General features: G+C 42.1%; 1 long non-coding RNA gene across 1 annotated transcript; it reads left to right on the forward strand.

Moving 5' to 3' along the window:
* Positions 1-18,025: 18,025 nt before the first annotated feature.
* Positions 18,026-44,142, forward strand: LOC139071624 (uncharacterized). Its single transcript, XR_011521474.1, has 4 exons — positions 18,026-18,354; positions 27,666-28,900; positions 29,733-29,801; positions 44,057-44,142. It is a non-coding gene; the product is annotated as an uncharacterized lncRNA (long non-coding RNA).
* The last annotated feature ends 27,947 nt before the right edge of the window (positions 44,143-72,089 follow it).

Consider the following 72,089-nt stretch of genomic DNA (forward strand, 5'->3'; position numbering starts at 1 on the left):
GCAAAACGAAAAATTCATTATAAGGTTAACAGTAAAAAGACAACTTATCAACTACATAAAACACCTGGTTAAAACTTTATTAAAAGTTCTACCTAAACTGAAGGTGTTTTAAAAACAAAACAAAGTTGATAGAAGTCTAAAAACTAAAGCAGAGTTAACCTTAAAACAGAGTCAACTAAGGTGACATCAACCAAAGATCCCTATGGATCACTCAGAGTTTTTCCCTTTAAACTCCTTAACTCAGAGTTAAAACTTTAAAAGTTAAAACTCGTCACAAACAAAGGGATTGAAAACAAAATGAGACCTGGAGGACAGCAGACCCCCTGCACTGCTGCCTCCCAGACTGCTGAAGGCACAGCCTTTTTATCCCAGGTGTGGGTCATCGGGAGGCTTCCGCTCAGCTGTGCTCGTCAGCAGCCTGGAAGAGAGGAGGAGGAGGGGCGAAGTCGGGCTGATCACCAGGGCTGGGTAACCCTGGCTCCTGCATCCCAATGGCCAGGCTGGTAGCCGTAACATTACATTTATGGTCCTTATGTAGCACAGCTGTTTGCGCTTGTTTTATATGTTGGATGTCAAAAAGAGATCTTCAGTGTCATTATTGCAGGTTACTTCTTGGGTACGAAAGTAATCAGAAATGAGTGTTACTAAGTTACTTTCAGAAGTGAGAAACATGTTACCCCAACATTGCTGCTTCAAAAAGAATCCATTATATTCTGTAGGGGTGCTTCACACCAGCCGCGATGTGGAAAATTTCAGGCACGTCCCAGAATCGGCTCGCCACGCCTCTAAAGATAGGGTCAGGCTCTATTTTTGTCACGAGGCGCTTCTGGGAGATGTCAATTTCTGCAGTTAATGTAGGGCTGGACAGGAAATGACACACGACTTCTGTGCAAAACATCTGGTAATTTTCAAAATAAAAGTGCTGCAGTGATGTGATTTCAACTCAACGGCTTATTACTTATCCTTTTGAGAAGTGCAGCGGTGTGTTTTTCAGGGCTTTAATCCTGGCAGTGGAGAGAAGCAACATCATAAATGATATCAAAGAGCGATGTCAAGCGCGATCTCTTTGTTTTTGGTTTAATGGCGATTTTTATAAACAAACCGTGACCCTTCAAGTCTTGAAGGATTTTGTGATCTTGCGAGTCCAATGTGGAACTCGATCCGCGGCCAAGACTCTCCCGTTATATAAACTTAAAACGTTCTGCTGCCGTTCCGCGCCACTAATGCTTCCAGTGTAAACTGCTCAGCTGCACATTTTCTCTTGTTCTCCCCTCCTGCGATGCGTGAGGATGCAGGCTGGCCTCAGGTATCAGCAGTATTTGTACAGAGCTTAATTGTCCAAGTGTCTGGAAAGTGGCGGTCTTGAGTGTGGCTGTGGCTAATGAGCTATTTTGGACAGGGTCAGTAGTTAGAAGATGCAATGCTGGACTGTGCTGTATGATAAAGGTCACACGCCTCCTGCGAAAAATGCCACAGCATGATGAGATAACCGAGGGACTCAGAACTGGCCAAAGTTTTATTTGATATTAAACAAAATGAGGTAATTACAGAGAAGATTAAATTATTCAGGGTGAACTGGCAGGTAATCATTTCATAAAGACAAAATTAGACTAGAGAGGCTGTGAATAGAGAAATAATAATAGTAATAATAATTATTATTATGATTATTATTATTATGATAATAGGAGTAATAATATAATCTGCAGCTGTACATTTTGAACAAAGAAAAATTATAATTCTTTAGAAATATCAACAGAAGAGGATTGGAGCCAGCATAAAGAAATTATCTTTAAATTCAAGATTGTGACTTTTTTAGATTAAAGGCAGAAATTGATTTATTTTTCTTCTCTGTAAGTATCTACATAGATGTGGTGAGATTTTTTAAACAAATGAAAAAAAAACAATTTTGTTTCTGACAGGAGATTTTAAAGTCAAGTATAAAAACAAACTTTTGTAAAAAGGGAATTGATTTTAATTCTATAGAATCTTGTTTATATTATATTTGTATAAAATATGTTCGTGGGAAAATGAAAATAATAGAAAAAACATAAATGTCACGTTTAGGAGCAGGAGGGTTTGGACCCAAAATGCAGTCACCTAGGATGACACGAGGCAGGAGTAGATGTATAAAGACAAATCCTTTTATTTTAGGAAGAACCCCAAAACTAACATAAAATCCAAAAGGGCAGGAAGGCAAAGTCAAAAATCATGGAATCCAAAAACACAAGAGGAACGAGCAGACTGAGAATAAATCACGCTGACAACAACAATGGACCGACAAGAACAATGAAACAAGGAGGGCTTATATAGACAGGGAGGAGCAATTAGGGAAACAGGAAGCAGGTGTGTGGAGTGAGGCTGGAGGGAAGGCAGGTGACAGCAATTATCTGGATGGGGAAGAGAACCAGTGGAGGCCAGATAAACCCAACACTCTATAAAACACAAAACCAAACCTAAAGACTAAGGGAAGGACTCACACAAACACATACACATACTGACACACACAAACTCATACACACATACAATGAACTGGGGAACAAGAGGCTGGGGCTACAACTAAGACACACAACAGAGATGCAGACAAAAGACACATGAGGGCACTAAGAGAACACAAAAGGGAATCCAGAGAGGGATGGAGAAACATTCGGAGACACATGGGGAAAAATGCAGACAAAGGACACATGAGGGCGCTATGAGACACAAAAGGGGAATCTAAAGAGGGATGGAGGACATAAGGAGACACATGGGGAAGACACAGACGCAGACCATGACTATAAATGGATCTAAAAATATTAGAGTTATATTTGGTGTAGTTATGTCATGGAAATTCAATGCAACTATCCCATGAAAATCTGTAAAATGTGAAAAGCTGCTTAAACACGCATTAAAAAAAGTATATATATAGACATATACATATATACGTACATATATACAGACCTATACATATATATATATATATATATATACACATTTATACATATATTGTTACGTCCTCTATTGGTGGATAAGGAGAAGGACAGGGAGTAACACAGAGGCATGTGTTTCAGGTGTGGAAATTGTAAACGCTGATTTTATTAAAAGGATTTTAAAACGACAAGAAGCTCCAAATCTAAAAGTACTTAAAACACAGTGTTAAAATGGCCAAGGGTTTACGTTTAAAACAGATATTCGAATGCTCCCAAAAAGTCACAGTCAAAGTCCACTGACTTGCACACAAGTTGGGGAGCAAAGCTTATAGAACGAACGAGCGCACACGCGCACACGCGCGCGCACACACACACACACACACACACACACACACACACACACACACACACACACACACACACACACACACACACACACACACACACACACACACACACACACACACACACACACACACACACACACACACACACACACACACACACACACACACACACACACACACACAAAAAAGGAGCACATGAGCAAACTGGCACAGATCCAGTCTCTTTCTTCCTCCTGGCAGCTCTCCCTTTTATGCTCAGGAGGTGATCAGCCCAAGTGAGTGCAGCTGTGCAGGTAGGAGGAGGAGGAGGCAATGCACTGATTGTCCTCTGCAGAGTAAGCTTTCTGGGACAAATAGCAACAGCTGTAACATATACATACACATGCACATATACATACACACATACACACACACACACACACACACACACACACACACATATATATATATATATATATATATATATATATATATATATGTGTGTGTGTGTGTATATACACACACACACACACAGTGGGGCAAAAAAGTATTTAGTCAGCCACGGATTGTACAAGTTCTCCCACTTAAAATGATGACAGAGGTCAGCAATTTACATCATAGGTACACTTCAACTGTGAGAGACAGAATGTGAAAAAAAAAATCCATGAATTCACATGGTAGGATTTTTAAAGAATTTATTTGTAAATCAGGGTGGACAATAAGTATTTGGTCAATAACAAAAATTCAACTCAATACTTTGTAACATAACGTTTGTTGGCAATAACAGAGGTCAAACGATTACTATAGGTCTTTACCAGGTTTGCACACACAGTAGCTGGTATTTTAGCCCATTCCTCCATGCAGATCTTCTCGAGAGCAGTGATGTTTTGGGGCTGTCACCGAGCAACACGGACTTTCAACTCCCTCCACAGATTTTCTATGGGGTTGAGGTCTGGAGACTGGCTAGGCCACTCCAGGACTTTCAAATGCTTCTTACGGAGCCACTCCTTTGTTGCCCGGGCGGTGTGTTTGGGATCATTGTCGTGTTGGAAGACCCAGCCACGTTTCATCTTCAAAGCTCTCACTGATGGAAGGAGGTTTTGGCTCAGAATCTCACGATACATGGTCCCATTCATTCTGTCCTTAACACGGATCAGTCACCCTGTCCCCTTAGCAGAAAAACATCCCCAAAGCATGATGTTCCCACCCCCATGCTTCACCGTAGGTATGGTGATCTTGGGATGCAACTCAGTATTCTTCTTCCTCCAAACACGACGAGTTGAGTTTATACCAAACAGTTCTACCTTGGTTTCATCTGAAAACATGACATTCTCCCAATCCTCTGCTGTATCATCCATGTGCTCTCTGGCAAACTTCAGACGGGCCTGGACATGCACTGGCTTCAGCAGCGGAACACGTCTGCCACTGCAGGATTTGATTCCCTGCCGTTGTAGTGTTTTGCTGATGGTGACCTTTGTTACTGTGGTCCCAGCTCTCTGAAGGTCATTCACCAGGTACCCCGTGTGGTTCTGGGATTCTTGCTCACCGTTCTCATGATCATTTTGATCCCACAGGATGAGATCTTGCGTGGAGCCCCAGATCGAGGGAGATTATCAGTGGTCTTGTCTGTCTTCCATTTTCTGATAATTGCTCCCACAGTTGATTTTTTCACACCAAGCTGCTTGCCTATTGTAGATTCACTCTTCCCAGTCTGGTGCAGGTCTACAATTCTTTTCCTGGTGTCCTTCGAAAGCTCTTTGGTCTTGGCCATAGTGGAGTTTGGAGTCTGACTGTTTGAGGCTGTGGACAGGTGTCTTTTATTCAGATAATGAGTTCAAACAGGTGCCATTAATACAGGTAACGAGTGGAGGACAGAAAAGCTTCTAAAAGAAGATGTTACAGGTCTGTGAGAGCCAGAGATTTTCCTTGTTTGAAGTGACCAAATACTTATTTTCCACCCTGATTTACAAATAAATTCTTTAAAAATCCTGCCTTGTGAATTCATGGATTTTTTGTCACATTCTGTCTCTCACAGTTGAAGTGTACCTATGATGTAAATTACTGACCTCTGTCATCATTTTAAGTGGGAGAACTTGCACAATCGGTGGCTGACTAAATACTTTTTTTTTGCCCCACTGTATATATATATATAGCGGTGGCGTCAGCAGTGCGTTACCAACACTATCTATAGTGGGGACGGTGTGCTGCTGACCTCTACTCAGGACGTTGTGGATCGGTGGGCAGAATACTTCGAAGACCTCCTCAACTCCACCGACATGTCTTCCAGTGAGGAAGCAGAGTCTGGGGACTTTGGGTTGGCCTCTCAAGTCTCTGGTGCTGAGGTCACTGAGGTGGTTAAAAAGCTCCTCTGTGGCAAGGCTCCAGGGGTGGATGAGATCCTCCCAGAGTTCCTCAAGGCTCTGGATGTTGTGGGGCTGTGTTGGCTGTTGGCTTCATCAGAACATGATCTTCAGCTTTCACTGGAGCGGTTCGCAGCCGAGTGTGAAGCAGCTGGGATGAGAATCAGCACCTCTAAATCTGAAACCATGGTCTTGATTCGGAAAAGGGTAGAATGCCTTCTCCCAGTCAGGGATGAGGTCCTGCCCCAAGTGGAGGAGTTTAAATATCTCGGGGTCTTGTTCACAAGTGAGGGAAAACTGGAGCATGTGTCACGATGTGGGGATGTTTAGAACCCAAAATGCAGATACTTTTTTCTTATCCGCCTCTCAGAGAGTACAGACGCTTTTTGCTTCAGCTTCCTTATCTGCTTTTTCCCAAGGCTCTCTGTCCTGTCTGCCTACAGAGCTCTTCTCTGCATTTCTCCTGAAAATCACTACTTCTTTTTGGAAAATGGACTTAATTAACTGGTCATTCAACGCGATTGATAAGATTTTTTCTACGATGAGAACGGAGAAGGGGGCTCCCACCTGTCCTCAAGGGACATTCGCAGCGGGATATGCACTCGATTCTTGGGAGGTCTGGCGAATCGTGTGCCTCTCAGTTGACCATCAAGGACGTGGAAGATTTGTGGATATTTGGCCTGATGATCACTGGATTTCTTCTGATTGGAGTGGGAGGATATCTGGTTTTCTGGAAATTTGGGAAGACGGGAGCGATTGGAGTGTAACCCGTACCCACGGAATGTGCCACCCGAGCGGTGATCTCATAGACTGGGACGTTACTCGAGGTGAACCGTAAGCTGGACAATGTCCTCGCGGCGTTGCCTGTGTTAGTGTGCAAGATGGATGTAATCTTGGAGAGGGTCGCCGGACGGTGTGGGGATGTTTAGAACGTATAATTGGCTTCACTGGGGGACATGAATGATCACTTAATAGACTCCAAGGCAGAGAGGAAAACTTATCTCTGTCTGCCCTAAACAAAGTCTTGTTCATCCTTATCTGACACCAAGGCAGCCTCCAAAAGCTGCCATCAATATCACCCCCCACAAAAGGAGGAATGCTGACAGATGCTGTGACCCGACCTTCCCCCCTGCCTTCAGATTGTGGTTTCTGCTTCGAGGTCATCAACCTGCAGGAAACTCAATGTGCTCCCTGGCCCTCATCTCTCCCTCCCACCTGTTTGACTGCAGCTGTGAGCGCCGTACACTGGCAGCTCCCGTTGGAGGATTCAGGATCCCCCCCACTGATTCTGATTACCCAGGATGACACAAGGCAGAAAATGGTGTAAAGTAAAAATCCTTTTATTTTAAGGATGAAACAAAAATAAATCCAGGCAGCATGCCTAAAGTCCAGAAGTCCAGAGCACAATTTACCCAAAGCTCACTTAGAGCACAAAAAACCAGGAGATCAAAAAACTCACAAGGAGCACGAAGAATAAGAGACAAAGCTCAGACAGAGCACTAACAACCGCTGACAGAAATACAACAAACACACTGGCGGATACCAGACGCCCAAACAGGAACAAACAACAACAAGCACAAGACAAGACAACACAGGACACGAAAAAACCAGAGGGAGGGAGAGGAGGGAACCAACAAAACACAACCCAAAAAGGGCGGGCGAGGGGGGAACAGGAGACCCTGGGAGGCCGGCGACAGGGAACCAGGAGACGGGACCAGAGAAGTCTAGGGGGCCGGTGACGGGGAACCAGGAGGTGGGACCAGGGAAGTCTTGGGGGAGGAGGTCGAGGAAGGGTCTCTGGAGACGGGGACTGTGACTGGAACACTTGAGACTTGGGAGACCGGAACACTTGCGACTGGGAGACTGGAAGACTTGTGGGGAGACTTGAGACTTGGGAGACTGGAAGACTTGTGGGGAGACTTGATACTTGGGAGACGGGAAGACTTGTGGGGAGACTTGAGACTTGGGAGACTGGAAGACTTGTAGGGAGACTTGATACTTGGGAGATGGGAAGACTTGTGGGGAGACTTGAGACTTGGGAGACTGGAAGACTTGTGGGGAGACTTGAGACTTGCGAGACTGGAAGACGTGTGGGGAGACTTGAGGCTTGGGGAACTGGAACACTTGAGACTTGGGGGACTGGAACACTTGAGACTTGGGGAACTGGAACACTTGAGACATGGGGGACTGGAACACTTGAGACATGGGGGACTGGAACACTTGAGACATGGGGGACTGGAACACTTGAGACTTGGGGGACTGGAACACTTGAGACATGGGGGACTGGAACACTTGAGACTTGGGGGACTGGAACACTTGAGACTTGGGGGACTGGAACACTTGAGACTTGGGGGACTGGAACACTTGAGACTTGGGGGCTTGAGACAGGAACACTTGAGACAGGAACACTTGAGACTTGGGGGCTTGAGACAGGAACACTTGAGACTTGGGGGCTTGAGACAGGAACACTTGAGACTTGGGGGCTTGAGACAGGACCACTTGTGACTTGGGGGCTTGAGACAGGACCACTTGTGACTGGGAGACTTGAGACAGGACCACTTGTGACTGGGAGGCTTGAGACAGGAACACTTATGACTGGGAGACTTGACACAGGAACACTTGTGACTCTTGAGACTGGAGCACTTGAGGGGACTGGAACACTTGAGGGGACTGGAAACGAGGTGACGTCTACTTCAGAGCCCGAGACGGGTACGTCTTCTTCAGAGCCCGAGACAGGAACGTCTTCTTCAGAGCCCGAGACGGGAACGTCTTCTTCAGAGCCCGAGACGGGTACGTCTTCTTCAGAGCCCGAGACGGGAACGTCTTCTTCAGAGCTCGAGACGGGAACGTCTTCTTCAGAGCCCGAGACGGGAACGTCTTTTTCAGAGCTCGAGACGGGAAAATCTTCTTCAGAGCTCGAGACGGGAACGTCTTCTTCAGAGCTCGAGACGGGAATGTCTTCTTCAGAGCTCGAGACAGGAGGCGTCGACTTCTGGCCTGGGGGTGTCGACCCTTGGCCTGGGGGTGTTGGACTGGGCGGAGCCTCTTGGAAGGGCTGGACTGGAGCCTCGTGGAAGAGCTGGACTGGATGCGATGCGTCCTCCGGGACCACTGCCGAGACAGGATGCGATGAGTCCTCCGGGACCACTGCCGAGACAGGATGCGATGCGTCCTCCAGGACCACCGCCGAGACGGGATGCGATGCGTCCTCCAGGACCACCGCCGAGACAGGATGCGATGCATCCACCGGGACCACCGCCGAGACAGGATGCGATGCATCCTCCGGGACCACCGCTGGGACTGGACATGGTGCGACCTTGGGGACCACCGTTGGGAATGGACACGGTGCGACCTCGGGGACCACCGCCAGAACAGGAGACACCTGAACTAATGGTGCTGCTTTGACCCCAGAAGACCTCTGACGGCGGCTGCGGCGACGTCGACGTGGGGGGTCTTGGGTCAACGGAGGTGTGGAGATGACGCTGGCAGAAACAGGGGAGAAGGAGATGAAACCAGTTTGGATAGTCTGAAACGACTCAGGACAAGACAGGAGTGTAGGAGCTGAAGGGGGAGCTTGTGGGCTGCAGCAAGCGTCTCGCAGATCGCCTGCAAAATCCCAAAAGTCCAGCTCCTCTATAGGATGTCACTCGAGGTAACTGCGAGCACTTTGCAGGGCTCTTCCCCTTAGGCGGAGCACCATATTAATAATCATGTCCTTGTCCAAAGCGTCCGGGCCATAAAATTTTGCAAAGTCCAAGAGGAAAGTCCAACAGGTGTCCGGGTCACCATAAAAATGGTATATCCCATGGCTCGGATCACGTTTACCTGGGGTTGCTGCTGGGTCCTGGGTTGGTCGGTTCATTCTGTCACGATGTGGGGATGTTTAGAACCCAGCATGCAGATTACCCAGGATGACACAAGGCAGAAGATGGTGTAAAGTAAAAATCCTTTTATTTGATGGATGAAACAAAAATAAATCCAGGCAGCAAGCCTAAAGTCCAGAAGTCCAGAGCACAGTTTACCCAAAGCTCATTTAGAGCACAAAAAACCAGGAGATCAAAAAGACTCACAAGGAGCACGAAGAATAAGAGACAAAGCTCAGACAGAGCACTAACAACCGCTGACAGAAATACAACAAACACACTGACAGCAACAATGGACCAACACAACACAGAGACAAGACAGGGCTTATATAGACATGGAGGAGCAATTAGGGAAACAAGAAGCAGGTGTGTGGAGTGAGGCTGGAGGGAAGGCAGGTGACCACAATTATCTGGATGGGGAAGAGAACCAGTGGAGGGCAGATAAACCTAAAACTATATTAAACACAAAACTAAACCTAAAGACTATGGGAAGGACTCACACAAACACATACACAAACTGACACACACAAACTCACACACACATACAATGAACTGGGGAACAAGAGGCTGGAACTACAACTTAAGACACACAACAGAGATGCAGACAAAGGACACATGAGGGCGCTAAGAGAACACAAAAGGAGAACCTGGAGTGGGAACTGAAGGAACTGGGGAACAAAGGGACACAGAACATGACAGCATGAGATTGATAGGTGGATTGGTGCTGCATCTGCAGTGATGCGGGCACTTTACCGGTCTGTCGTGGTTAAGAGAGAGCTGAGTCAGTAGGCGAAGCTCTTGATTTACCGGTCGATCTATGTTCCTACCCTCACCTATGGTTATGAGCTTTGGGTAGTGACCGAAAGAATGAGATTGCGGATACAAGCGGCCGAAATGAGTTTTCTCCGAAGAGTTAGGAGAGAGAGGAGCCAGTTGAGGTGGCTTGGGCATCTGGTTAGGATGCCTCCTGGACGCCTCCCTGGTGAGGTTTTCCAGGCACGTCCAACCGGGAGGTGGTAGACCCAGGACACGGTGGAGGGACTATGTCTCTCACCTGGCCAGGGAACGCCTTGGGATTCCCCTGGAGGAGCTGGCCCAAGTGGCTGGGGAGAGGGAAGTCTGGGCCTCTCGCCTTAGGCTACTGCCCCCGCGACCCGACTCCGGATAAGCGGATGAAAATGGATGGATGTGTAGAGTTATCTGCATACTGAAATCACTTCTGTTGTTATTCAGTGGAGATTCCGAAAACGTTTGGCAGATGGACGTTCTCGGCTTAACTTAACTTCAGAAATCAATGACTCTGGGTAGAGTTTTCGTTAGCTGGTTACAGTTCGTTTAGTCTTTAGCTATTCTGGTCGGCAACTGGAACAGCAGGTGGAGGTTTTCAGGGACAGCCGTTCCCCTTTTCCTCCGTGGTGTTGGTTCAAGAACTCTCTCTGAAGCTGGTGATGGTTAGTTTTACCAAGCTCCAGGACACTGCCACTCTCTCAGGAAGAAAGCTTTATCATGCGTCAAAACCTGTGTGAAGTTATGTTTATCTGGACTCTGTGTTAGCTGGATAAGGTGAACTTGACCTTCTGATATGCTGAACACATCTTTTGCTGTCATCATAATCATTACAATAATAATAATTATTATTATACCCAAAGCATTAATTCATTTCATGTAATTAAAATACCTTTATCCTGAACCAAGTGATAATTTATGAGATTATGTTAAACAGTAATAAAATCAATGAGTTTTATTAATTATTACCTAATTATTATCATCGTGACTTGAAGTGTCCTCTTCCTGGGATGGAACAGCAGCAGATAGGTGATACGATCTTGAGCAGATATGGATATGATCTTGCAGACATCGTGGCTCCTTGGAGTAATCTGTGGATTTTAAAGTACTGTTTGACCCAGCTTGACCCAGCTGGGTAAATGTGACCTTTGCCACAAATTAGAGAACTTTCATCACGTTACAGATGGATGGATAGAACTTGTGTATATATATATATATATATATATATATATATATATATATATATATATATATATATATATATATATATATATATATATATATAAACACAAGTAGTTTTTTGTAACAATTTTCAGCCGTTGTGCGAGTCCAAAGAGTCACTTGTGAGTCCAGAAAACTCATAAAAATGTGAAAATTAAATGAAATATGTGCAACCTTCTGATGATTTTTACTTTTTTGCAGTTTATTGATTTAGTAATACATTTTTATTTAAAAAAAATTACAGTTCCCTCTTATAAAGCTTTATTTTACCCAGAAGACCAATTCCTGTGGTGAGCTCACAACAATAAATATATAAAACAACACCACAAGAATATAAGTTGTTTAAAAGACCAAGAGGAATTTTTTGTCTCTGTTTGTCCTGCAAACAGAATCTATGGTCCAGAAGGGATTGTTTCCAAGTTGAACTTTTTACATCATAATAAATAAATAAGGATATTTTGAGAAGCTCATCTGAAAATCTAATAACATGGTGACCTGGAGGTAACCTGGCTTTGCCTGGCCATGACCCATAGACAACGCTCGGTCACGGGGTGGAATCTACTTGTAACCCTTTACTAACTATGTAATAACCGAGTAACATATATTTAATAATAAAAGACGATTCTGGACCAGTCTCAGAAGATATTAATTCGTAAGGAGAGCCAAGGTGAACTTAAATATGAATGAATACCACAAGGTAAGTTCTTTTCTTTATGTGTAGTCAACAATTGTAACAAAACACAGTTGACAATCTGAACACAGTAGTGCAACCCGATCATCCGAACAATGAATAAAAATAAATTACAATTGGCTGGCAAAACGTACATTAACTAGGAAAAATAAAGTATTAAACCCACTTTAATACCCTTCAATCGTTGGGGCCCCTTTTTTTCTCTCTTTTCCCTTGTCACTGGTTTGTGTCCAATGCAACAGTTCGATTGTCCTACCACACAGGCAGAGGAAAAGGAAGGATGCCACACCCTCTTCCGTCCTGAGGTTCCACTGGCACACCACCCAGCGTCTGCTGGGAATCTTCTAAGGATTCAGGTTCCAGGATCTGATGCGACTTCGCAGGGATGCTTCAACCGAGCAAGCTAAAGGTTCTCTATCCGGATCTGTCCAATACTAAAAAAAAACCTGACCGTCAAGTCATGTCAAGATGGGGACTCTCGGCGCTGACCGAGTGCCAATATCGGAGCTCATGCGGATGGCGGAAGATTTTAGTTTACAGTTCCTAGCGATGACACGAGGCTGTTTCACTCACAGAAAGTAAGGAACCAGAAGTGTCATGACTTTGGTCTGTTTTAGCCTTCCAATTGGTCGGGTTCTCCCGAGGGATCATGGGAAATGTATAGAAACACCAAATTTCAACAGAAATTCCATTAAATAGCAGTTTTTAATCAATGGTCTTATTTATTTGACAGTTTATCAATAAATAACTTATTTGATGGTTTTTCCTCAATGAATTTATGTCAGATATAATTATTTAAGCACATTTTAATGGAATGATATTTTATATAAAAATAGATTTCTCCTAAACCTTGGTTACATACTGTTGCATTTTAAACCAGCCGCATGCATTTGGACTGCACTAGGATCAGTCAGAGCAACAGTGACTTTTTTATTCAGCATGACCTGGGTTTTCTCTGCATCTGTGAGTCCTGGATCCCGTTTGGCGACACAAGTTCCCTACTCGAGCTCATACCACCTGGCTGCTCGTGTTTTAATATCCCCAGGTCACGGGGCAGAGGTGGAGGGCTGGTTGTTGTTTTTAAATCCAGCTTTCCTTGTAAACAGCTTACACCCACCATGTCATTTTCTTCCTTTGAACTGTGCTTATTTGAACTGTGCATCTCCCCCCGCCTGCTCGTTGTGCTGATTTATCGGCCTCCAAAGACTGACTCTAACTTCCTTAATGATTTCTGTGATCTTGTGGCAGACTGCATCCTAAAATATGATTATGTCCTATTTTTTGGTGATTTTAACATCCATATCTGCTGTCCTGATAATGTGCTTGCTAAAGGTTTTTTTAATTTGCTAGAGTCATTCAATCTAACTCAATGGGTATCATCCCCAACTCATGCCAGGGGTCACACCCTGGACCTGGTTATCTCTTATGGTCTACCCATCATGAACCTTGTGACTTTGCCGCCTGTGTTCTCTGACCACTCTCCAATACTCTGTGATGTTACGTTGCCATGTCCTGTCCCTGTGTGTGAAGCTCCACTTACTAGGTTCAGAGCCCTGGATGCAGAAACTATTTCAAAGTTTGTGGACTGTATGTGTGTAAGGTTAGAGACCTTTAACCCAGATCCATCTAACGTTGATCACTATTCACAACACTTTGATGTACTTTGTAATCAGGTCCTGGACGTGGTTGCCCCTCTCAAGCTTTGCAGGTCTCGGCCTAGGAGGGAGCCTTGGCTCTCTGATGTCACACGGGCTTGTAGGCGGGCGTGTAGATCCTCTGAGAGAAAGTGGAAAAAGGATGGCCTACAGGTCTCGCGTGAGTTGTTCAGAGCATCTCTGGTTGCTTATCAGGATGCAGTGAGGACCGCCAGAATGGCCTATTTTGCAGACATCATTGAGACAAACTCCAATAATCCTAAGATTCTCTTCAAAACGCTAAACTCAGTTCTGGTGTATCAGGAGCCTAGCACCATGTCTCCTACAGCTGCTGGAAACTCTGAAGCTTTTCACAAATTCTTTGTTGATAAAGTGTCAGGCATTAGAGCAGTCATTTCAGGTAACTCTGTTGACCCTGTTCCAGTTCATCCATCACCACCCACCCTGAGCTCCCTCAATACAGTTTCATACTCTGAGCTGAATAAGTTTGTTGCGAGGCAGAAGCCATCTGGCTCTCCACTTGACGTTCTGCCGACTCGTCTCTGGAAGGCTGCCTTTCCGTGTCTTGGCCCATCACTTGGTCAGATTATCAATGGGAGCCTCAGCACAGGTGTGGTCCCAGCTGCTTTGAAAGCAGCAGTTATTCGGCCGACCCTGAAGAAACCTGGTGCTGATGTCTCTGTGATCGAAAATTACAGGCCTATCTCTACCCTGCCCTTTACATCTAAACTGCTTGAGAAAGTCGTTTATCAGCAGCTGGTCTCACATTTAGCTGACTCTGATCTGTTTGAGGTTTTCCAATCAGGGTTCAGGTCTGGCCATAGCACAGAGTCTGCTCTACTGAGGGTCCTAAATGACATCTATCTATCACTAGATCAGGGAACATCTGTGCTGCTTCTGTTATTAGACCTGACAGCAGCCTTCGACACAGTTGACCACGCGATTCTACTCGATCGCTTGGAACGATGGGTTGGGATCAAAGGGTCAGCTCTGGACTGGTTTAGATCGTATCTCCAAAACAGGACATTCTGTGTTAAACTGGGTGATGTTTTTTCTTCTTGGGAGGGGCTCCGGTGGGGGGTCCCGCAGGGGTCGATCCTTGGTCCACTTTTGTTTGCCATTTATCTGCTACCTCTGGGGTCAATCTTTCGTAAACATGGCCTATCATTCCATCTGTATGCCGACAATTGCCAGATTTACTCTCCATTGTGTCAGGAGAAAGGACACTCCATCCAGTTCTTTGTGTCCTGTGTTAATGAGGTGAAGTCTTGGCTAATGGCCAACTATCTACATCTGAATGAGGGAAAGACAGAGCTCATTGTGTTTCACCCCAACAGCAGGAATGTGGATCGTTATGCTGATCTTGGCCCTCTTTCTCCATACTCAAAACCAGTTGTTACCAGTCTGGGGGTGAAACTTGATGTAGGACTTAAATTTGATGCTCACATCAATTCTGTGATCCGGTCCAGTTTCTTTCACCTGAGACGCCTTGCTAAAATCAAGCATATGCTGTCGAGAGCCCACCTGGAGCGGGTACTGCATGCCTTTGTAATTTCTCGGCTTGACTACTGCAACTCTCTATATGCAGGGTTGTGTCAGTCAACACTGTGCCACCTACAGGTTGTGCAGAACAGCGCTGCCAGGTTCCTGACTGGGACCAGGAAACGGGACCACATCAGTCCAGTTCTGGCCTCCCTGCACTGGCTTCCGATTTCCTATCGCTCACAATTCAAAATACTCGTCTTTGTTTATCATTTCTTCCAGGGTGGTGCTCCCCCCTATCTGGCCACTCTCCTGAACAGACATTCCCCATCACGCGCTCTGCGCTCCTCTGACCAAGGCCTGCTCGCTGTCCCTCGGTCTAGGTGTCGTACCCGTGGGGACCGGGCTTTCTCAGTCCTAGCACCGTTACTCTGGAACCAGTTGCCACTCTCAGTTAGGCTGTCCCCTTCTCTGCCAGTCTTTAAGAATCACCTAAAAACACACCTCCTCCGCTTGGCGTTTCCAGAACATGTTTGATTATGGCCCTCTATTATGTTGAATCCATTCCAGTTTTCATTGGTACACTCAATCCATCCACTCAATCCAATTGTGTTTTCACACATTTGTATTTTACCGGAATGTTTCATCTATCTTGTAATTTCCATTTTGTATTTTGTAATTTGTATTTTGTAATTTGAATTTCTTTTATTGTTGATTTATTCAGTATAATTACTTACAACTGTACCATGTTCAGCGCTTTGGGCTTCCTGACAGGGTTGCGGAAGGCGCTTTATAAATAAAGCTTTGATTGATTGATTGATTGATTGAATTAGTCAACAGGGCAGCCCATTATACACTGTCAAAGAAAAAGAAGAAGCAAAAGTAGATACATCTTATTTCAAAGTAACGGACTGTAGCTGTTTGTAGTTTTTCTTTTAACTGATGGCATCATCTAGTGGCTGACAAGTGTACGTCATCTTGACTTACTTTCATTTCCGTACTAAAAGGTATAGCAGAGGATCTTTGTCTTCCGGGTGGATGATCTGAACCATTGGTTTGTATAACATTCTGGTGAACCATGCACGCAAGGCCGTCATTGTACGCGCTTGTTGCTGGGTAGATTTCACGGGAAGGTTGGGCTCCCCATAGATGCCTCTGTTGCCGGTTTTCTGCTTGACAGGTAAGCTAAAGTTCAGCAATGCTATTTGGAGAAATTCATTTCAGATTACAGTTAGAAGAAGTTAGTTGTACCCTGATCAACTGAGGTACATCCTTAAATGCTTGAACACACTGTGATTGACATCTGTATGTAAGCGGCCGTCTAACGCTATTGGTTAAAGCACTCAGTTCATATTGCATTGAGCTCTATGAGACTGGGGGCGGGCTTAGCAAAAATGATAGCATGATAAGACAATTACTTTTATGTATTTCTGAAAGATCATACATAATTCCTGAATGGGGGAAAACTCCAGACAGCAGCTTTAAGTACTTCTGTTCACATCTCAAAGAAAAGTAAACGTCTAAATTGTACGTCCTTGACACCAAAGTCGTTTAAAATGAGCACCGTTCCTGAGCCAACACCATCTTTGTAGTTTTTATCCACTCATCATCTCTCCATAAACAGAGCGCAGTGATTGGCTGGACGTTAAACTATTCGGGTCAATGGTAGACCTGCTGAGGCTACGATGGAGTGTGGCTATAGACCTGCAGAGCTAAACCTTTTTGCTACTGCTACAATCTGTCTTCTATTCAATCTGATTTCTAGGCTACCACAAACCCTCACTGACTTTTATTTAAGCTAACAAGTAAACTGCCCGACAGCATGCATTTTATTGCCATCGTGTGTTTGAAAAACAAGTAAAAGAACCATGAACAGACATTTTTTTACATTGATACTAATTCAATTCAATTTTTCAATTCAAGTTAATTTATATAGCGCCAAATCACGAAAGTCGTCTCAAGGCACTTCGCATAGGTACACTAATGTAATTGTTTTATATTAGTATAAATTTGCACAAATGAAAATCTTATTACAACACATGCAAAAAAAAAAAAAAAAAAAAAAAAGAACACAGATTTACAGCCTTTTTTGTAGTGGAACTTTCAAAATAAAAGACTAAATAATGCAAGAAGAGAGAGTGACCCCTGTGTACTTCATATTGTTGTTCTAAAATGTATTTAAACTTGAATAATTTAAAAATCAATAAACCTATCAAATTTTATATGTTTAATGCTTTTCTTTCATTAAACGTAAGTGTACAACACTCCCTCTACAACGATCTATGTAACGTGAGGAAGTATGGGTTTTCTGTGCCAAAGGTCGTATTTGCCCGGCTGGGTCAAAGCTGGGTCACGCAGCAACTTTCACCCACAGATTAAGAACTGAGCCGCCAGCAAATCTGAAGGATTCCACAACAATCGAACACCGGCAGCTCCAGAAGAAGGACTTCAACCCACACTCTAGTCATAATAAAACAAAGTCTTAAACTTTCTTCATTATTGAAGTTAAATAATCATTTTATCACTTTGCTCATTATAAATGTATTTTAATCAAATGAATGATTATTATGCTTTGGTTAATCATAATGAATCAGTATACTTAATTAAATAATGTTTGAAGATGTTTAGCATGACCTTCACACACTCTCACACACCCACAGTAACTTCCAAACACATTGTCTCTGACGCACAAGTTTGCTTTGGGAAGAGAAGTGGTTTTTGGTAAGTTAGGCAGAACAAGATTGAGAACGAAAGAGAGCGGACGTGCGGAACAAACGCCAACGGGGAAAGGAGCCCCGCCGGCTCTTTTCTCCCCCCCACGCTAATTCTGTCAAGCCAGACAGAATAGCTGAAATGCAACCAGCTTACGCAGACTCGTCCCAGAGTCTTTGATTTCTGAGTTAATTTAAACTTGAGAAAGCGCATCTGCCAAACGCTTCATCAACATGTACCGAGGTCAACTCTGGACTGGACCGTCAGCACACCTTCTTCTTCTCTGCCAGCCAAGATGTGACCTGGATAAACATCCTCCGAGGTCCGGATCTGAAAGAGGGTCCTCAGTACGGTGAGGCAGAACACAATAGATAGCGTTCTGATGCAGTTTTCCTAATAAAAACTAAAGTTTAATTCAAAACATCATTTTTCACTCAGATTCACCTTTTCTCTCCCTGAAGCAATCTCAGACACCTGCATGCACGCATTCATAATTACATCATCCTCAATCTTAGCACATCCAACACAAGGTCTATTTGTTTAAGCTTAAAATATCATCTGTTAAAGATTGTCCAACAAGGTTGCCAATGTTGATTATTTTTCCTATGATTGTCATTTCAAATTGTTAGTTTAAATTGAAGAATTAAAACTCTTAAATTTGAAACTTGTCTTTTCATTGAACTGAAACACAGACAATCGGATATGATCTTCAGTTTATCGATGAAAACAATCTTTGAGTCTTCTTATCTCTATAAAATTTGGTTATTAATTTATTTAAATTAATATTCCAGATTATTATGTAGGATGGTTCATCTTTCATAAAAGAGCCATAAACCATTACGCTACATCTATAAATCTTTTCTACTGAAAACCAAATACTTTGTTCTTTTTATTGAAAATATTGTAATTGTAGTGTTATTGAGCTGATGCTAATTTAAAAAATAACAGTTAAATAAGTCTGTTTTATTTATTCAAAACAATAAATATGTGGTTGACGAGTGCCGATTTTGGCCCAGATTCAAAACGTCTGGACACCATTTTTGTGAATAAGCAAATAAAAAACAGCCGGATTGTAATTAGTTTTTATTTTTATTTCATCTGAAAACTAATGACTTGAGTCACGAGTCCTGTTATTCACTTTTCTTGACTGTAAATCGTTTTATTAGAAATAAAGGTAATTTTTACTGTGTTTACAGTCGGTTCTGAAATTAATCCAGCTAATTATGCACATCCAGAGGGAGAGATAAGGAAAATCCCTAAAAGCGTCTTTACCTATCATGAAAACACTCCACATCCTGCTCTGTGCACACATTTTCCAGCTCAGTGTTGGAGCAGGTGGAGGATGATGATGATGAGGAGGAGGAACATTATCAGCCACAGTCAATAAACCCATTAGTCCATTAGCATAGGTACTGCTTTGCTTGGCCCTTCTTTCCATCCTGTATTTTTGTTGTCCTTATACCTTGCTCACCTTTCTCCTCATTAAGCTCTCACTCACTCGTGGTGGTTTAACAAGAGGAAGAAAAACAATCCCGAAGCTTTGGTTTGTGCAAATCTCAAAAACAAAAATGGAAAACGTAAAAGAACCAACAGCCTGGTAGTAATGGAGCAAGTGAAAAACATCAATGGATATGGAACACCATCCTCACCTCCCTTTTACCTGTCATATTCTCTTTTTTTCTGCACCTATTTTCTGTCTCTCTGCTCGTCTCTTTTTATAATTGTGTTTATTTTTTCACTTCCACCAGCTCCACTAAAACCAGTACTGGCTGCCGCTAAAAAAACAAATGTTTGTGTGTAATTAGTGTTGTTCTCTGCTCACATGAGTGCTAATTATGTTATTTACAGTTGAACAAATTATTACAGGTCAGTGAAATGAAAGTTTAATGTCTCATCTCTCTGTCTGCAAAGTTTTTATGACTGAAGGTTTATATTTGATCATGCATGCATGCCTAAAGTCTGGATTAGTGATGGGAATTCTGGCTCTTTTTAGAGAGCCAGTTCTTTCGGCTCCCAAGTGGCTCCTCAGATTTTCTGTTGCGTAACGTATATTTAACACCAAAATTAATGCAAAACTACATGTAAAATGATTTACTAAAGTAAAAAAAATGCAAAATATCAAATATATATCATTTATATGGATTTATTAACTGAACACTTTAAGAAATCTCAACTTTCTGACTGCTGTCACTCATTTTCTCACAGTCTTCATCGCACTCTCCTCTCTCGCTCGCCTTTTTCCTCCTCATTCCCTCTCGTCTCCCTCCGACCGCATGTGCTCTGCTGTGTGTCTGTCTGAGTCTGATCCTCCCTCGTCCCCGCCCCTACTGCATGTCCAGACTGTGTGTGGACAGTCTGGACATACAGTTACACATGTTGACTAAATGCCTGTAGCTTTCACCAAAACGGGGAGGGGGGGTGGACGGGACGACACACAGCACCCAATGACGAGCCGACTCCCGTCGTTCACTTCATAGAGCCAGCTCTAAAGCCTGATTCATGCTTCTCCGCCAGCTCCGCAAGGGACAGACACCCGTACGGATTGACGGAGGCATTTTGCTCTCATACATCTCCGTCTCCTGGGGAGTGTTGCAAAGCAATTGCCCGGCAGGACATCAGAGGGCGAAACGCTGTTCTGTGGTATCCTGTCATGTATCTGGTCCAAGATAGTGTGTTTATATTGTGCTTTTTTGTATATAAGAGACTTTTTAACACAAACAGATTTGTCTCTCATTCTCCTTCACCTCTTCATGCGCTCCCCACCTCTAAACCCATGCTCCCTGTCATTTCCGTCCACAAATAAAACACTTGCTGTGCATCTTTTCACTCCACCAGTCACAGGGGAATTAAACGTTCATATTTTAGAGTTTTGTCGCGAGGTATTCTTCAAGCTGCTCCTTGTCTGCCACTAGTTATCCTCGGCTCTCTTTATGTTTTTGAGGGCGCAATGGCAGCGGTGTAGGCAATGGCGGCGGTATAGACAACAGCGGCGTCCTGACCAATCACAAGCTTGCGTTGTCCATTTCGACGGACAGATGTTTAGAAAAAAGAGCTCGACTCTGTCCGTCCTTGCGGAGCTCTCCAGCAAGCCCACAAGGACGCTGCGTGTCTCTGCACTGACGCAGACGGAGAAACATGAATCAGGCGAGCCGGTTCGTTTGCAACTGACACATCAGGGCAGCAGTAGCTCAACAGGTTGAGAGAGTTGTCCAGTAATCGGAAGGTTGCAGGTTCGATCCCGGCTCCGGACAGAGAATTCTGCTGTTGTGTCCTTGGGCAAGACACTTAACCCACCTTACCTGCTGGTGGTGGTCGGAGGGACCGGTGGCGCCTGTGCTCGGCAGCCTCGCCTCTGTCAGTGCGCCCCAGGGAAGCTGTGGCTACATTGTAGCTCATCACCACCAGTGTGTGAATGTGTGTGTGAATGGGTGAATGATACACTGTAGTGTAAAGCACTTTGGAGTCCTTACTCTGAGAGGTGCTATACAAGAGCATTTATAATTTATCATCACTAGTCTGGATATGCAGCCTCAAACCTTTTTAAAAACGAGGAAAAGGTAACAAAAGAAGAAATGTAAAAAAATAAATAAATAAAAATAACAAATAAAAATGAAATAAGTTAAAATTAATTAAATTCCTTGTTTTAAGAAAATAATCTTATGTACCTGACCCCAATAATATTCCATTTACAAGACTTTAATCATAATAATTAAAAGCAAAATATTTGACAATACACTCAATGTAAAAGGTGCAATATGTAAAAATTAAGTAGAAATGACATCCTGTGGTCAAATTTGGGTACTGCAATCCATGTTTCTGAACAAAAAGTTACTTTCTCGATGTTGTTCTGCTACTTTCATGGCTGTTGCCAATTATGGATCAGCGCCAGAAGATTCTAGATGACAAGCAAAGTTGAGTCACACACAGTAAATTGATAAGTTGATAAGCTGATAGTCAAATCTGGTGGTAACACTCTTGGGTATTTTACGGTAGGGAGCACTTACTGCACTTATAACAGAAGTATGCCTCTGGCAGTAGAGGAGTCGGCTGTCTTGCTGTTATAGTTTTGAACAACTCACTAAAGAGATATTCCACATAAAATGTGAAATTTTGTCTGTCGATTTAATTCCCAGTGTTAAATGAGTGGGAAAAAACAAATTTTAACAAGCCCAGGTATTTTCCTGACCTGGCTGTAGTCTTTGTGCTTTAGCATTCACATCTGGGTCCGCCCTGTGTGGTCTTGGTAGCGTCAGCCCGGTCGCACACAGCCTTCTCGGGAACGTGGAGATCTCTGAGCATGTGGGTGGGAAAAAAGACATGCGAAGAAGTCAGAAAACAAAGGCGACTCTGACTTCCTGCCCTCTCTCACAGTGAGTGCTGTGGATGCGCTTCATAGCAGTCTGTCCTCACAGGCCCAGCTTCAGCAGCTCTCTCTCTCTGCTCCTCACAGCACACACACAGTCTCAGTGAGAGAGAGAGAGAGAGAGAGAGAGAGAGAGAGAGAGAGAGAGAGAGAGAGAGAGAGAGAGAGAGAGAGAGAGAGAGAGAGAGAGAGAGAGAGAGAGAGAGAGAGAGAGAGAGAGAGAGAGAGAGACCTGGAGCTGCAACTCAGAGATGTTTACGTCACAGTATCCAGAATGATAATGAATTGCTTATGCGGGAAGCTCCCTCCATCTGATTCTACCTGCCAATCGAAGGCTCCCTCTAAAGGTAGGTGTGAATTTCAGCCGGCCAGTCAGTCAGGAGAGGGTGTGGCTTCAGCTGGACTGCAGGGGAAGAGTGCTGAAAAAAGGTCAGCATCACATGAAAAAAAAAGCAGGCTACCCAGATGTAAACCCACCAGGCGAGTCTGTGCCAGTCCAGATGTGAAAGCGCTACTAGGTTTTAGCTGTGCTTAGACTAGCAGTTAGCTCACCAGTCCAGTGAGATGTCATTCAGGAAGCTATGCACTTAATTATGTCTCAAACATCCTTGACAGAAGTAGTGACTGAGAAAAATCGAATAAAAGAGCAAGACTTGATCAGAACCGGACCGAGTTCTGGTCGAGGCTTGAGACAGGAACTAAACTTGCAAATTTCTTTGCAAATTTATAATCTGTGATAAGAAAATGTATAGAACTGCTGCCAGGAACTCAAATCTCCTGAGAGTACTTTTATTAATTTATTTTCTCATGATATTAAAATGCGCTTCTGTCTTTGATTTAGAAAAGAAGAAACAAGTCTTCCCTTCTTGCTTTGTGAAGGTAAATCTGACGATATGAATCAGGTTCGGTAAAAACGAGGCACAATCTAAAAGCAACAACACGTTTTGCATTTCAAACACTCTTTCCGTTCTACCTGATGCCTAATTATTATCCCGTGTGGCAGCTGGATTCCTAGATCTGGAAGATCATAAGAGAATCGGTCCTGCCAGGCTGCAACCTGAGCATAATGGATACTCGAACGTGCTCATTCATGTACAGGATGAGAATTTATTCATAGCTAATAGATAAGGAAAGCTTATTTACTGATGAATAGATGAACAAAGTCACTCCCACACCAGCAGATTCAGAGTCTAACTGCTCATTTATTACAGTCAAAACAATCGTTCAGATCATTCATTCAGGTTTTGAAAGCAGATGAGATAAGCGTGATTTAATCCGGCTCAGGCAGCCTAATGCACTCAGAACTTGCATTTATCCAGTCGATACCACAATCAATTAAGATATGCCATGTTGATTTTTCCTGAATGAACTCTTGTTTTTCAATCAATAAATAAATAAATCTCTGCAGCTCTGAGGACCTGCTTGGAAAATTAAAATCTTGCGAAAATCAAGATGGGCAATTACCCATTTACACGCTAAATCATCAATATCAATATTTACAAGCAGAGAAAAATAATGTGAGGATAAATTGAGACAAATCAGTATACATAAAGTAAGTGCACACAAGTCCTCGGACAAGACTGATTTATCATGAGGAAATAACACATGAATTCATAAAATAATTACTGCGCCCGTATAGTTTTATTTCTATATGGTTATTAATTATTACAGACATTGTTTAACTTCTGCTGGAATAATGTAGCTCTCATTTTCTGAGTGTTCTCCCAGCTTGTTTCATCTGTTTACTGGAGTTAAATTATTACTTCACTGTTATAAGCAGGACAAACCTTGTCTGTTAATGGCTAAATATGGAACAACCTAATAAAAAGCTCCACGGGGCGTTCAGAGATGTGCAGAATGAAAGTACAGTATTTCCTTTAAAAGCTATATTTTTTTAAATGATTTAAACATTTGAAATAAAAAAAATCAAATATTTATTTTGACGGGAACTACACTGGGTTTATGTTCACATCTACCAACCAACAAAGGGCACCATTGTGAGTCGTGAAACGGTCCGCTCGGCACAGCGAGGCAGGCACTGTGGAACATGGCGGACTCTGCAAGTCCAGCAGCTGCTTCTGAACCCAGAAGATGTTGTTATCCTTCTCAGAAGAGGAGCAACCGTAAAAGACCTAAACCAGAGTTTAGGCGAAGTCTACAACAGATTGACCCAAATAAAAATGCTCATGTGCAGAGAACCTGGTATCCTGACGGCTGGAAACCTTGTTCTACAACCTCCACCCACTAGATGTCGCTAGTGTTTTTAAATAAAAACAACACAAAGACACACGTAAACAGGATGTAAGGCAAATAGCTTAAATCTATTGCAATGTTTTAAATGGTTATTCCACCTCTAAATGAAATTTAACGTAAGAGCACGACGGGCCCAAAACTTTCTGCACTGTCATTAGGGTTAGGGTTGTAAATGTTATACGGTAAACCTGTTAATCGTTGTCTGCCAGACATCACGTAGCTGCGTGATGTCCATGCATCTTGTAGTGGCAACTTACAGTGCCACTGCGTTGTCGTAACGTATTCCCAAATCTAATTAGGCTCCTGTAAGTCCTTCCTGTTACTTATTATTCTCATTTGCAGTCGATATGATTATAGAGGTCAGCAAGAAAAATTGGGATCAATATTGAGTACTTTTCATGACTTTTTCACATGAAATGCTAGCTGTTACCATTCAGTTACATTGTTTACGCTAAGCTAAAGCTAACTGAACACTGCCAGATTAGGAGAATGACTAGAATGGTTACAAACTGCTTTTTCCCCACTTATCTACCTCTGAGGAAACAACAGAGGTGGTGGAATATCCCTTTAAGTTAAAATAACATATCAGTAAAGTCAGTTAATGGCCTACTGAGAAGTGTAAGAGGAAACATTTCCAGTCATTCCTTCTTTTTGGTATTCATTAGAAGTTTTTGACTTTCTGATCCTCAGCTGTCTTGGCATGTTTGGCTAAATTCTCACAAAATGAGGCTTTACAGAAAATGACTCCTTCACTTCCTTTAAAGCCTAATTTTCACTCATTTTTCTATTTAATTCCTTTTCTCAAACACATCCGCTCAAAGACACACACACATATATAGTACACCCACTCAGAGTCAAGTTGTACCTAGCGTTTTCCCAGGGGTGTGTGCAGTGGTCAGACGAGGCCCTGGACTCCCAGCTCCAATTAAGAGAACAGACAGTTGGTGAGAGGGCGGGAGAGAGTGGAAGGCCCTCTCGCAGACACCAAAACACTTCAGAAGAATATTAATAACTGCTAGAGACTGATATCTGGAGCTTCAGGTCTGATCACCCTGATTCACTCTCAACTTTTTAGATTAAAGAAATATCACAAAACAGCTGAAGCTTATGAAAGTACAAGTGAAATTAGAAAAATTTAAATATGGTGCAAAAATCCATTTGTTTCTTCAACGTAGCCTGAGAGACCATCCGGAACTCTTTGCAAGTGTTTTGGATTCATTAGATGATGAGAGGTCGGGCTCGTTCCCAGTGAGAGTTGGACTCTGCCAAGGCTGCCCTTTGTCACCGATTCTGTTCATAACCTTTATGGGCAGGATTTCTAGGTGCAGCCAAGATGTTGAGGGCATCCATTTGGGTGGCCTGAGGATTGAGTCTTTGCTTTATGCAGGTGATGTGGTCCTGTTGGCTCCACCAGAACGTGATCTTTGGCTTTCGCTGGAGCGGTTCGTAGCTGAGTGTAAAGCAGCTGGAATGAGAATCAGCTCCTCTAAATGCAAGACCATGGTCTTGATTCGGAAAAGGGTAGAATGTCTTCTCCAGGTCAGGGACGAGGTCCTGCCCCAAGTGGAGGAGTTTAAGTATCTCGGGGTCTATTTCATGAGTGAGGGAAAAATGGAGCGCAAGATCGATAGGCAGATTGGTGCTGTGTCTGCAGTGATGCGGGCGTTGTACCGATCTGTCGTGGTGAAGAGAGAGCAGAGTCAGAAGACAAAGCTCTTGATTTACCAGTCGATCTACGTTCCTACCCCCAACTATGGTCACGAGCTATGGGTAGTGACCGAAAGAACAAGATCATGGATGCAAGCGGCCAAAAGGATTTTTCTCCGCAGAGTGTCTGGGCTCTCCTTTAGAGATAAGGTGAGATACTCGGTCATCCGGGAGGGGCTCGGTGAAGATCCGCTGCTCCTCCACATTTGAGAGGAGCCATTTGAGGTGGCTCGGGCATCTGGTCAGAATGCCTCCTGGACGCCTCCCTGGTGAGGTTTTCAGGGCACATCCAACTGGGAGGAGATCTAAAGGTAGACCCAGGACAATACTGGAGGGACTACGTCTCTCACCTGGCTAGGGAACGCCTTGGGATTCCCCAGGAAGAGCTGGCCCAAGTGGCTGGGGAGAGAGAAGTCTGGGCCTCTCGATTTAGGCTGCTTCACCTGCGACCTGACTCCGGATAAGCAGGAGAAAATGGGTGGAGGGATGGATGGATGGATATATGATGAGAGTGTGACACTTTGAGTCTAGAACATTGAACCTTTGCTCAATATTCTGATTGTCTGAGATTTTGAATTTGGGGTTTTCATAAGCTGTAAGCCATAATCATCACATTTATGACAAGTAAAGGCTTGAAAGTCCGACTTTACATATAATGATTCTATCTAGTGTATTAGTTTTACCTTTTAAGCTGAATTACTGACATTAAATATGTGGAACACCGAAAAACTATTTTCTAAATATTATTTCTTATTATAATCGGTCACTCTGAGTTTTGAATGCAGGCCGAACATCAAAATAGTCTCCCACACCTATCTCTTGCATTAGATTCTGATAGAAAAAAAAAAAACGGTGAAACTCTAGGAATAAAAAAAGCCTGACAGATCTATGTCTGTCATGGATTTCATCAATATGTTTATCAATAACCCATTTCCTATAGTGAAGAGAGAAGGAGACAATGAGCAGACAAGTCAAACAGTTAGAACTGTGGCATGATGCACGAGGCAAAATGCCCCGAACATCTGGTCACAGACTTTATTTATACCAAGAGATAAAAGAGAGAGAAAGAGAGGAAGATTGTGTCTGTGTGTGGGAAGTCAAGAATGTGTGTGTGCGTGTGTGTGTGTGTGTCTTGTGTGGGTGTGTCTGAATAACTGAGCATGCAAAGAGGCGTAGAACAATACATTTACATTCAGTTGATTGAGTCCATGATCAAGATCTAATAAACATACATTTTTCCATGACAATGTCACACTGTCACTTAACATTCATGGGCTCATCTCTTCTTCAGGCACTCGAGGAGTACAGACTATTTCACTCCCTTTTCTTTTTTTCCCAAGGCTCTTCGTCCTGTCTGCCCACAGAGCGCTTCTCTGCATTTCTTCAGAAAAACTTTATTTTTACTAACCATGGATTCGATAAACTGGTCATTCAATGCGATCGATAAGATTTTTTCAACAATGAGAACGGAGTAGGGGGCTCCCACATGTCCACAGGGGACACACCCGGTGGGATATATGTTGGATTCCTGGAAGGAGCGGAAGATCATATGCCTCTGCCAGCTGTCCATTGAGGACATCGAAGACGTGTGGATGTTCGGCCTGATGATCACTGGATTTCTCCTGATTGGAGTGGGAGGATATCTGGTTTTCTGGAAATTTGGGAAGACGGGAGCGATTGGAGGGCGACCCACACCCACGGAAAGCACCGTCCGTGTGAAGACTTCTCAGACTGGGACGTTACTCGAGGTGAATCATAAGCTGGACAATGTTCTAGCTGTGATACCGGTATTAGTGCGCAAAATGGATGTCATCTCGGAGGGAGTCACCGGACGGTATGGACAGGTTTAAAAACCCAAAATTGGCTTCACTGAAGAACTGGAAACAATCAGTTTAAAGACTTAAGGCAGAGAGGAAAATGATCTCAGCCTGACCCAAACAAATTCTTGTTATCTGAATCTGATGCCCTGGTAGCCTTGAGCTGCAAGCAACTAAAAAAAACCCACGAAAGAATGTAGACAGATACTGTGAAAACTTGAGGTTTCTTGCACTTCTTGACTCTGACATTAATGTTTTCTTCTACAGGAACAGAAAAGATAAAAAAATAAATAAAAATAAACCTTCCTTTAAGATTCTAGGAGATGCATAGTAGAAACGTAGTCTTCTTAGTGGAAATGTAGTTCAGATTATACAGTACACACACACACACACACACACACACACACACACACACACACACACACACACACACACACACACACACACACACACACACAGAGTTTGCATCTGCCTGTGTTTTTATTTATTGAAATCCCCTTTGTTTTAAACGTATGCCCACTTTAAACAAAATCTCAGCCATATTTGTCAATTTTTATGATCAAATCCACATCAGAACATTTTTCTAACATGGTTTTGCTTTCATACGTGAAGAACAATTGCATAAGGTGAGCTAATGTCAATGTCAAACCACTTTACAGTTAAGCATCTCTAGCTCGAGTTTCTCTTTGAGTTTCAGCTGTCGGTGATCTCTCCTGGGAAGATGGATGTTCTGCTGTTGTTCAGCTGCCAGATGAAGGGTAAACCACTTTATGTCTTAACTCTGATCTGATCAAATAAAACTAAAAAACCTTTTAACATTTAATACAGATTTTCTAAGAGACCAAGCCGCTTGACTAAAACCATGTGTCGAGTGTTCATTAGGCGTTTGCTTCCCGTGGAAACTTGACTGACAGATATAAACGAGCCATTTTAAAGTGAGGAAATATGACAAGTTGTTCTCCAGCTTCTCAGGCTGAGCTTCACGTCCACCTCCAGGTGTTTCCCATCAGCAGGTAATTTCCAGACAGATAGAGCCTCCTCCTCCTGTTGTGTGGCAGATGGTGCTAACCAGGACATAATGTTGCTGTCTGCCTCATCTTGTCGACTCACTAATCAGATACTCATGAAAAATAAGAAACTTCTGTTGTTGGATTTGATGATCTCTGAAGAAATAACATGTTTGCAATGTAAAGACCATTTATCCTGCATTGTGTACACTCCACATTTTCTATTTTTATCTCAACCTATTTTTCTAAAAACAGCATTGTGATTTTTTAAAATATTTTTCTGCAGCCTCCCAACCAAAACTACTTCTAGCATGTATCCTACAAATAATCATGATTCAATTTTTAGGTGGCCTTAGATTTTGTCAGATATCCCCCCAAACCCGGGTCTATGTCGGTCTCTCAAATGGATCATTTTCCCTCCGGGCTCCGCGAGCCTGTGGTCAGCCAACATAGGAGCCATTTATTTCTCCTGCAGCATGCTGAGAATAATCTAGTGTGTGTGTGTGTGTGTGTGTGTGTGTGTGTGTGTGTGTGTGTGTGTGTGTGTGCATGTGAATTGGTCTGTCTCCACATGTGGAGGCAGCTCGGGAGCAGTTAGCAGAATGATGCGGAACCCTGTTGCCAGTGGGCCAACGCCAGCGGTAACAGCGAGGTAAGGTAATGCTCTGTGTGAGAAAGAATCCAGCATGATTTAGTGGCACCATCAATGAGCCGGGCAAGGACAATGGTTCACTTGAGCTCGGTGGAGGAATAAGGACAGGGCTGGGGAGATAGGCGGCGGCCGGGAGGAATATCAGGATAAGGGGCTGATGTAAAAGAAGGAGGGGAGGGATTACTCTCAGAGTGGGCCTTAGGATATGGATTGGGACGCGGTCAGGCAAGGCTTTCTGAGATATGGAAGATAAAGGAAGATTCTTCTTCCTGTAGGGGAAACGTCATGACAAGTGGGCCTGTAACAATGAACCAAAAAAAATACTCAAAAATTATTTATTTTCTAATAACATTTCAGTTCTTAGGACAGGATAATTGAATACCTTCAGGCACAGTTTCTAGAAAAACGATTCCTAAATAAGAGTACAGAAAGAGTAAGTAAAGATATGAACCATAATTAAAGCGTTCCGAAAATTCTAATTTATCTTGTTGAATTTAGGCTGCTTGGGGTGTCTAATGTGGAATACCCAAAAGTCTGCGCCATCCCTGACCTGCTTTCCTGTGTAAACTGGTAATGTTGTAATGACCACTGAGAAACGGGAAAAGCTGGTTTAACGCCATAAACTCACACACCACCCTAAACTTGCATGTTCCAACCCACTACAAGTCAGCAACATGTAAATATTGTTGCAGAAATGCTAACTGCAGTACAATGATAACCCAAGCTACTTCCAACATCCTTGTTGGATGAGAGGAAAACAACAAAGAAGACTGTTGGGAATATCCAGACCGAATGAATGCAGGTAGATCCAAAAGCCCCTGGTCCATGCCACATACACTTTGAACCTCAACAAAGATTCGTAGAGGCTCAAATAGTCGTTTTCAAATGTAAAAAAAATGTTCTAGGGCCTCTTTAATGTAAAACCCTAAGTGTAAATGTCACCATAAGTGTTGATATAAAATTAGAAGTTTAAGTAGAAAGATACAATGGAGTTTGCCTTTGTATTGGAGGTTTGCAGGTTCACAGTCATTTCAGTCATTGTGTCCTTTGGCAAGACAGTTCATCCACTCTACCTGCTGGTGGTGGTGGGAGGGACAGTGTGTAGTTTCCCTGGTGATAGGGGGCAATACATACCGAAGTCACAGTAAGCAAGCGTTATTTTTGTGCTCAAATGAGACCTTACCAACGGATGGCCATTAAGGTAAAAAATTCCTTGGAGTGACACTTCTAGCAAAATAACAAGAACATCTGATTCCCTTTCATCACTGGCAATGAGTGAAGAGGTAAATGTGTAAAACAACAAAGTTTATTAATGGTGAGTTTTGTAACCATTTGTTACAAATCAGTAAATACATTTTGTCCTCACAGACTCCCATAGAAGGAATCATGGCATCCAATATGGCGTTGCCCAGAGACTTAGACCTGCTCCCATGTATTTTAGAACAGATTTTTATGGTAAATGTCATGAAACTGCCAATATTTTTCAACAACTGGGCATCACTTACTACAACATTTCGATGGATATTTCCAGAAATTAATAGTAAAAACTACACAATATGACTTGAACTTTCATGGACTCACCCGCCTCATGATGAGGAAGGCTGTTGTTGGTTTAGGTAACAGCAAAGAACGTCATTGGCAACTCCACCACACAGCAGAACTCCTCCAGGCGTGTGTTAATTGAAGAGATAAAACATCATTGTTGCAAGTGGTAGAGTCGCAGTGCTGTCAGCCACTCTGCGGTGAGATATTAAAATATCAGGATATAAGACTCCAAATCTTGTCGTCTGATGCTACTTTCTCCTCCAGCTGAATTCTCCGTGCTGATGCAGGTGCTTCTGCCCCCACCCCCACCACCAATACAACTTAACCCCTTTTCAGAGGACACACCATGTCGCCAAATCAGTGTAATACTACCGCCGCGGTGTGTTCCTTTGAACGCGCTGTGGTCTTATGGCGATGTAGGAATTCTGTGGCATTCATTCTGCCATGCGTGGTAGTAATATTACCGCAAAGCTGGCCTTGAACTGGACTGGAATGAAGATTACGCCTTGGCGCAACAGAAGGAGGTGTCATGATCATGTGGGGAGTTACTACCGAGCTCCGGCCGACTGCAGTTTTGAAAATGAAAGGAAACACGGGCCGTAAGTTTAGCTTTTGTTAACAGAATCAGCTGAGATGATAAACTGGAGTGATGAAGCGGTCAAGGCGCTTCTCTCCATTAGAGGTGAAGCTCAGATCAACAGAGGCTGAAAGGGGACTGTGGAGGACAGACACCTTTAGGGGCGACTTAATGAACTTAATGACTGCAGCTTCGATTGCAATAAAAAGCAAGTTCTGTCCAAGATAAACGGAAGTCTATGGCAGCGCAGAGACCGCCCCCCCCTTTTTTTACCTCCACAGCATATTCTTTTATGAGAAGAACACGACTGCACCACATTACAGCCACGGTCTGAGCACTTATAAATGACCTAAGGCTCTCTGTTGCTGGCTAGAGATCACTGTAATTGTACTGATTAAACAAGTGTTCAACACCTTAACAATAAATATATTTAGAAAAACAAACAGTTGAATGTTTGTGTCTGTGTGAATGTTGATTGATTTACACATTTCTTGTCTTTCTGCTGCTTTAGAAACTTCACCTTCCTTCTTTTTTTAACTTGCCTTTTTTTTATTGATGAGTCCATTAACAAGAGGCGACAAGTGAAACCCAACAAACCAACCATCGCTTTTATTCCATCCTTTTTGTCATTAATTCTGCCATGCATGCTTGTCTCCTTCTGCCACACACACACACACACACACACACACACACACACACACACACACACACACACACACACACACACACACACACACACACACACACACACACACACACACACAATGTAATCGCAATCAGGAGTTCAGCGTGTGTAAATGTCAGGTCATTAGTGAGCTCCAGTCTCCCTCTGTCTAATTGGACAATGGCAAATATAGCTTCTTACCATTGATTCCTGCACATCCTTTGCTTTTATTTCCTCTGCTGCTTTTTTCCTTTTCTTTTCTCTCTTATTTGTTTAACTAACTCGATGGACACAGCCACATCTCTTCTCCTATACATGCTGTAACACATCGTTAGTTTTATTGGCCTTTATTGTTGTCTGCATCACATTTATTAGTAAGAAAGTGATCTGTTTCTTCATGATTTATCTCCATTTTAGCTTTTTGAACTTTGACAGCTCAGGAGATAAATTTTGATGACAGAAACAGCAGGAAGGAAGTCCCAAGCTGCACCTACATCAGGGGCGTCAGTTTACGTGACATGAGCTCTAACTCTTTTGAGTTGCTCATAAAAGGACATTTAACCTGGCAAACAGAAATGGGCTGTTTGTCTCAGGTCACTCGTGACTCACACTGTTTGATGTAACAAGTTTTACTTTAGATTTGTTGCATTGTCCAATGGCCCAAAGCAGCTAACCTCAACATGTTCTGGATCCTGAACCAGATAACGATCCTGTTCTCCCTTCTGAGAAAGATCACAGTGTCTGAAGGAAAAAGAAGCAAAATAATTAGTAGTGTTGTGGAAAGTGACACAAATGTTTATACTGGGAACCTGATTAGATCCCAGTGAGTTTTGTTGGTGTAACATTATTAGACATTAAGAAATACCAGTTTACACTGTGGCTGAAGCATAAAACACAATGTCTTAGCTCATATAGGGATGCATGTGTCTTATTGTGAAACTGATGGATAATGTTAATAAAAGCATCACATAATGCCCAGGGCCACACTTTGGACATGTCTGCTCATAGGGAGGCTAAGTCTCCTCCTTTTCTGGTCGGCTCATGGGTCCCCGGAAGAACGAAAAAATGAATGCAAGTCAATGGGGCTAAAAACTTTATTTTCTAATCCCCTTTGCCTTATGCCCTGGATCGCACACATGTTGTACTGCAATTTAAATGTAAAGTAATGATGGGTGTTTCGACCCCGCTAGTCACATACTTTGAGATTTATCAGCTCGTAAAGTTTGTAATTAACATCACTGCAAACAAGACATTGGCGTCTCACAAAATCTCCTCTCCCCTAGCGTAGCTGCTACTTACCAAATGGCCGGATTTACGGTGATTCCTTCCTCCTGTGGGAAGGATTTGAGGTTTGCTGAACTTACAGCCCTTTTTCCTCAGTTTTCTCCGTGTCTTGTTCGATGACGTCACTTTCGTGAAGCGCATTTATAGTCCTGGACACATTTTCACACAACACCTAAATAGTGTTTCCCCGTTCGAAAATAAGCACTTTCTTGGGATCAAAATGTGTCTTTAAAATTCATGGACATCATATGTGAAATCCATGGCACAAAACATGCGAAATAAGAAAATGGCGTTTTTAGCCCCATTGACTAGCGTTAATTATTTTGTTCTTCCAGGGACCCATGGTCCGGAAGTAGATGGTTGTGACTTAGGTTCCCTATTAATCTGTACATCATGGGACATGAGCTTATGTTGGGTGTACATTTTTAAAAGTGCATGAAGTAAGAATGACATCCTGATGTAAAATTTGGGTACTCCAATCCGGGTAGTCAATGCAAATGAGTCCAATCTGATCAACTGTTGCCAGTTATAGATCTGTACCAAAAGATTCATAACAAACAAAGACAAATCAGACATAATAAGTTGATAAGTAAATAAATACATTGTCATATCTGGTGCCAACACTCTTTGGTTGATAAGAAGATAAACACACTTCACTGTTAAAGAACAAAGTACCTTAATATGTTCTTTTTTCTAATTCACTGTTAGCATTGTTAGCTCAATGTTAGCATCTAGCCTGATTCACTCAAAATTAAAGTAAAACAATAATGATGCCGTGGCGTCTTTAGTGTACGAGAAATAAATCATTTCTATGCCACTCCTTTTACTGACTAATATTATTTCTGCAGCACCGCTGCTTTCGAATTACAAATGCCAGTGCAGTAGCGCTTGCCATCACAAACTTGGCAACCCTGCTGGCTCACTGGAACCAGGAAGTATCAAGTTGAGACAATTAGTAAAAAGTGACTGAGTCCCTCTTTAGTTTTTTTGACAAAAGAAAAACTGACAACCCCCAAACCGGCTGGAATGAAATCTATTTGATGATTTCACAGTAAAATTCTTTAAGTGTTCAAAAACATTATTTTTGAACTACTACTAGTTAAAAACATCTGATATTAAATTAATTGAAAATAAGAGAAATACAATTACAACAATCTCTCCTTAAATAATAGGTCTTAAAATGATAGTGAAAAAGTCAAATGAGTATACAAGGCTTGAGAGAACAGAATAAACCACATGACAGAAGTTAAAAATACAAAGATTACAATACAATACAAAAAAATTAATTTTCTGATATTTTGTTTCTTTAGCATTAGAATCAGCCTGCGTTGGCTTCAGATTTGACATAAAAACGGACTAATATCACAGTTAATACATTCATTTTAAGATCTACTATTATTAATTTTATTTGCTGTTCAGAAGATGAAAATTGATTATGAGCAAAAAATATAACCAGCAAGTTAAAACAGACACAGAATAGGTGGTTTTCACTAAATGACTGAGGTGCAGTTTTCATATGGTTAAAACAACCACCAAGAGGGGGCACAATCGTAAAGGTCTAAGGAAACGATCCACATACCAACATAGTTACAGTGAGCAGAGATGTGTGTGTGTGTGTGTGTGTGTGTGTGTGTGTGTGTGTGTGTGTGTGTGTGTGTGTGTGTGTGTGCACGAGCATGTCACTGCAAAATTACACAGTGACAATGACTTTTTGTAACTAAGTGGGTGAGTTATTGGGCACGACAGGAGGTTCTTTACATGCTAAGAAACAGATTTTATCTGTTAACACCTTCCTGTGCCTAAGACTTTGTTACACCTGAACAGGCACGGCTAATTATTGAACTGAGAGGACGGTTTGATAAAGGAGGAACACCTTCTGGATAAGTCAGATGGAAGCATCAGACAAGACAAATATCTAGTTAAAAATTTAACTATTCTACATGAATCAGTGAGGATAGTGTGAATGTTTAAAATCAGGTTATAGTAATAAAAGCAGCAAACAAACTTATGACCAAACAAACAGAATGTTTAAAAATAAAAATTGTTTAATTCTCATTAAAATGATCAGAAATCACAGTGCACCATTCCAGTTTAATGAAAGGCAGGTAAGTGTGTTTACTTAAGATTTTCAAGTATTAATACACTGCAAGAGGAGCAGGAACATTTACTTTCTACTGAGTTAATTTGACTATATTTATATACATACATAATCGTTATTCTTATCTAAATGTTATTTTCAGATGTGTAAAAAATGCCAGGGCACCTATTATGATAACTCACCTGTTGCATCCTTCTGTTTTGCCATGTGGGTCTCAGTTGCCTCTGTAAACACTCCAAACAAGAAAAACCCATTCATCTGTTTTCTGTCATTGGTTAGTTTTAGGAATTATATGTCTAAAACAAATTGTTTCAAAAAGTCACTGTTTGTGACATCACAAACTGGAAAGAGAAAGCAGAACCACCTCTCACATGCAGAAGAGAGTTACTGCTGCAGGAGCAGTGGCTCTACTTCAACCCCTTCCCAGATAGTGGAGCTTCTCAGCCTATAGCAGCCTGAGTGGGTAGTTGATGGGCGTAGCTCCAGCTTGTTTTCTTAAAGTCAAAAAGCCCTGAAACGGCTCATTCTGGAAGGTACGAAAATGTCAAGAATAAAACAGTGGAATTAGATTTTTGTGGTCGGGATTTGGTGCACAAAACTTCATGAACATTATTGGTATTGACCATTGTATAACTGTAAGGCCATATAACTATAAAGTCATAATTTGTCCCTTTAAGGTTGATATCCAATTATGCATGACCTATTTTACATAAGTAGTAAAATCAGTATCTGAACCAAAGAGCAGAAAATGATGCCATTTTTTAAATGCAATCAAACGAGTTTTATTTAACTTTTATTTTTGATGTTTTATATATTTTGCTGGATTTCTCACCTCTAAACTTAAAGGCAACCTAATTGGGTGTTCTTAAGGGCCCCATGTGTGAAATTCATTGAAATCATGATGAAAAAAATGTGACTCTTTAGCGCCATGCAGTTCAGAGAAAGTATCGCACCTATGGTGGCTCACCCATGAGTTTGTATAATGAATTTTCAACCTGTCTAGCCTAGCCCACACAAAGCTGAAAACTAGCTACTCGACCTTTTAAAAAAAGTATTTATTGACCCTTTGCACATGACGTCACGCCACTCATGTGACCGCCTCCTTCGCCATGATGGATGGCAAAAAGACCGTTTACACCCGTTGGAACTCCAGTGAAACTAGTCAAAACAAGCCAGCTTGAAGCCTTTTATCGCTTTTATTTAGGTGATTTGACAGTAAAATGGGTTTAACTTACTGCGTTGTTGACTGCACTAAGAGACAAGGACGTAAACTCAACTCGTTTTGTTTTTTTAATAACTTTGATGGAGACTGAGGACGGAAGTGAACTGCAGCGATCAATCAAGTGGACTAGCAGCCCTCAGATTTGCAGCGAACATGTTTTTACCGGGTAAGATTGACGTTCATTTATTTCACGAGGAAGACAGGGACAGGGATAAATGTGATGTGTTCATGCTAGTTATCGATAATGCTGATGGATGGGTATTTTACCCTGGAGGATGCACGCCGTCCACTGTAGTGTAAGCGAGATAATTATTATCACTATTAAAGCTCTAATGTATGGTTAACGTGTGTTAAAATTACGTTATTTATTTAGATGAGCTGTCGGTGTTCAGAGAGCTTCTCATGCCGGTGTGAGAGCAGCAGCTGAACCCGGTAACACCACCAGTAACAGAAGCTGGTAGGGATCCGGACTTTTTAAAAATCAGCTTTGGTGTAAAGTGAAACGCTGTTTACAACGTAACGTTTTAAATCCAGCGGGGTGAATTCAGGCAAAGCCCGCAACATATTTACATCGGTGAACAGCTACAGAGAGAACGTAAGCTAACGTTGGTAAGCTAGTTAACATACCGCTCTCTATGAGCCCCGGCTAGATGCGCTACTTTTTCTGATAACTGAACTGGGCATGAACTAGTTGAAGGAATGCTGGCGGGTTTTAGTTTTTGTTTTGGAATACATATGCGGCTTCCTTGTGTTGGACATGATGACAAACTGACAAATTTTATGTGTCTTTTGATTTAATTGTTTTTTATTCAAACTAAAAAGGACAGCAGCAATGTTGCTATTCTTTTCTTAGTTAAATTAGCAGACTCCATGCTTCCAGGGCGCACTGCTGCCCTCTGCTGTTTCTTTCAGGGTACAGTCGTAGTCCAAACGGGTTTTTGGAGCTCTTATGTCCTTAGACAGCTACTGTATTTTAAGATGGTGGCTGACCATGGAACATCGTTTTAAAATGTAAAATTCCAAGTTGAGAGGAATATTTAGAATTGACGTTGGTGAGAAATATTAGTGATAAAGGACAACTTTGTGAACTAGAAACACAGAATTTGATAGTAAACAGGTAAAAATATCACACACTGGGCCTTTAAAAAGTAGAGAGACAACCAATAGAGCCACTTTACAGTCAACTGTTCATCAATGTAGATCAGTATTGAGTCAGAATAGAGCTCAGCCTCCCTTATTTGTCTACAGGAACACATTGTACCATTCCATTTTTAGTTTTTTTTTTATAACACGGAAAAAGTATTTTTTTTAACTTGCTGACAGTTTCGTTTACCAACTGCAAAACTTCCTCAAAGCTGACGCTGATGGTGGCGTCACTCCCTACTCTGTTTATCCGCGGGTAGCAGAGGATGTTGTCGCCCTCTGCTGCCCGCTCTCCCCTCTCGGAGTAGGAAGTGACGCCACCATCAGCATCAGCTCTGAGGAAGTTTTGCAGTTGGCAAACGAAACTGTCAGCAAGGTAAAAAAAAAACTTTCTGTGTAATAAAAAAGAAATAAAAATGGAATTAGAAACTGGACACAGTAAAAACATACCAAATACATCGTTGTCTTAAGAGTGAAGTTGTATTTATTAGTGCTGCTTTTCTTCTAATATTGCTTTTCTGATTGTTAATGGCCTCTGTTTCAACTTTTTAAGAGTAAGAAAGTGAGAAGTGTTGAACGATGGTCAAGCTGTGGCAAAAGAAAAGAAAATTACTACCTAATTCTGAAAACAAACTTTAAAAAATAAAATAACGAGCTGCAGCATTTTCATGAGGCAGCACCTGCTTCCTGTGACATCAAGTTTTCTTATGAAAATACCCTTGGAGGTAGGGTATTATACTGATCCCAGCTTGTTTATTCATGTAAACCTATTACACTTATCCTCAGCACTATGAAGCCTATACGATGGTAGTCTAACTGCATTTTCATTTGACTGCAGGACGTCAGACATATCACATGAATGATTCACAGCCTTGCAACACATATTACAGCAACAATAAAACAGGTCTGGGATGGCGCTACCAGCGCTAATTGCTTACACCAACAGAACTATTGTTTTGACACTGATTGAACCCTAACTCGATTATAGGATGTGCAACTATCCCACATCAAATCGATGCTGTGTGTTATATAACAAATTGTACAAGATAAAGGTTGCCCAGACGGGGAAGCCTAGCTGATGTTAGACTCAAATAACGCATCACTTGTACTATCTGTATGGATTTGCAGCTAAACACTTCTGGATGTCCTTGAATTTTCAGCTTCATTACGTTATGCCTGTCAAGTAAACTAAACTGTGTTTTATGTGCCACAGATGATTTTTCTACAAGTCTGTAAGCGCAGTGAAACATCTAAGAACTTAAACTCTCTTGTCTGCTTGAATTCATTTCCCTATATAGTCAGATTTTAGTAGAGCTGGCTGAAGTTGATTTAAAACACTCATAAATTACAGTGAAGCTGGATAAAAATAGAGGATAATAATCTTGAGAAATGTGGTTTTAGCAGCAATTCTGTCTGCAGTCAGGTTAAGGCAAGACAAAACAATCATGTTCAATTTATTTCCTGCAATCCTCATTACTGATGTGCATATTAATTGTATTATAGATGCAAACCTGAGGAAAAAAAGCCAACAGATAATTGAATGGCAGTTACAAAATGAGTTGGACAAGTCATCGTTTTACAGACAAAAAGGCTGCAATGTGCCATTCATAATTAAATCACGCTATTACCCACAATGAGAAAAATAAATTGTTAGAAAAAGATGCAAATGCAAATTCAGGTAGTAGAATTTTATCATCCTGCATACAGTAAATCCAATATGACTTTGAGACTTTGTAAATGACAGAAACTCATTATTCTTATAATGCCAAAAGGTCATATTGTGTGAGACTTGGCAGCCAAATAACTGACGTTTCACTGTTGTCCTTTAGTTTTGTTGTGCAGAGCAGAGTATCCAGGTGATCTAAATAGTGCCATTAGCTAGTGCAAAAAGCTGCTAAGGCTATAAGATGAATGAAAAAGTGGTGAATATCTAGAAACTCGTTTAGTTAAATAGATGAAGAGCATGTAAAAACAATAACTGGGTTCCATTAGACAATAAGAGAGGGGTTTTTGTGTGTCAAGTGACAGATAATATGTAAAATTGTTCACGATGGCAAACAAAAAAATCATAAAAATATCAAATGTATTGGAAAACAATTTTTTTACAATGTTAAAAGCAGGGCTGATAATTTTACACATAAAATTTAAGATTTCTTCAGCTTTATGTAGTACAATTATATTTTCTTAACATTCAGACTAAAATAAGAACAAATTCAACCTTTTTCACACAACTATACCATCAGGATAGAGTGAAGGACAGAACATCAATCCATTCCCTTCTTCCTCTTATCCAAGGATGGCTTATTGAACCAACAGAGCCAGGAGGGAAACTCAGGCATTCTTTTGCACGGCAACAGTCCAGTTTCTTCAGGGGGATCCCAAAACATTCTCAGGCTGGATGAGAGAGAGAGAGAGAGAGAGAGAGAGAGAGAGAGAGAGAGAGAGAGAGAGAGAGAGAGAGAGAGAGAGAGAGAGAGAGAGAGAGAGAGAGAGAGAGAGAGAGAGAGAGAGAGAGAGAGAGAGAGAGAGAGAGAGAGAGAGAGAGAGAGAGAGAGAGAGAGAGAGAGAGAGAGAGAGAGAGAGAGAGAGAGAGAGAGTCTTGTGTCCATAGATGAAGGTTTGAACGTTAATGGACCAGTAGAATTAAGAGTTTGGCTCTTGGCTCAGCTCCTTCACCACAACAGACCAGAGCAATATAATCATTAATAGTAAATTAAGTTCCATTCCACTGATTCATCTTTCACTCCTACATCCTACAGTCAGTTTCCAACAAGACACAACGATACTTCAACTCTTAAAGCAGAGACTCACTTCCAACAGCTGGAACATTCCATCTGTTTTCCAGCTGAGAACCAGGGCCTCAGTGAGAGCAGCTGACTCTTCATGGTTATGTTATGTATATTCCTGTAGAAAGCTTTATTGGCCTGGTGCTGGTCCTCCATGGGACACCAAAAGCTTTGTTTTCACTGTCGGTTCCTGGAAATTTCTCTGAGGGGGGAATGTACGGTCCCCTCAGCTGTTGTGTTTCCTTACAATTTCAGGACTTTGCTAAAATATCAGCATGTCGCGACTGCTTCAGCAGTGAGTGATGTCACTGACCAACACCAAAATCACCCACATACATTAATATCATTTAAATTTTTATTTTGTATGGCAAATTTTTACCGGGAGATGCTGTCTGATAAAAATGTGGTGTTCAATTACCAGGAGAAGCATAGTTTTTTACGGTGCTTTGTGAAAACACATGAATGACATCATCATAAGTGTTGGGAGCTTAAAACTCTTCCGATTTTACAAGTGCTGGTTGTTTTGGTGAAGTCTACCAATGTCATTGCCTACTGAGATTTGACCAATCAGCATTAGTTCACCAAAAGTTCCTGTAACTTTACCGGGCCTTTCCGAGAATCTACCAGCTCATGTGCTTTTTTAAATATTGCCTGGAAAATGGTCCTTTCAACCAGCCTGCGGAAGTGGAAACGTGTGTGCTGCAGAATAAACCCAAAGTATCGAGAGTGGAAACGGCCCTATAATAACGGCACGTTAGCACCCCAAGCCACCAGCATCTGAAGACAGGTCACCCTGGTGTCTTTTTTAACCACATCTGTAACATCCATGAGCCGTTGGGCCCAGCTCCCTTGTGTGCCAGCACATTCATATATACTCATTTTGCTTGCAATATAAAATACACTTAACTTGAATATCTTCCAAGCCACATAATAATGTTTATGACAAGTAAGACATATGAGTGATTCACTCGTTTAATCAATACACTTGCAGTGGTCTCTAGTAGGAATGAATGCCTTGTTAGTCATTCTTGGGGGGAAACATATACCGGTGCACCATTTCTTGGAGCTAAATGTTGCCCACAGCTGAGCTTCAGATGTTTCCTGATACGTGGACGTCTTGCCTTGGATTGGATAACAGCAATGGGACTCTACCACTGATTTGCAAAGTGGATGTTTCATCTCCACAAGTAACAAAAGCCTAGAGGAGCTTCTGCCGTGTGGTGAAGGTGCTAATGCTAACGGTTCACTTAAGTTAGTCGAGATGTCCACAGCCGATTCCCGGACCTTAACACATTTACTGCCATTTACAACAAAACTGTGATAATTAACATCACGTGTCTAAAGCTGACCTTCATTCGCTTATGTATCACGTCACATGATCAGGAAGCAGAAAATCCATGAATTAGGAGATTGTTTTGGCCCACTGCTGTGAGCGAGGAGCAAACCAGAAAAGCTTCTGCAGCTCACACTTCGACAATGGATTGTGAAATAACGAATAACACTAGAAACACGCTGATACTTCCTGAAGTATGAAGTGAGCCTACTCTTTCTTTTGGTAGTTTTGGCAGTCAAGGGCTTTTCTGAGCAGGAAATGGCTGGCAGTGAATGTGTTAAAACATGAATGTTAAGTTTAAGTGTGATGTAAATATGGCAGGCTAGTGTTTCACCATCCATTTCCCATCAGAAGACAATTTTTATGGTCACCCTGCATGGAAAACTCAAAAATGACCAACATACGTTTTCAGTGAACCGCACCTTTAAAAAAGTGGGAACATGCAGCAAAAAGAGTGATCACCAAAGTAGGAGCGGTGATCGGTGAAGCAAAGCCAAATGCAGCTATGATTTCCCCATTAGCCTCTAGTAATTATTACATCAACATGTTTACAAAATGATTCATGAAGTAACTTGGTTTCAAATCTATGTGCAGGTGCAGGTTAGCTTCATGGCTCCACAAGGGACAGAAAATTAGAGGAACTGAAAAAGAAAAATCACTGAGACTCCCTTCTCACAGTTGCAGCATTAATCAGCAGCTATTGACTCAAACCCAGTTGCTCGCTTTCTAAAATGGCACAATGGACAGTGTGCTACTTGCACAATTGAGCTCTGGAAAACAGATGGCACGAGCTTGAGCCTCATGGTTGTCAATCATCATCGGGGTTTCTGTGACAGCTCAAATGTTGTTCATGCTTAACCCTAACCACATTAAACTAGCATTATGTGCATGCACGCCTTTTATTAAGGAACAGAGCTGCTGGCCTGTAATTGCTTATGATGGATGATTCTCAACCTTTTAAATTTGGCTGTTTATTCCAGTTAAATGGGCTTTTGATGATCAGTGTGAGTCTCAGATGTTGTGTGAGAGCCACTAATGAGAGGATGCTCGAGATGGTTTATGTTTCATCGGCACAAATAGTTACCTGATATTTGAATTGCAGTGTGTTACTGTGTGTCTAGGTGCATTTATGTTTATGCAACAATAGAAATGACTCCGCCGTGGCTCAATGGAGATTGTAGGTGGGTTTTCAGGAGCCGTAGCTAAGTGTGCACAGAACAAACAGAATAAGTAGCTGTGTTTGAGACTGAGTGAGATCGCAAAGTCATTCCATTTGCACAATAATAAAGTAGGGTCAGACGCTATCGGCAGTGTTTGCCTCCCACCTAATTGTGCTCATGTTTTAATGGACTCTATGCTCCATTATTTAGCTGACCCTAACTTATCACTGAGGCCTCAATTACAAAGAAATGGGGACAAGTGTGTGCTTTTGTCTCTGTCCAGATTTGTTTTCTGCAGCACAATTGTTCAGGTTGACAGGAATAATTTAACAAATAAAACGTTCAACTGTATGGATTTGTTGGTGTTCAGTGACTCATTTTAACTAGTAGATTGTTTGTGATTGTACAATATCAACTTGCACACTTGCTTTTGTTGTTTTCAGGCAGCTGCACACCTCGAGGGGCGGCCAGTTATTTTTGTCCAGGCTATCCAACGCTGGATGGATTGACAGAAAATGTTGGTAAAGACGTTTGCAGGCAGGTGCTGTTTCTCTTGACTTTGGCTCCATGTTGACAGTTTCATTATTTTTCAAAAATGCCTCAACTATTTTAAATATAGAGACAAGTTTATGTTGATGTTCTGACATTTTTTTTGGCAAATGCTGCAAGCAGGTGATTTTTCTTTTTATGTGTTAGCAATTAATTTCAATGCATTTTTGCACAGATTCATCTTGATGTCTTTTGAAAAAATCTTAATGACTTTCACATCTTTTAAAATAACTTGAAAATAACAAACATTGTTACTTTGATAATATCATTTAATATCATCATCATTACCTTACATTAAAATGTAACCTTATAACCCACCAAAGATTCAAAGGGTTAAATAAACATTTGACCCACTCTGAGGTGTTTTTATGTACTTTACAGAAATAATAAGAAGAAAATACAGTGGGATGCAAAAGTTTGGGCAGCCTTGTTATTCTTCATGATTTTCCCTTTTTAAATTATTGGTTACATCACATAGGACACACACACAGTAATGTTTGAGAAGTGAAACAAAGTTTATTGTATTTACAGAAAGTGTGCAGTAACTGTTTAAACAAAATTAGGCAGTGAATGAAATTAATTCAATATTTAAGAGATCCTCCTTTTGCAGAAAGAACAGCCTCTAAACAAGGCATTTTGGACCATTCTTCTTTACATAACATCTCTAGTTCATTCAGGTTTGATGGCTTCTGAGGTTGGACAACTCTCATTAACTCACAGCACAGATGTTTGATCAGGTCTGGGGACTGAGATGGCCATTCCAGAACATTCTACTTGTTCCTCTGCGTGCATGCCTTAGTAGATGTTGAGCAGTGTTTAGGGTCGTTGTCTTGTTGAAATGTCCAGCCCAGGAGCAGCTTCAGCTTTCTCACTGATTCCTGGACATTGGTCTTAATAATCTGCTGATATGGTGAGAAATCCATGCATTCCTCAACTTTAACAAGATTCCCAGTCCCTGCACTGGCCATACAACCCCACAGCATGATGGAACCACCACCATGTTTTACTGTAGGTAGCAAGTGTTTTTTTCTTGGAATGCTGTGTTCTATTTCTTCCATGCACAATGTCTCTTGTTATGCCCACAATAACTCAATGTTAGTTTCATCAGTCTACAACACCTTATTCCAGAATGAAGCGGGCTTGTCCATATGTGCTTTAGCAAGCCTCAAGCGGTTCTATTTGTGTTGTGGGTGGAGAAAAGGCTTCCTCTACATCACTCTCACATACAGCATCTCTTCGTGTGAAATGCACTGTATATTTGAATGATGCACAGTGACTCCATCTGCAGCAGGATGATGTTGGAGGTCTTTGGTGCTGGTGTGTGGGTTGACTCTGACTGTTCTCACAATTCTTTGCTGCTGGTCATCAGAGATTTTTCTTGGTCTGCTGCTTTGAGCCTTAACATGAATTGTGCCTGTGGTCTTCCATTTCCTCAATATGTTCCCACCTGTGGAAACAGACAGCTGAAATCTGAGACAATTTTCTGTATCCTTCCCCTAAACCAGGCATGTCCAAAGTGCAGCCCGGGGGCCATTTTTGGCCCTCCAAGCGATTTTGTGCGGACCCCACTTGAATTTTTAGAATGATGAATTTTGTCTCTCCATGTTGCAAGTTGATATAGATCGACACTTTCTAACATGTTTTTGTTCAGATTTTAACTTATCAGCCTATTTGGATTTATTTTTAAGAGCGCAAATAAAAACAACTGTTTGTATTTTTTTAAATGAAGAAAACCACACCCTTGTGGCCCCCCATTGACCTTAAACATTATTATTTTGGCCCTCGCCTTGAAAAGTTTGGACATCCTAAACCATGATGGTTAACAATGTTTTTGAGAGTTGTTTTGAGACCCCATGTTGCTACTCTTCAGAGAAAATTCAAAGAGGAGGGAAACTTACAATTGACCTAATTAAATACTCTTTGTCATAATTGGATTCACCTGTGTATGGAGGTCAAGGGTCACTGAGCTTACCAAACCTAATTTGAGTTCCAGTAATTAGTTCTACATTTTTGAATCAACAAAAAGACATCAGTGCCGACATTTATGAACCTGCCCAATTTTGTTTGAACAGTTATTGCACACTTTCTGTAAATCCTACAAACACTGTTTCACTTCTCAAATATTAATGTGTCTCCTATTTGATGAAAATTTTTATTGTAACAACCAAGCCCCCACAATGCGGCTCAAAAATTGAGGCCAACCCGGAAGTACCAAAACTTGCAGTTCCACCCTCATCCGCTGGGGGCTGGTACCAGAAGCGAGCAAATCCTCATTGACTCCCATGTTAAAAATACCAATTTCACAGCAGAAATAAACATGTTTACAGCCTGGTACCAAAACATGTTTTTGGTTTAAATTATCTAGCTTACACTCATGACAACACTGAGGGGGGTGAATTTTTTCTCACTCTTCTGTTTAAGTGTATTAACTCATTCACTGCCATTGATGACTAATGGGCTCGACAAACAGGAGGCGACAAATGACTGCGATCAGCGAAATTTGTCGCAGTCGCTTTTATTACCTGACACACGGGAGGCGACCCGCGGAAGCAGCCAGCGGCAAAACCGTCCACGCGTTCTGTTCCATGGCGAAATCAAAACTTCCATTGTTTTGTGTGGCTGTGTCAGGTTGGAGGGAATTAAGGTTATTTAAGCGGTTCAGAGTTAATAAAGTGGTAGATATGATGTTTCACAAGGTGCTGTTAGAGTTATGTGAAATCTTACTTCTGATTTTACTATATAAAACATAATAATAATCAACTTCTCCTTCATGTTTGCTCGGAGATGTACGGAGCATCCTGTCCCCTCATTGGTCAGTGAATGAAACCTCCGTTGATTGGTCCTCGTCCGAGCGACAGCGATGAAAAGTTGAAAATGTTTCAACTTTCTGGGATCGCGTCGCTGGGTTGTCCGTGCACGACACGTGCACGAGCGCAAAATTTCACACGCACGTTTTTCGCGTTTCGCTTGGTAGGAGGGAGACCCGCGATTATCGCTTTGTCGCGCATGTCTCATTGAAAATGAATGGAGGAGAGGCAATGTCGCCTCCCATGTGTCGAGCCCATAAAGTCATCATTTTAGATCCAACCGTTCACTGCCAATTGCATTTTTTTTTTTACAGTTTGAGCATCAGAATGAGCCCCCGCACTGAAAGAGCAAACATCTCAGCCCTGAAGCGGATCTTCATCCACATACGTCACACGTCACGTGATCAGGAAGCAGACCATCCATGTGTTAGGAGATCTGTGACGACCCTCCTCCCCTCGGTCCATCCTCTCATTTCAACCTGAGCCTTTTGTCCCCACTGCCGAGGATTCAGCACCAGGAACAGCGCCTGAACCTGCCTGTTTACACTCTCCAGCGCCCCCAGCACCAATTCAGGACCTCGGAGAGAGGCACGCCGGAGAAGACAGCAGCTGATCTTCATCAGCTATCAAGCGGCCGACAGACTTTAAAAGAGGAGCGAAGCAGACAGAAATGGAGAGCCAAGATTAGCCTGTGATTCTCCCGAGCTCATAGACACTTTGTGCAAATGTTAAATCGTTTCCGGTACTGTTTAAGATTATTCCTAAAGAGATCCAGAAGTGGTCTGGAATTCTCCTGAGCTCGGTTTACAACCAATGCTAAGGCTAAACATTTTAAGGGTACTTGCTAAGGGGTTTTGTCATAGGGTTTTTGGCTTGGTTATCCTCTTGTAGGATTTATCTGACAAGGCATCAGTTTTCTTATTTTGGTGGCTTTTGTCCCCATTGGACTTATAAGCTGGGGATATTTTCGTTTAGGTGGTTTTGATTTAAGTTCGGCAGAAAGCCTTTTTCATAGGCAGTTAGTCTGCTTATGTTTTCAGTTTCCAACTTATTCTTCACCATTATTACTAAGCCTTATTTTGCCGTTCAGACACGGACACCTTTTGTTAATAAACCCTTTTGTTTTTTACTCTCACCTCCTCGTCCTTTACACACACACACACACACACACACACACACACACACACACACACACACACACACACACACACACACACACACACACACTTACACACACACACACACACACACACACACACACACACACACACACACACTCCCACACCTATTTTCCTGTGTTAGTCCCCTCATCCTCCTAGACCTTTAGGAGGGGACGTAACAAGATCGTTTTGGGCCGTTCCTGTAAAAAAAAGTGAGACGCAAACCAGAAAAGCGTCTGCTGATCACAATTCGACAATGGATTATGAAAGAACGATTTATGCTCGAAACACACGGATTCTTCCTGAAGTAAGGGGTGAGTCTCCTCTTTGTTTTGGTTGTTTTGGCGTCAACATAATCCTAGCGCGCAACGTTCTGTAACTCTTAAAAAAACAGTAAAAACGCTGAGAAACGCTGGCAGCGAAGGCCGTTAGCGATCAGGAAACGGCTGGCAGTGTATGAGTTAAAAGCCTAAAATTCTGTATAATTAATGAGCATCCGACCCACGTGACCACAGAGCTAGCTCTGAGGAAAGGCCTCAGTAGAGCCTCGGTCTGGCTTGGAAGTTGTTCCGGGATTTTGAGTTTCTGTGTTTGTGTATTCTTTTTTTGGATATTATTTGTGCAATTGTTGGACAAAATGACTTGCTGTGGCATTAATTGCACTAATAGAGCGTCCAATGAGTCTCCACTTCATTTTTTTCGGTAAGTAAAATTATATTTATGTATTTTAGGTCACTGCTGAGCTTAGATTTTAACATGTACTGTTTAACCATGAAATTTAAATGTAATAGGGTAAACCCCAGTGCATTTAACTCATTCACTGCCATTGACGACTAAAGTCGTCATTTTAGATCAAACCGTTCACTGCCAATGACGACTAAAGTCGTCATTTGCATTTTTTTTACTGTTTGAGCATTGGAACGAGCCTCCACGCTGAGAGAACAAACATCTCAGCCCTGAAGCCGATCTTCATCTGCATACGTCACAGATCACATGATCAGGAAGCAGACCATCCATGTGTTTGGAGATCGTTTTGGGCCGTTCCTGTAAAAAAAGTGAGGCGCGAACCGGAGAAGCGTCTGCCGATCACAATTCGACAACGGATTATGAAAGAACGGATAACGCTCGAAACACACGGCTTCTTCCTGATGTAAGAGGTGAGTCTCCTCTTTGTTTAGGTTCTTTTGGCATCGACATCATGCTAGCACGCAACGTTCTGTGACTCTTAAAAAAACAGTAAAAACGGTGAGAAACGCTGGCAGCGAAGGCCGTTAGTGATCAGGAAACGGCTGGCAGTGAATGAGTTAACATAATGCTGCACTTTAGAAAATGGGTTGAAATATAACATGTTGGTGGAGCTGGGTTCTGACTATCGGCTTGTGGAGCTCTCGGGAGACCTCTATTTTCCACCCGTTCTCCCCTCCCCGCAGCTCGGTGCATCTCTGTCTGATCGCAGCTTCTGTCTGATGCGCAGGCTGATGGCTTGTGGAGCGCTGGGATGGAAACCTTTCCACCCAGTTCTCCCCAGCTGCAGCTCTGGGCATCTCAGATCGCAGCGGCGCTTGTCTGCTGTGCGGCTGCCGGCTTGTGGAGGTCTCGGAGACCTCTGTGTTCCATCCGGTTTTACCCAGCGGTCAGCCCGGCGTATCTCCGACTCAGAAGCTCTGGTGTTGTGCACAGTTAACTCCGGTTTTAGCTAGGTTGCTACCTCCGTTAGCTTAGCTCCCACCTCCGCATTAGCTTTGGGTTAGCTTCAGGTTAGCTTGTAGCTAGTTCGACCGGGAGTCGTCAGTTGATACCAGCCTTACATCCCCACCCTCAGCTCCACCTCTCTTCCCTTTTGTGGAATTGTCTGGGCTTGACGGAACCTGTGACACGGTCAAAATGGCGGTGGTGGCCACCTCCCATTTGGCCTCAAAAACGTGTTATTGGAGCCTATGGAAATGAATTGTCCAGTATTTATATGTCGATGGTAACAACCAACGATTTCTACAGGAAAACCATGAAGATAAACAAGGCTGCCCAAACTTTCGCATCCCACTGCACATCCTTCTAGATTTTTTCCCCTGGATACATAAGAAGTGTGACATTTTGCATCTGGTGATAAAAAACATGGAATTTCATGTGAATTAAAAAAATAACAGACAATAATGCAAAACTGTAAAAAGTGAAAAGGTTTGTAAAATAACCTTTCAAATGTAGGCATACAAGTGACTGCCCAGGAAGGTTTCTATGGTAGATATTAATAGTTTACAACTTGTACTCAGAAACAAACTTCAAAATAGCTAAAAATCTATTTTTCAGAGCCATGAAACCCAGAACAAAACTCTATGTCTGTTTGCTGTTTTAAAAGTTTTAATCTTTTATTTTGCTTCCCTAACAGAGTTGGGACTACTATACACCAAACCAACATCAATAACTGGTGATGATGGCAGAATTCCTGCTGTGCCTACATACTTTTCCAAAGTCTGGAATATAAAAAACCCATTTAAACCACAACTAGAACATCCAAATGATAGTTAGGACTATATTGTGCTAAAGAACTATTCTTTATAGTGACAAATGGTGTGATATTATTAATATTACAATGAACTAAGTGCAAACAAAGTGGTGTTAATAAGGCCAAATTGATATTAGTCCAGGTTATTCAACATAAATGTAACTCAGGAGTCTTTTAATGTGCTGAAACTTCAAATGTGCATTTTAAAAAAAAGATCACCGTATTTGCATGTCTCACATGACTGTTGACCGTTCAGCTCAAGGGTAAAGACAGCTGCTGTAAAACTTGGAGTCAAACTTGATAACGCCCTGGGTTTTGATGCCTGTGCGAATGGAATTGTCTCCTCCCCCTTTTCATCATCTGCATCGTTTAGCAAAAATAAAACCATTCTTGACACGACACCATTTAGAGATAGTAGTTCAGCTCTCATTGATTACTATAATAAAATCCTATTTGGGGTGAGCAGGGCAACTTTAGCAAGGCTACAATTGATGGAAAATGCGGCTGGAAATTTTTTAGTGGGCCGAAACAAATTTGAGCGTGCTACTAGCGTCCTGGCGTCTCTGCACTGATGGATTTTAGAATTTGTTATAAAATCCTTTTATTGTTTTTTAAATTGTTGCATGGGTTGGCTTTGTTGTACTTACAGACGCTGATAAATGATAAATACAGGCCTTCACCTTTGGCCCTTAGTATTGCAGTCTGTATGTTGTTTTACTTTTTTTTAATTTCACTTTATTCTCGTTTTTAAATCTTGTCCTGTTTTATTAATTCTCTATACAGCACTTTGTTGCCACCCCTGTGCCAAAGATGCTTGAGTTGAGTTGAACATGAAAAATACATGATATTATTAACAGGTCATGATCTAAATGTGGCAGTTTGAGCATCCTGTCACAATGTCCCGATTGATCATGCACCCTGGCTACTTGGTCAAGGGGATGTCCCTTTGGCTGACTGGTTAGTGTGTATGACTCTCACCCAGGAGTCTGGGTATCAAATCCTGCCCAGACCCTTATTTCTCCACCTTGCCACATAAAGTCAGCTGGTCTGAGGCATATAACTCTGCCCTAGGCCAAAAGCCCTAGATACATTTTGTTTCTATATAAACACCAACAACAAATACATACCAGCAGCTAGATTTTACTTTGTTCCTTAATTTGAGAGTCACAAAGTTTTGCACGTTCTGCATTCTCACAAATTCAGCAGCAAGCTCTGCCCAGCTGATTGGTTGTTTTGGTAACTAGTGACATCAGTGCAGTTCTGGTACTGAACAGTGTGGACGAATCAGTGCATTTTGCTGTAGTCGGTGTTCAAAATGGAATAAAGAAAGAACAGGATATTATTGTTTACTCAAATGTATCATTAAAATGACATGAACATATAGAGATACAATTATATGTTCTTACTAGCCTGTAACTCAACTTCTTTTCTCAAATTGCACTGATGCTTTTAAATATGAAATGTCCAAAATGTTCATGTCTGCTCTTAGGTGCTCGTTTGTGGTGGCGCACATGAACTGAAAAACATTTCAAATACACTTAAAAAGGACCTGAGTGAAGTTGGCCCCCCCACCTTCTTCAAATGCAACAAAAGTGGTATCAAACCATTGTGCTACGTTTGTGCTGGTTTGTGCTGCAAAAATTTTAGTTTGTGCTACTATCATTTTAAAGATATTAATAAAAATGTCTAGAGGTCATCAGAGGTCAACCAGCCCCCCCACATTAATGGAATCAGACAAAACTGGTGTCAATCAACTGTTCTACGTTTGTGCTGGTTTGTGCTGCTAAAATTATCATTTGTGCTGCTTCTGTCTTGAAGATATTAATGAAAATGTAAAGGTCAAAAGGTCAACCAGCCCCCCCACCTTCTTCAAATCCAACAAAAGTGGTATCAAACCATTGTGCTACGTTTGTGCTGGTTTGTGCTGCAAAAATTTTCGTTTGTGCTACTATCGTTTTAAAGATATTAATAAAAATGTCTAGAGGTCATCAGAGGTCAACCAGCCCCCCCACATTAATTAAATCGAACAAAACTGGTGTCAATCAATTGTGCTACGTTTGTGCTGGTTTGTGCTGCTAAAATTGTCGTTTGTGCTGCTTCTGTCTTGAAGATATTAATGAAAATGTAAAGGTCAAAAGGTCAACCAGCCCCCCCACCTTCTTCAAATCCAACAAAAGTGGTATCAAACCATTGTGCTACATTTGTGCTGGTTTGTGCTGCAAAAATTTTCGTTTGTGGTACTATCGTTTTAAAGATATTAATAAAAATTTCTGGAGGTCATCAGAGGTCAACCAGCCCCCCCACATTAATGGAATCAAACAAAACTGGTGTAAATCAATTGTGCTACGTTTGTGCTGGCTTGTGCTGCTAAAATTATCGTTTGTGCTGCTGTTGCTCATTAGCCTAGTGAACTAGACCAAATTTTTGCTTTGCAAAGTTTGGTCTAGGCATGCTCCATTGGAACCTCAGCAGCTCCTACCAGGACTCTGTCTAGCCAATCACAGCTCTCTAGAGGGGTTTCAAACACAAAAAGAGCTGTGATTGGTCCATAATAGAGGGCCAATCATAGTGCTCTATCTGCTTAGTGAACAAATCACAGAGCTTTATCCGCTTTGTGGGCCAATCAGGGCACTCTCTATATGCCTGGTGGGTGGGATGATTCAACAGAGTGAAACAAGAGTATGTCACATTCATTGTCCAGTGGAATGCGGAGATCATTTGAAATACAACGGTAGAACCCGCCCCACAACCGAGAGCCGTCAATGGAGCATGGCCACTAAATAATACATTTATTTAATCTGGCTTGCCAGGCTAGTTGCTCATGGAATCTAGCTTAAAAATGCAGATAAGATAGCTAGCACATGTTTTCTTCAACTCTTGTTTTTTTTCTCTCAGAAGTAGAATGTGTATGATAGCACCCCCTTGTGATCACAAACCAAACACAGTTCGTTACGTTTGTTTTTTTCTGGCAGAGTTGTACCAGTTTGTCCTTAACAAGATCTAGTTCAAAATTCATTTGATAGTACAAAAATGAATTTAGTCAATGTTCCTTGCTCATCATCAAAATACTTGTAGATAAATCCATGCTCTGTTGAGATAAATCTGTGTCTGTGTCAATCCCAAACGTGTTTAATAGTCCACTCATTTAATAGCCCTTTGTGACCATGGCTACAGAAGTTTGACTCTTGCAAAAAAATATAGTTTGGCCCTTTCAGGTAACATTGACAGTTACATAAGATTCACAGTTCTGCAGGCTGTTTGGAGCCTTTGAGTTCAGATTTGCTGAATCACTGAGTGCGTTTACATGCAGCCAGTAACCCTTTTAAAACCCGAATATTCACAATAACCCGGTTCCGCAGGTCCTTGAAAACACCGCCAAAAACCCAGATATGCTCATAACCGGGGGTAACACCTTTCTAACCCGAATGTTTGGTCGTGTAAACGCATACCGGGATATCCCCATCAAAGCATGTGTTCTGCACATGCTCTGTTCGCAAGGAATCTTGGTCTTTTGCGTAGCAAGACGTCTTGTATGTGCCAGAACACCAGAAGTAAACAACAAGTGGGGAGCAACATGGCGAGTCATGGCACAGCACCACACTTTTGGAGTGACGAAGAAACTAAAGCACAAACGAACTTGGTCGCTATCTCTTCCGAACTGGGAAACATGTTGTTGTTTTCACGGATACCGGAACAAGAAGAACCAGAAAAGACGCATATTGCGTCTGGACGTAGTCCATACGTCCTGACGCTACCCCAACGTCCGCATTTAAATCGGGTTATGCAAGTTAGGTGCAACTCTTTCTATTGTGCCTTTGACACAGTTGATCACAATGTTCTTTTAGAAAGACTTGAACATGTTGTAGGGATCAAAGGAACAGCGTTAGGCTGGTTTAAATCCTACCTGTCTGACAGATTTCATTTTGTAAACGTACATGACAAATCGTCTTCATACTCCAGGGTTACTTGCGGAGTACCACAGGGTTCAGTGCTTGGACCAATTCTTTTTACTATATATATGCTCCCAATTGGTAAAATCATTAGACAGCATGGGATAAACTTCCACTGTTATGCTGACGATACTCAGCTATATTTATCCATTAACCCTGATGAACCTAATCGGTTGGGTAGATTACAGGCTTGTCTTGAGGACATAAAAAATTGGATGACTCTAAACTTTTTGCTTTTAAATCAAGACAAGACGGAAGTTCTCATCTTTGGACCAGAAATCCAGAAAAGGAAATTGCTTAGCCAATCGCCTGACCTTAATGGCATTACATTAATCTCCGCGAACAAAGCAAGGAACCTTGGTGTTATCTTTGACCAGGACATGTCATTCAAATCCCAGGTTACACAAGTTTGTAGGATTTCCTTTTTCCACCTTCGGAATATTGCTAAGATTAGAAGTATACTTTCCAGAAGTGATGCTGAAAATCTAGTTCATGCATTTATTACATCAAGACTGGATTACTGTAATTCATTACTCTCAGGAAGTCCACAGAATGTAGTTAAAAGTCTTCAGCTTGTCCAAAATGCTGCAGCTAGAGTTCTGATGAGAATTAAAAAGAGAGATCATATCTCTCCTGTCTTAGCTTCCCTACATTGGCTACCTGTTCAATTCAGAATAGATTTTAAGATCCTTCCTCTCACATATAAAGCTCTTAATAATCAAGCTCCATCAAACATCAGTGATCTGATTGTTCCATACGTTCCTAACCGAGCGCTTCGCTCTCAGACTGCAGGTCTACTGGTGATTCCAAGAATATCTAAAATTAGGATGGGAGGCAGATCTTTTAGTTATCAGGCTCCTCTCCTGTGGAACCAGCTCCCAGCCTTAGTCCGTGAGGCAGACACTTTGTCTACATTTAAGAATAGGCTTAAAACATTTTTATTTGATAGGGCCTATGGTTAAAATCTGATGTTAGCCTAAATCTGGACAAGTGGGGGAGTACAGGGAGGTGGAGTGTACAGTCGGTAAAGACGGCTCTCCCTTGCCCTGCCTCCAACATGCCTACATCTAAATAGGATAGATTATCCAGAGTTATCTCTGTAGTTATGCTGCTATAGGCTTAGACTGCTGGAGGATACACTGACCACTTCTCACACTCTACTTCTTTCTTCTACAGTCTGCTCTTTGTACTATTTTGTGCAATTTCAGCTGTTAACTTTATTTTCTCTGTAAGTGTTTTTCTCCCCAGAAGAAGCTACAATGACGTTCTGCTGAGCTGTGGTGGCCTCATGGAGGGGGCCATCGACTAGCACACTGCTGCTAACTACTTAAACATTCTCTCTCTCCTGATAATAACTTTTTGGTTTCCTTGACTTTTGATGTGCTAATACTAGTTTATCCGTTTAATTATAGATCCACTAGGATAAATACAATAAAGTTTATCTTTCACCAAATAGAATATTTACTAAGACAGCATAATATAACTGTAGACACATTACTTGTCCGTGTGTGTGTGTGTGTGTGTGTGTGTGTGCTCTGTCTTCTCGATCCCCAGTGAGTCGTGGAGGATGGCTGCTTATACTGAGCCAGGATTCTCTGAAGGTTTCTTCCTATTAAAAGGGAGTTTTCCTCTCCACTGTCGCTGCATGCTTGCTTAGTATAAGGATTGCTGTATAGTCACTGACACTAGTCAGTGACTTGATGCAATTTGCTGGGTTCCTTATATAGGAAACATTATTTCTGATTGGCTTAATGAACTGTGAATTGGAATGTTTATTATGTGAAGTGCCTTGAGACTAGGGCTGCAACAACGAATCCATAAATTCAATGAAAATCGATTACTAAAAGCGTTGGCAACGAATTGCGTCATCGATTCATTGTGTCGCACAACTCTTCCAAAAGCGCCCCGCCTTCCCGCCCGCCGTTGCGCGCAGACCAGAGCAAGTCAGATCAGCGCAAGGGAGAGCCGCAGATCAGCGCGAGGGAGAGCCGCAGATCAGCGCGAGGGAGAGCCGCAGATCAGCGCGAGGGGGAGCCGGCAGATCAGCTCGAGGGAGAGCCACAGATCAGCGTGAGGGAGAGCCGGTACCGGCAGATCAGCGCGAGGGAGAGCCGCAGATAAGCGTGAGGGAGAGCCGGCAGACTTGCGCTGCTGCGAACCGGTTCCACATTGTTGCACAGCGATCCAGGCAGCTGCTTCCAGCGCACGGTCCATTCTCAAAGTGGCGCAACCAAAAAACTATAATTAGCATACGATCGTTCATGTCCGCACATGTTCTCTATTTTCTGTCTTATTTGTGCCTGAAGCTCGCTACTGCGGAGCTCATCACCTGTGCTGTGGTGATGTCACCTCACTGACGCAGCATCGAAAACGCGCTCTGCGCTTTTCGGTCAGGAGATCTTTGATCTGCTCAAAAGTAACTGATGAGGTGAAAAGGTAAGAATCCAGGCAACAGATTTTCTGGAGAATTAAGAGGAGATGCAGGAAGATGAGAGACAGACAGGACAGGAAAATAGTTAAATAAAAACAAGAAAACAAAACAAAGTGTTGAAAAGTAAAATGTAGGTAGATTTATCTCCACTACACGTTTTTACCAGTAAAAAACAATAAGTTCTACACATGTCATATTTATACATCTGATACAATTCAGATCACCTTCAAAACTCAGTCACACACCCAGGGCCGTTTCAAGACATTTTGGGGGCCAAGGCAAAAGCCCCCCCCCCCCCCCCCCCCCCCCCAAATAACTGGGCTCCCCAGAAGCCTCTGTGTAATTCATGCCCTCTCCAGTAGTGTTAGTTATATGGTGTTTATAAAAGCCCCTCAGACATTACTGACATGTTCTAATATTATCAGATGAAAAACTAAATTATCAGACATGCTGTCTCATCTGCTTCTTTTATAAACTTGCAAAAAGTAACAAAACCATTTGAAAGCCACTATTTGTGGATTCTCTGAAAGTTTCCATGGAGTGTGTGACAACTTATTTTTTCATTGATCCTATCGTCTAATCTCACAGCTGAAACAAGCATCCTTAATAATCTGTGCACAGGAAGCTTACCGATGCTGTAGTAAAACAAAAGGTATAATAATTTATTATTAATAAAACCTTCTTGCAGCACTAAAGCAGAAAAATTAGATTTTGCATTAAATATGCAAAATATTTACATATGAGTTGTTTTAGAGCCCTTTTATTGGCAGAATCTGATATTAATTTAGTTCTTACAAAAAATGGGTCCCAACATGGTTTGTGTGGCGTTGCCATAGTGTGACGTCATAGGCACAGATCCCCTGTCCTCTTGTTTGGAAATGGAAATATGGTCACCCTACATTAAACAAACTGTCCACCCGGGCTTTTGCACTGCACAGAGACGCTTCGCTGCCTATGACTTTGATCGTCAGTTGAGAGTCAGTCTCATGCAGACTGACCAATGAAGAAAGTTAAGAGTTAAGAGTATGAGTTAAGACCCTCTCCTCATTGGTCAGTCCACACGAGGTGGGTCAAAGGTTACTCTGGGCGGGTTACGTGTTGTCAGGCATTCAAGTATTGAGTATATTTACTGCATATTACAGTAAAATATTCTGTATGTGACCACATTATGGTGATCCTTGGGTCGTGATGATGGAGCCCTTGAATATTGTTGCCCAGGGTACAACAAAGTGTTAATCTGGCCCTGGTTCCGCCGTCACATTCCCGCAGAAACTGGTTGATCACACCGGGGCCAGACTACTAGCATGTGGCTTTACAGCCACAATGTCCTCAGAAGCAAAAACGCTTTTAAAAGGGAGGGAGGAGTCCTAACTGTTGCTGCAGGCGTGTTGTGTGAGAGTGCAGTTATATACTGGTTAATATATTTTTGGGTTCAGTTGCTTTCATGTGGCCTAATGTGAGTCTATTTGGGATCATTGGAATGATCAGCAGCATTTCTTGATGTGACTTTATGGCAGTTGCCCAGGGCATCATCGCAAGGAGGATGGCATTCATTTACTTTTGTTTTATTTGGTATTTTTTCAGTCATTTTTGGAAATAGTGATCAATTTTGATTAATTCACAGCCTATGTTTAATTACATTTAAAATAAATGTCAACAGATGAGATCAAACAAAACAGATGAGAATTGCCCTTAAGCTGTTTAACTTGGACCAAGCATTTTAGGTCACAGATAGATGTAGCTTAGGGTCTCTGTCTATACACCTTATAAGACAATTTAGGTGATGGCATGTTGTTTTTCTGCTATTGAACTGTTTTCTAATAATGTTGTGTTAAATAAAGTGAAGGAAGGAGAGAAATAACATTTCCCTAGCAGTTTTTAAAAATTTCCCCATGTAATCCGATTAATCGATTAATCGTGTCGAGACCCCATCCGATTAATCGATTATCCAAATAATCGTTTGTTGCAGCCCTACTTGAGACGACTCTTGTCGTGATTTGGCGCTATATAAATAAACTTGAATTGAATTGAATTGAACTCTTTCTATTTATTGTAAACGGGCTTGTAAACGGGTTATTCTGATCAACTCAGAAACCCGAATACCGACCTTAACGTGACCATAACCCGGATATTGGCTGCATGTAAACGTAGTCACTGAAGTGCACTCCTGTGTATGTTAATTTTATACAACTTGCTCATGACAGCCCACATCCAAATGACAGCACTTTTGTTAATATTAGCATTTTACTTAAAAGCTACAGCTCACATATTATTAGGTTAATGTTTTAACAACTGTTAGCATTTTACCATATACCCTGCTGGTAGCACACTAGATGGAGTAAGGTAATGTTAAGAAACATGGTAGTCAGTGATCCGCAACCAGATTATTGGCTCAAAATACCTTATCTAGTTATAAACTGATACGCACCAACTGGCATGCCCCTTTACATTTCTTCATCAATGTTAATTAATGTTATTATTACGGCAGCACGGTGGTTAGCACTGTTACAGGGTCTTTCTGTGTGGAGTTTTCATGTTCTCCCCGTGTTTGTGTGGGTTCTCTCCAAAGACATGCAGCTTGTGGGGATAGGTTAATTGGTTAATCCAAATTGCCCATAGCTGTGAGTGTAAATGGATGTCTGTCCCTTGTGTTGGGCCTGTGACAGACTGACAACCTGTCCAGGATGTACCCTGCCTCTTGCCCTATGACAGCTCGGATAGGTTCCAGCGCCCACACGCGACCCTTAGAAGGATAAGTGGAAGCGAATAGATGGATGGATGGAATTTTATTAATATCTTTAAAATTAAACATTAAAGAAAGGGGCTGGTTGAGCTTTAGAAACTTTTGGTTTCCAAATGAAAGCAGCACAAACGAAAATTTTTGCAGCACAAACCAGCACAAACGTAGCACAATGGTTTGATACCACTTTTGTTGGATTTGAAGAAGGTGGGGGGGGGCTGTTTGACCTTTTGACCTTTACATTTTCATTAATATCTTCAAGACAGAAGCAGCACAAACGACAATTTTAGCAGCACAAACCAGCACAAACGTAGAACAGTTGATTGACACCAGTTTTGTTTGATTCCATTAATGTGGGGGGGGGCTGGTTGACCTCTGATGACCTCCAGAAATTTTTATTATTATCTTTAAAACGATAGTAGCACAAACGAAAATTTTTGCAGCACAAACCAGCACAAACGTAGCACAATGGTTTGATACCACTTTTGTTGGATTTGAAGAAGATGGGGGGGCTGGTTGACCTTTTGACCTTTACATTTTCATTAATATCTTCAAGACAGAAGCAGCACAAACGACAATTTTAGCAGCACAAACCAGCACAAACGTAGAACAGTTGATTGACACCAGTTTTGTTTGATTCCATTAATGTGGGGGGGGGCTGGTTGACCTCTGATGACCTCCAGAAATTTTTATTAATATCTTTAAAACGATAGTAGCACAAACGAAAATTTTTGCAGCACAAACCAGCACAAACGTAGCACAATGGTTTGATACCACTTTTGTTGGATTTGAAGAAGGTGGGGGGGCCAACTTCACTCAGGTTTAAAAAGGTCAGTTAAAAAAGTTTGGGTTCAGTAAAGTAGTGTGTGTGTGTGGGTGGGTGGGTGGGTGGGAGGGGGGGGGGGGGATTATGTGTTCGCATACCCCTTCGAAAATAGGTATTTGCACCCCTGCACCTTGAGCCTGAGATCATTTGACTCAGTGCTGCTTTAACCCCTTAACGCTTGAATTAGTTTATAATAATAATGAAATATTTTTTGTAATTTGTGGATTTTCTTACGGGTACATGCAGTACTTGCATTTGGAGCGAATGCAAGTTTGATGCTATTTTGCGACAACCAGCATTAAGGGGATAAACTCACCTGTTAAGGCTGGCTTTGGTGTGACCTTCTATTGATTCTTCCTCACTACCATGCAGCTATCTCTACCAATTCTGCCTTTTTTGGGATCCTGTATAATTTTTTTCTTATTCATTTTGTCCCCCTTCTCATTTTTCAATCGAAAAATTTCTAATTTCCACTATTTCCTTATTTTTTTAAATAACCTATTTTTAATAACTTGACCCCTCTATTAATATTGGTGCCCTTGATGTCCCCATACTCAGAAAAATCTAGATCAGCCACTGCTATCTGCAGCAGTGATCAGGTGAGACCTGGGAACATCCAGGTTTCTAGTCCATCACAGGGACATATTTTTGGTAAGTATAAAATTTAAAACCGAGCCCTCTCATGTTGGTTCTAGAACCATTTAAAATTATTTTATTCACATAGCTGAACGTTATCTAATATAATTGTTTTTACCCTATTTAGAGCAGCTCTGCTTTCTGAGTACCTCCTACTGTCATGTGTGCTTTTCTGTTTCCTTCTGCCACACAAATCTCAGCCCACTTGGAACAAAATTAAATATCAATAAAAAAAATGAGAATAACGTTGCTGCAGAGAAATGCTTTTCTAAATATGTTGAAACAAGGTACGTAGCAGGCTGTTGCATTTAAAAAGCATGCATGGAATGTTGTGACAAATAGAAAATTACATCATCAGAGAGGACAAAGTTGTAGAGGTGGTATTTTAACATTCAAGAGCTTCCGCCAAAAGAATTACACAGAAGTCTTAGAAAAGCAGAGGAAACCATTTCTAATAAGGAAAATATTTCAAACACAGGTTTGCTTTGGGCACCCAGACTTCACCAGCTGTACGAAGCAAACACTTTCTTCAAGCCTATTGCTATTCATGCTCTCTGTTGCCGACTGGTCCTTAATTATTCAGCTGAATAAATTACCTATAAATCAGAAAGTGGAGTCATGGCATGCCAGGAGGGAGTGGGCCTGTCAGCTTCAAAGGGCCAAAACCTGCCTAGATCTTTTGGGTTTCACACCACTTAACACCAGTCACTAGGTGTATATGTCTAGGCTTTCATAAGCCCAGCTTAAATGTCAGGGGGTTGGTTGCTCCCAATTGTGGGGCTCAGTATTGAATGAAACTCATATTTAAATAGACCTGCGTGGCTTTTGTTACCTTCATTCGAATTAAGGGGACAGAGGTCGAGGGGGGAGGTCAACATCCTGGCCAAATTAAAAGAATTTCCATATTTAAATGTGGTGTAGGTGAGAAACACCTTTACATTTCTGTGAAACTACTTTCACTTTCCCAAAACAAGCTTGAATTATACATACAATAAAACAATTTGGGAACCTTTGCTAATATACAAGAAGCCTTTGTGCATGGCCTCTTACAGTACCTGTGATGCATTGCCAACAAACCTCCAAAGGGGCTCGGGAAGTCTTAGGGGCGTAAACTTAAGTGACCCCGGATCCTCCCATAGAGATTTCTGTCAAGGTGCTGTTGAACAATGTGCTTAACCCCACGCTCCTCCAGTAGAGCTGTCAAGTGCAAGAGAAACAGCAAGAAATTATGTGTTGCAGCGGTTACCTCCCAGGAGTGAATGTGTGCAACTTATCCAATGAATGTGAAACAGCTGGTAGCAGAAATAAGCAGGAGGGTTTCTAAATGGATAAATGGGAACTGATGAGTGCAGTAGCATTACCAGAACTTAATATGGAAATTGCTTCTAGGATGCTCACAAAAGAAAATTATCCATCTTAACCAACAAGTGAAATCAACTTTTTTTTCTTCTGTTGTGGTTGGATGTGTCAGTCTCTGCCTCCAGGCCATCCTCCTCCAGCCAACCGGCTTCCACCTAGGACCACAACTCCCAGCATCCCCTAGCCAGGACTCCCATCATTCCCCACCTACGTCACCAACTGTGACTATGTACAGAAGTCGCCTCCCATCTCATGTCACTCGGTTATCGTTTCTTCGAACCTATGATCAGAGGTCATCCTAGTTAGTGCCCTTTCTTACTTCTGGAATAGCTCCGTGCTTCCATTCCACTTCGGCCAGCGCTCGGGCATTCCTAGATCAAATCGTGTGCCGGCTCAATCCCAGCGCTCACCTTTCCGCGTCTGGGAAGTCACACACGCCACAGCTCAACTACCATTTGCCCGACCGCTGTGACAGGATGTTAACTTTTTGATCTTTGAGCAAAAAGAACATGTTACTAAACAACCAGGCTGTGTGGAAAAAGGCACCTCAAACTGCTTTAAGTTTTCAGGTTTGCTTCTGAATTTTGACTTGTTATCTTCAGGGGCTGAGTTTGCCTCTGTGGCTGTGGCATCAGGGTCTTGACAATGAAATCTAAGTGGTCCTCATTAACGTCACATAACTGCCATTCTAGAACCCCTCTAATGTCATAATTTCCCCTCTAACTGGCAGCACCGCATGTCAGACGACTCTGACGAGTAAATTACACCATGTTACCACATCGAACTGAAGTTCAAACGTGGTTTGCCAACAGTAGCTGTTATTGACATAGATCTGAAAGTGTTTTGATAGCACGACAGACCCATGATTTTTAATCAGGTCTGTAATAGTAACAGCAGGGACCTTTAGATGTGCTCAGCCCCATCCAAGCTGCCGAGGTTAGTCCAGTTTCTAGATCTTTCCGAACATGTTAGCTCTTCCAATCAACCGCAGATGATGTATAAATTGACCTCCACACGCCCTTCTTTCCTACAATACAGACCACCTTTTAAATCATTCATTTTTTTGAACGTCACTACTCATTAATCTTATTTTTGTTTCTTTGTTGGGATAACTTGCATTTGAAAATCCACTTATTTCAGCTGAATCTTGTCCAGATGTAAACAATCCACAGTGGTTGCCATCAAAATAAAACTGGTTTCAGAGTAAAAACAGCATAATTAGATTTGTGCCTTATTTACATTTGATTTATAATAGTTTATATGTATTTTTGGTTCATTTTGGCCAAGGCCACATCAACAGAGGGCGAAAGGGAGTTTTACTTTCCATTGACATCCGTCGTGTTGTGCTTGCTCACATTGGAGAAGTGGTGGGATGATGCTTCATTCTAATTCCTAGTTCCTTTTTACAGGAAAAATATATAAAATACTTTTTTTAACTTTACAATGAAATTAGTTTAATTAAAGTTTAATTGGACTTTGTGCAATTATTAGCCTAATCTAGACGTGCTAAGGTCTAGATTTGTCACTTTTTACAGGACCTTGAGAATATTTCTTTTGTAAATCTGTGCTTTAAAAAAAACTGGATTGAAATAAAGGCATCAACAGTATTATTAACAAGTATTATCTAGAGATACGTTCTTAACCCTAAATAGCCCCAAATTAATTTCACTAATAGGAACAGTTACAAGAACATAGACAAACCATAAAACCACAGCCCCAATTTTGTAGCAAAATGCTTTTAGCAATGACAACTTTTCTGCATTTGTCCCTAAATGGGTTTTATAAATTTTTTTTAAAGAAACAGAAGATAAAAAAGGCTGCTGGGGGACTAACAAGAAGCCAGATGATTGACACTGGGTCAAGGAACTTCAGACAAAGAGGCAGAGAATGGAAATGAAAGAAGAATGAAATTGAAAATAAAAGGCTCACGGAAACCAAAAATAAAAACCTTAAATGAACTGATGCTCGTCGGAACTTTAACAACATGGAGGAAACAATATTTGTAAGATCTGAACAGGAACAGAACAACCAGAGGACTGTTTAACCGCTGGGAGGATAGGCAGCCAGGTTGATTAACAGCTAACAGGTCTGTGGAGTAAAAGATGAAGAGATGAACATAGGAGGCTCAAAAATACAGCAAAAAACTAACTAAAAAAACTTCATTCTGGGTTTTTCTGTGTGAACTCGGTGTGCTCTCCCCAGATCTGCATGTGTTTTACTTTTAAATCCTGTATATTTGTTTATTCGGTGAATATAAACTGCCTGGATTTGTTAAAGGATGTGGCGTTTTGTCTCTGTGGTGGCCTTGTGTCAGCCTGGTGACCCATCCAGGGTGTCTCCCTTTATTCATCCGGTGACAGCTGGAATAGACTCTGGTCGTCCCCTGACCCTAGACAATGTCATGGCTGGTTAAAAAATAACGACTTCTAGATTTTAAACTTGACTTATACAATCCTCTGTATGCTGTGCAAATTTCTATGGGACTGATCTTCACAAAGTCCAAAGCTGCTGGGAATTGTGACTGCTGTAAAGTAGAGACCCAAGTCCTTATTTACAAGGTAGTAAAAATGATAGAGTTGGACATAACTTCAGAGCTGGTTTGGTCAAGACAACAAAAATGGGTAAATCTAATCGGGCAGGTAATAAATAAACTCTAATGAAAAAAAACAAACACAATATCTTTCAATGCAACCTTCTAGAAATAAATACAACGAAGCAAGAAGGTTTAACAGAACAGGAAATCTATTACTAGTACAGTTTACAATTTACAGTTGACATCGGGACAAGAGTGTCTGGCTGTAGGTCAGCTCATGCAGGAGCACCGCCACCTTGGCTCCCAACATCGCCTGATGTTATCTGAGAGGAACCAATTTGCTCCTGGCGGTACCAGCAGCCCTGTTCTGTAAATAGTGCCTAGATAAAGCACCTGGGTTCACATCATGCATCCTTTCACCCAAAGTAAGTAATGTTGTAATGTAGTTTAATGAGCTGCACAGAAAATGCAGTAATTCATCAGCTTTTGCCACAAACTGCAGTGAATCATCTCTATGCTGGTTTGTTTTTTCCTTCGCCTTACATTCTGCTCTATTCCATGTTACTAGATGAGCCATTCAGCTTGGTGGGCCTGACTGAAATGTTTATTAGCCATCATCTGAAACAAAGCAGCATATCTGGAGGAAGCGGTGGTGGCAATAGCGACAGCCCGTGCAGGTTAATCTGCCAGCCCGTGCGAGCCTTCAGGGCAGGGTTTGGTAATGTGATTTAGATGAGTTTCCCACGCTGGCATGTCACCGCCGTCTCTCCTCAGTGCTCGAGCGACAGTCCCTCATTTTACACCGTGCCAGCTTCAGCCACTCCGCCAATGAGCGTGACACTTTTTGACACTGGCACAGCCTCTTTGCTCAAAATGACAACGAAAAGTGAAAACAGGGTTCACAATGACAACATTTACAGATTTAGAAATGCTGACCTGAATTACAGTGTTGTTCATTCTTAAAATAAAGTAAATGCTACTTTTAGATGCTGTATTATTGGGATGTATCTACGTATCTATATCTGTGTATGTATGGGATTGCTGTGCTGACACGACAAGTCAGTGACTCGATGCAGGTAGGAAACTTTTAGCTAATTGCCATAATGAACTGAACTCAATGCACTGATAAGTGGGTTCAGTGGGAATTTTTACTTAGTGGAGTGGCTTGAGAATAGCCTAGAGGTCTTGACAGACCATATCAGAAGCAAAAGGATTTTCGTCAGTAGGTCAGTTTAGCCATGCTCCATTGGAGCCTCAGCAAGCCTGAACAGTCTGGTAACATGCCAATCACAATGCTCTATTAGTTTAGTGGGCCATCACAATTCTCTACTGGGCTAGTGGGCCAATCACAGCACTCAATTAGTTTGGTGGGCCAATAACAGCGCTCTATTGGTTTAGTGGGCCAATCACAGCACTCAATTAGTTTGGTGGGCCAATAACAGCGCTCTATTGGGCTAGTGGGCCAATCACAGCACTCAATTAGTTTGGTGGACCAATACAGCGCTCTATTGGTTTAGTGGGGCATCACAATGCTCTACTGGGCTAGTGGGCCAATCACAGCACTCATTTAGTTTGGTGGGCCAATAACAGCGCTCTATTGGTTTAGTGGGCCAATCACAGCGCTTTTTTGGTTTAGTGGGCCAATCACAATGCTCTACTGGTTTAGTGGGCCAATCACAGTGCTCTATTGGTTTAGTGGGCCAATCACAATGCTCTACTGGTTTAGTGGGCCAATAACAATGCTCTACTGGGTTAGTGGGCCAATCACAGCACTCATTTAGTTTGGTGGGCCAATAACAGTGCTATAATGGTTTAGTGGGCCAATTACAATGCTCTATTGATTTAGTGGGCCAATCACAATTCTCTACTGGGCTATTGGGCCAATCACAGCACTCAATTAGTTTGGTGGGCCAATAACAGCGCTCTATTGGTTTAGTGGGCCAATCACAGCACTCAATTAGTTTGGTGGGCCAATAACAGCGCTCTATTGGGCTAGTGGGCCAATCACAGCACTCAATTAGTTTGGTGGACCAATACAGCGCTCCATTGGTTTAGTGGGGCATCACAATGCTCTACTGGGCTAGTGGGCCAATCACAGCACTCATTTAGTTTGGTGGGCCAATAACAGCGCTCTATTGGTTTAGTGGGCCAATCACAGCGCTTTTTTGGTTTAGTGGGCCAATCACAATGCTCTACTGGTTTAGTGGGCCAATCACAGTGCTCTATTGGTTTAGTGGGCCAATCACAATGCTCTACTGGTTTAGTGGGCCAATAACAATGCTCTACAGGGTTAGTGGGCCAATCACAGCACTCATTTAGTTTGGTGGGCCAATAACAGTGCTATAATGGTTTAGTGGGCCAATTACAATGCTCTATTGATTTAGTGGGCCAATCACAATGCTCTATTGGGTTAGTGAGCCGATCAAAGTGCTTTATAGGTTTGGTGGGCCAATCACAGGGCTCTATAGGTTTGGTGGGCCAATCATTGTGCTCTGTAGGTTTGGTGGGTCAATCACAATGCTCTATAGCAGGGATTGCCCTAAGTGTGGTGCGCGCATCCCTGGGGGTGCGCGAGCTGCCGCTAGGGGGTGCGCGAGGTAAAAAGTGTAATGGCTGCGGAGCTCAGAGAAGTCTGTCAAAAGTCACCATTAGCGTAGCCAGAAACTCATTTGTGGGTGGGCCTAAGAAAAAGTAAGTGGGCCCAATAAATGCAATTGAAAACAAGTATATTTTGCTTGTGTGTGTGTGTGTGTGTGTGTGTGTGTGTGTGTCCTCCGCATGTGCCCTAGCTTCATAATAATGATGCGCAACCGAGCTTCAGCACTCTGACCTGCGCACGCTGTCAATAGCAAGATATGTTCCGTATTTTATCATTTTTAACGATGTTGGAGAAATCTGAAGATGGTGAGTCATTCTGGCAGATTGTAATAAACACCCTGTCTCCAAGGCCGGATTAACCATATGAGCAACTGGGCAATTGCCCAGGGCCCACAAACTCTAAAGGGCCCAGGGCAGCAAGGGCACAAGCAAAATACTGTAGGCCTATCTGTAATCTCCCGCTTTATATTAAACTAGGGTGACCGTACATCCGGTTTTCCCTGGACATGTCCACTTTTCACTCTGTCCAGGGCGTCTGGACTGGGGGTTCTTGTATTGATGAAAATGTCCAGCTTTTCATCCAGGAGCAGGGATCGAATTATGGGGAGCTGGATATCCTACACATCCAGGGGACCCGGAAAAAAGTTTTCTACCTATATTACATCATTTATGGGCTCTTTTGAGCAAAGAGCACAGAGAGCGGCACAGCGCTGCGTTGTTGCGCAGCGCTCCAGGCAGCTGCTTCCAGCGCACGGTCCATTCTCAAAGTGGCGCAACCAAAAATCTATGATTAGCACACGATCATTCATGTCCGCACATGTTCTCTATTTTCTGTCTTATTTGTGCCTGAAGCCCTCTGCTACTGCGGAGCTCTTCACCTGTGCTGTGGTGATTTCACCTCACTGACGCAGCATCGAAACGCGCTCTCCGCTTTGTGGTCAGGAGATCCCTTTGATCTGCTCAAAAGTAACTGATGAGGTGAAAAAGTAAGAATCCAGGCAGCAGTTTAACTGGAGAGTTTAGAGGAGATGCAGGAAGATCAGAGACAGACAGGACAGGAAAATAGTTAAATAAAAACAAGAAAACAAAACAAAGTGTTGAAAAGTAAAATGTAGGTAGATTTATCTCCACTACACGTTTTTACTTGTATAAAACAATAAGTTATACACATGTAATATTTATACATCTGATACAATTCAGATCACCTTCAACACTCAGTCACACACCCAGGGCCGTTTCAAGACATTTTGGGGGCCAAGGCAAGATGACCCCACCCACCCCCACCCCTTCATAACTGGGCTCCCCAGAAGCCTCTGTGTAATTCATACCCTCTCCAGGAGTATTAGTTATACAGTGTTTGTAAAAGCCCCTCAGACATCGCTGACATGTTATCAGATGAAAAACTAAATAATCATATAGCCATGCCCTGATGTGGGGATGGGGGGTGCGTCGACATGGTCGGGACATAGAAGGGCGTGCGCAGCTAAATAAGTTTGGGAACCGCTGCTCTATAGGTTTAATGGGCTAATTACAGCACTCTCAGTTTGGTGGGATAGAGCGAAACAGCAAAAATGGCGGTGGCTCGTTTGAAATGGCTTTGGCATCGACTTTGGTCTATTTAGAGTTGAGCTTTTCTTTGAGTCAAAAGCAGATGTAGGTACTTAAGTCCTTTATTTAGGAAAATTATGTATTTGCATTTTCTTTGACAGTGTGTGGTGGACTGCCATGTTGACAGAAATCTGTAGTGGTGAGTATGTCACATTGTTCATTGTTCAATAGCATGCAGAGACTGTTTGAGGAGACAACCATAGATTCCATACCATGACTTAAATCTGCCAATTGGCTGTGGCCAGACTAAAAATTTACATATACAGGATGGCTTGCCAGGCTAACTTGAGATGACTCCTGTTGTGAGTTGGTGCTGTATAAATAAACTGAATGTAATTAAACAGAATTTTTTACCTTGTCAGAGTTTTTGATTTTATTTATTTGCAAAAAATGAGACTTGAATTATGGGGATGATCAGCAAGGTGAGAATGTCTGATAAATGCTCTGGTCTGCATCTATTGCTGTCTAGCCTTAATCCATGTGTGTATTTACTAATAAATATCAAATCATTCACAATAATAAATGAAGTATACTCTCTCACTTGCAAAAAAGGATATGTTAAAACACACTGTAGACACTAGAAGTAGAGTGTGATAAATGGACACCAGGTCAGTGGTGTAGTGGCATGAGTGTCTGCCCTGAGACTAGGAGATTGGGGCTCAAATCCACAATTGGGTCATACCAAAGAACTTACAAAATGGGATCCAATACCTCCCTGCTTGACACTCACCATTAAGGGGTTGGATTTGGGGGTAAACCACCAAATGGTACCCAAGCATGGCCGTGTCTGCAGCTCACCGCTCCCCCAGGGGATCGGTCAAAAGAAGAGAACAAATTTCACACAACTAATGTAACTTTAACTTTTAAGCCTGTTTAGTGTTGATTATGTGCTCATTTATGAGTGTGACACTTCATCCACTGACTCAGCAGTCAGGTTAATTAAACAACAGCATCCTCAGCTTCCTCAGATCAGAAAGAGGTTAAAGGGTTAATGATAGGTAGCTCAGCCTGGTGTGTGTGCATGTTAATGTTTTGTTGCATCAGTATTTATTGATCTTTAAAATAAAAGCAGCCGGTGACTTTTATGTCAGTTTTCGTTAACGCCTCCATCAACCTGTCAAAAACCGCTTCTTTCAACTAAGTTAAACACAACTCAAGAGTTACCAGTAGTTGCAGCTTTCCCTATTAGCAGCTGTGAACGTCATCCATCCTGTTTGGAACAAAGGAGACTTGGAAAAGTCATGACAAGGACGAATGTCTTCATTCCTCGTCCCTCTGGTGTTCTCCAACTCTAGCCTCAAATCCATAGCCTAGTTATCTCCACCAACCAATTATTTGATTAGAGGAAAGAAGGGTTTAAATCATTTAGGCCACTTCATAATAAGTAGGCGGCACTATATGATCCCAGGGATCCTGCAAATACCACAGGGCTAAGCCTCACCATGAGAAGATTTAATCTAAAGAGCTGCCAGACAATTCCAGACACACACACACACACACACACACACACACACACACACACACACACACACACACACACACTCACACACACACACACACACACACACACACACACACACACACACACACACACACACACACACACACACACACACACACACACACACACACACACACACACACACACACAGACACACACACACACACACACACACACACACACACAAATATACATCTATATTCGCACATTATGCGATCTTTTTTAATTCTTGAAGACAGGCAAATTTAAGTGTTTTACTAAAATAATAATCAGGTGTGAGTAACACAATAAGGTTGTGTTTTTTATGCATGTGCACATTTGTTCAGCTAGATTTGCTGTTTTGTTATTTCCTGACACAAATGCTGCAAACCCACAATTACAATGATTTCTGGTTTACAGAGGCGTACCCTATTATCTGAGCCTTCAGAGACAGGAAATTATTGGCAAGGTGTGCTGAATTCAGAACGGAACAAACATGGTGGGGAACTATTCAACAGATTCTCTAGCACATAACCATCTTCCATCGCAAAGGATATGATGCAAGAGGAAAGCAATGTTCTCACATGGGCTATTGATTTCCAGCTGCTTATTCAGCTATGCTGGCATCAATAATGAAAGGATTGGGGTTCAAAGGAGCTGTTACAAAGACAAACCCTCCAGTGAGGTAACCCTGTGATGGTTCAGCAATGTCCTCACTGTCCATGGAACATGAATATTTGTAAGTAAAGGATGTAAATGAAAAGCTTTTCCCTCCAGAAATTAAATGCAAAGCTAATTATTTCAATTACTTGCTGTTAAAACACAAACGATTGCGAACATGGGCACCACAGATTATTAAGCCAGCAAAGATGCACAGAAAAGAAGACCAGACACCAGTGAGGGAGGATAAGAAAGACAGACGCAACAACCTTGTCATCCCCTATGTAGCCGGTGTATCAGAGAAACTCAGGAGGGTTTTCTCCAAACACAACATACCAGTGTACTTCAGGCCCAGCAACACACTCAGACAGAAACTGGTTCACCCGAAAGACAAAACTCCTAAACACAAACTGAACAATGTGGTGTATGCTGTACAGTGCAGCCAGGAATGCCCAGACCTCTACATCGGAGAAACCAAACAGCCACTTCACAAGCGCATGGCACAACATAGAAGAGCCACCTCCACGGGACAGGACTCAGCAGTTCATTTGCATCTAAAGGACAAAGGTCACTCTTACGAGGATGCCAACGTTCACATTTTGGACAGAGAGGACAGATGGTTTGAAAGAGGAGTGAAGG

Source organism: Nothobranchius furzeri, chromosome 9 (assembly GCF_043380555.1).
Source record: "Nothobranchius furzeri strain GRZ-AD chromosome 9, NfurGRZ-RIMD1, whole genome shotgun sequence".
Taxonomy (NCBI): domain Eukaryota; kingdom Metazoa; phylum Chordata; class Actinopteri; order Cyprinodontiformes; family Nothobranchiidae; genus Nothobranchius; species Nothobranchius furzeri.